Raw genomic sequence first — 69,376 nt, 5'->3', positions numbered from 1 at the left:
GGTTCTCCTCCAGATGCTCCCCCACCTCCAGGAGCAGCCCCCTTTATACCTGCCAGGGTGCCCATGTCACAAGCCCACAGTGACATCACGGTGACACGGCCACCGCTGCCCACTGTGACATGGCAATCACCTCCCCGGGGCTGGTGGCAAGAGCTGAAGTGGGGCCCAGTCGTGGCCACCGGGGAAACAGGGCGTCACTCTCAGCACCCACCCTTAGAGCATGGGTGGGAGCAACCACGGGCACCGCATGTTGGCATCTTCCTGTGGTGTATGCCTGTCCCATGGCAGTCCAGCTGTGGCAGCTCTCCACCCCAAGTCCAAGCAGGACCCAGGCTGCGCATGTACTCCCAGCAGGAACATGCAGACACTCACAGACACGTACGTGCACCACGGGTGTGCACATGTGCACGGACAGACACACTACGTGGGCTCCAGCACAAGGCTCAACCATCCATCCTCCACCAGGATCCAGCATTCAGTCCCAGGTGGGAACTTCAGCCGGGAAAGGGGAAAAATAAAGGCGAGCCCTCTGCTCTAGCCTGGGCAGACACCCTGCTTGCAGACTCCCAAGAGGAATGGGGTGTCTCTCTTGCTCAGAGAGCCGTGGCTGCTGGCACATGGGGGGACACCAGGAGGAAGGGGTTGGGGGCACGCAGCAGGCAGGCAGTGACCCACGTGCTTCAGCTCTGGCCCTTCGAGCGGCTGCGTGCAGCGGCACCGCATTCAGGAGTTGGCAGACCGGGTCACTCTGGCCTCCATCCAACAGGGCCTTTCCCCTTGGCAGCAAAACCTGTGAGTGGCTGGAGAAGCTGTCAGGGAGCAGCCGGGGCTGTGCCAGCCAGTGGCTGTGGGGTCAGCAGGGACAGGGCCTTGGGGACAGGGCCACCGGCTACGAGATTGCTCAAGTGGGCCCCATGGGATGGAGTGCAAGCGGCAACGGGGCCATGGGGACAGCACCGCTGGGGATGGGGCCAGGGGGCCAGTGGGCTGTGGGGCCAGCAGGGACAGGAGCCTAGGGAGGGAGGCAGACCAGGGTCATGGGGACTGTGGGGAGGGAGAAGGGCACAGGCTGGTGGGCTGTGGCGTGGAAGGGCAGCATGGGGGCCATACGGGCCGTGGAGTGAGAGGGCAGGCGGGTGGCTGTGGGGCCATGGGGAGCTGTGGGGAGAAAGGGAGGGGGCTTGGGGGAGGTCTAGGGGGCTGTGGATGATAACGTTTGCCGGCCTCCGTGTAAATGCATCCCCGGCTGCTGGAGCCTGAGTTAATGTCGGACATGATTACGGGGGTTGGCCTGCACAGTGCTAAATGGTTGCCAAAAAGGTGGAGTAAAAAATACTACCGTGGCCTGAGAAGATGGTGGTTCCACCTGATTATATAGTGTCATAAAAACTCCAGGGATGCAGGGAGGGAGGGCAGGTGAAGCTGGCACGCAGGGACCTGGCTTGCGGCAGGCAGCGTGGCGGCGCCCAGTGCCTAGCAGATGAGACTGGGCCTGGGCTCGAGGGGCTACAGGGACTGACACGCGATGCAAGACCCTCTCCCTGCGCCCCAACAAACACGCCCGAGCACGTGGAGGTGGAGATAGAAAAGGCTTTATTGGGGGGGCGTCTGTCAAAAGAGCAGCGGCCCCTCACTGACCACGGGGAGGATTTTTCCCAGTGCATATGCCAGGTGGGTGTAGGTCTCCTCACACAGCACACACAACAGCAGTCCGTAGAAGAGCTGGGGGTCCTATGAGGAGGTGCAGAACTGGCCCTGGACAGTTCTCGTAGCAAGCCGACAGTCTGGAGAAGGATCGGCTCAGGTTGGGCCCTTTTGTCCTGGGCTGCTCCTGTGCTGGGCCAGCCTAAAGGCAAGCAGACATCTGCCATGCTCCTGCAGAGGCTCACCCCTGCGGAGGGCTGCAGACCGCCCCAGCGCACCCGTGCCCAATAAGATCATGGAGCACATCCTCCCGGAAGGCATGTCAGAACATATTGAAGACAGGCAGGTGATTACAGACAGCCAACATGGCTTCACCAAGGGCAAACTGCGCATGAGCCAAAATGGATTGAGCGCAGTCCTGTGGAGAAGGACATGGGGATCCTGGTGGATGAGAAATTGGACATGAGGCAGCCATGTGCGCTTGCAATCCCAGAAAGTCAATCGTATCCTGGGCTGCATCCAAAGAAGCGTGGCCAGCAGGTGGAGGGAGGGGATTCTCCCCCTCTACGCCGCTCTGGTGAGACCCCACCTGGAGCATCCAGCTCTGGGGTCCCCAGTCCAAGAAAGACATGGTCCTCTTAGAGTGGGTCCAGAGGATTGCCACAAAAGTGATCCAAGGTCTGGAACACCTCTGCTATGAAGAAAGGCTGAGAGAGTTGGGGTTGTTCAGCCTGGAGTAGAGAAGGCTCTGGGCAGACCTTCCTGCGGCCTTTCCGTATATAAAGGGGGCTTAGAAGAAAGATGGAGGGAGACTTTTTACCAAGGCTTGTAGTGCCGGGACAAGGGGCAACGGTTTTAAACTGAAAGCGGGTAGGTTTAGCCTGGACATAAGGAAGAAATGTTTTACGATAAGGGTGGTGAGACAGTGGAACAGGTTGCCCAGAGAAGTTGTGGATGCCCCATCGCTGGAAAAGGGTTCAGGGTCAGGCTGGATGGGGCTCTGAGCAACCTGATCTAATGAGAGATGTCCCTGTCCATGGCAGGGGGGTTGGACTAGATGATCTTTAAAGGTCCCCTTCCGACCCAAACCATTCTATGATTCTATGAGCTGGAGTAGCCCCCACCCAGCTGCTCGCCAGGCGCAGCACATTGCCTCGGTGCCCAGACGGCCGTGGGCTAAGGAACATCCCTGGGCAGCCAGGGAGGCAGAGGAGGCGGTACAGGCCTTGCCAGGAAGCGCTCTGGGTGCCTGCAGCAGCTCTTCCTGGCCTGGGGACAGCGGCTGGCCCCAGCACTGGGAAGAGGGAGGCAGGGAGGCAGGGAGGCAGGGAGGGAGGCCAGGACAGCAGCACGACTCGAGAGAGCGAGCCAGCCTCCAGGTCGGCTGGCACATCCTCTAGCATTAACTAGCCAAGTGGCTTCTGCTACATGTCTATCCCAATGCTTGAATGTCCCAGCACCCACTGCTCTCAGTGTAGTTTTTAACAGTCCATTATATCGTTCAATTCTCCCAGAAGCTGGTGCATAATAGGCTGGTGCATGATGGGGGATGTGATACACCCAGTCAGTGCCATGCTCCTTGGCCCAGGTGTTTATGAGGCTGTTTCGGTAATGAGTCCCGTTGTCTGATTCAATTCTTTCAGGGGTGCTGTGCTGCCATAAAACTTTGCAACCAGGTTTCCAAAGAGTCTGGATTATTCTTTTCCCCTTTTCAAACACTTCCTCCGCTGTGTTGCCCCACACAATGATGTCATCAACATACTGCAGGTGTTTGGGAGCTTCACCTTGTTCCAGTGCAGTCTGGATCAATCCATGGCAAATGGTAGGACTGTGTTTCCACCCCTGGGGCAGTCGATTCCAGGTGTACTGGATACCCCCCCACACGTGAAAGCAAACTGTGGCCTGCACTCTGCCGCCAAAGGGATTGAGAAAAACACATTAGCGGTATCAATTGTTGCATACCATTTGGCGGCCTTTGACTCCAGTTCGTATTGAAGTTCCAGCATGTCTGGCACGGCAGCACTCAGCGGCGGTGTGACTTCGTTCAGGCCTCGATAGTCCACTGTTAGCCTCCACTCTCTGTTAGATTTTTGCACTGGCCGTATGGCACTGTTGAAGGGTGAATGAGTCTTGCTGATCACTCCTTGACTCTCCGGTTGCCGGATCAGCTTATGGATGGGAATCAGGGAGTCTCGACTGGTGTGATACTGTTGCCAGTGCACTGGCATGGTAGCAATTGGCACCTGCTGTTCTTTAACCCACAGCAACCCCGCCACAGACGAGAGACCGGCCAAGCTAGACAGCTGTTTAGTCTTCTCCACATTCAAGGCAGCTGTTCCAAAAGCCCACCGGTATCCTTCTGGGTCCTTGCAATACCCTCTCCTGAGGTAGTCTATGCCAAGGATACATGAAGCCTCCGGACCAGCCACAATAGGATGCTTTTGCCACTCATTCCCAGTTAGGCTTACCTCAGCCTCCCAACACAGACAGTCCTTGGTACCTTCCCATCACTCCAGAAATACGGATGGATTCTGCCCCTTTGTAATCTGATGGTATTAGAGTACGCTGTGCACCGGTGCCCACTAGAGCTTTATACTCCCGTGGGGCTGATGTGCCAGGCCATCGAATCCACACAGTCCAGTAAACTCGGTTGTCCCTTTCCTCCGCCTGGCCAAAGGCAGGGCCCCTCTATTTGCCGTCGGAGTCTTCATTACTTGATTGTTGTGACTGCAAAACAGAAGTCCCTTCATCAGGGTCAAAAGTATGATCAGCCCTTCTACCCTGCCCAACAGACACTGGAGCAGTAGTTTTCCTGGATGGATGCTTTCTGGCTGTTGTTTTTCCTTGCAGGTCTTGTACCCGAGCTTCTAGTCCCCAGGTAGGTTCACCATCCCACTTCCTCATGTCCTCCCCCTGGTCACGCAGGAAGAACCACAGGGTTGCACGTGGTGTGTGCCACCGGTACCCTTTCCCTTGAACAGAAAAAGGCTGCTGAGACCTTGGTTGGAGTGCGTGAGGAAGACCTATCCTTCTCGGCTTGCTCGGACAGTTTTGGGGTCAGTTCCTTCGCAGCCGAGACGCAGGCCCGCATGGAGGAAGCGAGATTATCTTTGTATTCTCGGAGTTGTCTGGCCAGTCCATCTATAGTTGGTACCTCCGTGACTGTCCAGCTCATTATCGACAGGGTGTGGGCATATGACGTCGGTGCATTTCGTACAACCTTTCGCCACATGGACCACGTGCACCGGATTTCATCCGGGTCTTTGGACACCTGGCCGTCATCCAGGTTGTTACAGATCACCTCCACCACGGCTAATTCCCTCAGATACGGGATACCTCCCTCAAAGGTGGTGCATTTGCTTTGGGAATTTGCAAGTTCTTCCTTGAAGGGATACCTGTCCTTCACACTTGACAGGAGTCGCTGCCAAAGACTGAGGACTCCTGCCTTTTTTCCAATCCCTTTGCCAATGGCCTTATCCTTAGCCAAGGATCCCAGCTGCCGGGCTTCTTTACCTTCTAATTCCTGACTACTGGCCCCAATATCTCAGCATCGGAGTAACCAGCTGAGAATTAGCTCACCCGGTTGACGGCTAAAATCTTTTCGCATACCTCGCAGCTCACTTAGGCATAGGGATGGGGTGGTTTCGGTCTCATTTATGCTTTCAGTCTCTTCCTCCTCCTGCTCTTGTGACTGCGCTGCTGCAGAACAGGCTGCCTCTTCTGATTCTTTCTCCTGCTCCCTCTTAGGAGAAGCTTCTTCATCCCTTACTAAACGAGTTGACTTCCGCTTCCGTTGGTTCTTTTTAGTTCTAGGGGCGACTGATACAGTGTCTGCTTTAGCCATAGCGTCTGTTGGTATGTTTTCCCTCTCTTCTCCCTGAGGGTGCTGCATAACATCGAGCAGTGTTTGGCAGAAGCTGGCCAGGGCCCAGCACGGGGTGGGAAGTTGTGCCTCTTTGGAATAGCCACGGCATTTTTCTTTTTTTCCCCCAAATGTTCTATCACTGCATCAAGACCCTGCAGTTGTTTGGGAGTCAAGCTCCACACCATTGGAGGTGAGAAGTTCTCTAGATACCTGCCCATATTCTCCCACATGCCTTGCCACCCATGACCATCCTGTTGCGGAGCCTGGGTCATATTCCTAAATTGCTTGTTAACCTTAGACAAAACCAAAGCAATATTCCTAAGAAATACCAATAGAAGTATTTTAACTACCCAAGGATGTTCAAGATACTGAAAAGTTATTGTAACGAGGGAGAAAACGTCACAGAAGAAGGTAGTGAAGGTGCCATTCTGTATCTCCTCCACCAAAAAACCTCTCAGAGGAAGAAGTATAACTGTTAATTGTCTCCATGAGAGATACTAGATTAAGCTCAAGGTCATTGTTTTAATAACAAATCTCCCAGGCAAAACATCACTAATCGCTACAGAGCACAGCAAACTGCAAAAGCCAACACCAGTCTTCAACATGTACAGCAAAAAACCCAGCATGGCGCAGATCAGATAAACTAGTATTGAGAACAGATGAACCAGACAAAAACAGTTTAATAATTGAAATATAGCAGTAGTAATAATACTAATACTACTATAGTAATGGAAAAGAAGATAACAAAGAGCGAGAAATAAAACCCAAGAAAGACAAGTGATGCAAGTGAAAACAATTGCTCACCACCAACCGACTGATGCCCAGCCAGTCCCCGAGCAGCGGCCTCCCGCTGCGCCAACCTCCCCCCCCCTAGGTTTATGGCTGAGCATGACGTCATATGGTAGGGGATAGCCCTTTGGTCAGTTGGGGTCAGCTGTCCCGGCTGTGCCCCCTCCCATCTTCTTGTGCACCCCCAGCCTGTTCGCTGGTGGGCTGGTGTGAGAAGCCCTGGCCAGTTCTTGTAGCAAGCCGACAGTGTGGAGAAGTATCAGCTCAGGTCGGGCCCTTTCGTCCTGGGCTGCTCCTGTGCTGGGCCAGACTGAGGGCAAGCAGACATCTGCCATGCTCCTGCAGAGGCTCACCCCTGCGGAGGGCTGCAGACCCATCCACACATCTGTGCCCGATAAGATCGTGGAGCACATCCTCCCGGAAGGCATGTCAAAAACATATTGACGACAGGGAGGTGATTACAGACAGCCAACATGGCTTCACCAAGGGCAAACTGCGCATGAGCCAAAATGGATTGAGCGCAGTCCTGTGGAGAAGGACATGGGGATCCTGGTGGATGAGAAATTGGACATGAGTTGGTCATGTGTGTTTGCAGCCTAGAAAGGCAACCGTATCCTGGGCTGCATCCAAAGAAGCGTGGCCAGCAGGTGGAGGGAGGGGATTCTCCCCCTCTACGCCGCTCTGGTGAGACCCCACCTGGAGTACTGCATCCAGCTCTGGGGTCCCCAATCCAAGAAGGACATGGTCCTCTTAGAGTGGGTCCAGAGGAGGGCCGCAAAAGTGATCCAAGGTCTGGAACACCTCTGCTATGAAGAAAGGCTGAGAGAGTTGGGGTTGTTCAGCCTGGAGTAGAGAAGGCTCTGGGCAGACCTTCCTGCGGCCTTTCCGTATATAAAGGGGGCTTAGAAGAAAGATGGAGGGAGACTTTTTACCAAGGCCTGTAGTGCCAGGACAAGGGGCAACAGTTTTAAACTGAAAGAGGGTAGGTTTAGCTTGGACATAAGGAAGAAATGTTTTACGATAAGGGTGGTGAGACAGTGGAACAGGTTGCCCAGAGAAGTTGTGGGCATCACTGGAAGTGTTCAGGGTCAGGCTGGATGGGGCTCTGAGCAACCTGATCTAATGAAAGCTGTCCCTGTCTATGGCGGGGGGGGGGGGGGTTGGACTAGATGATCTTTAATAAAGCCCCCACCCAGCTGCTCGCCAGGCGCAGCACATTGCCTCGGTGCCCAGACGGCCGTGGGCTAAGGAACATCCCTGGGCAGCCAGGGAGGCAGAGGAGGCGGTACAGGCCTTGCCGGGAAGCGCTCTGGGTGCCTGCAGCAGCTCTTCCTGGCCTGGGGACAGCGGCTGGCCCCAGCATTGGGAAGAGGGAGGCAGGGAGGCAGGGAGGCAGGGAGGGAGGCCAGGACAGCAGCACGACTCGAGAGAGAGAGCCAGCCTGGCTGCTGATTATTTCCACGATGCACAGAGTCACCTCCATTAGCACTGTTAGCATCTTCCGTTAGACCGAAGACATATCTACAGACATGTAGACTGTATGTATGCATGCTCCTTGGCCAGTCCCGCAGGGGTCTGTGCGGTACCCACATGCCCAGCTCCCCGATAGTCACCCTGGGGGGCTGCGCACAGCGCTCTCACAGCTCAATCCTTGCAGGCTGCCGCACCACCGGGAGGTGGCTGAGGAGCCTGGCGTGGGGCCGAGGGACAAGCCCGAGTCTTTGGGCTTGTCTGCAGCACCTGCACACGGGGTTTTGAGGGGGGGGCGCTTAAACCAGCACTGCCTCTGGACTAAGCCACGTGGAACTACAGCCTCTTCTGAAGCACCGCAGTTCACCGCAGTTCACTGCCATCAGCAGCTGGCAATGCCTGAGTGCAAAAAAGGCAATTCCCTGATCTACTTCAGTGTGAAAACTCTCCAGCTTCTCACAAAACTACCTTCCTGCCCGGAGCACAGGGCATGCCACCGCCTGGCACAGGAGGAGGTGTGTAACGGCACAGTAGCTTGCCAGGGTAGGCAAAGGAGGTGCTGCTCTCTGTGCTCCCAGGTGCTTCTGGGCCCCTTGTCTCTGGGAGCTGCAGGTGTGGGCAGGGGCTAACCCACAGGGTTTCTCCCTCCCAGGTGGCACAGCAACCCCCTCCTGGGTAGCCCCTCTGAGGTCATCATGGCCACCACCAGTTGGCTCTTGTGAGGTCATAACCTGCTGCCCTCCATAAAACCCCACGCCGCAGAGCTGGGCAGCAGCGCGAAGCAGAGCGCTTTCAGCAGCTAGTGGATGCCTAGAGAAGAGGTGCTTGGGTCTCGGGAGGAGAGCAGGCTTTTCCCTCTGCCTGGCCAGCGTGCTGGGGTTGTGGAGATGCCGGCCAGGTTGGGCAGGTGGGTGCAGGAAGGCCTAGAAAGCAGAGAGGGATCAGGCCAGAAGCCTTGTGTGCCACCTGGCTTCCCGGCAGGAGCAGGCAGCCCCAGAGCATGGGGGCTGTTTGCCCTACTGCCCTCCAGCCGGGCAGCCCAGCAACCCCAGTCTGTGGGCACGGCCCTGCCCCTTCTCTGGGAAGAGCCGAGCGGGGCCAGGCTGCTGCCCCGGTGTCAGGCCAGAGGTCTTTGTGTCCCAGGGGTGCTGTGCAACGGGCCAGACCTTCCCAAGTGCTGAGCACACAGGAGCCTGGTAGCAAGCGAGCTCCTAAAGGGATCCCTGGCAAATATGTGTCCCAACCTTGGGCTTTGGTAACAACAGTGTTCCCTCTCTTTTAGACAATGCAACACCCGCCAGAAGGGCAGGAGGGTCCTGAGGCTCCTTTTCCTGCTGCTTCCCCTCCTGTCGGGTGAGTATCCCTGACCAAAAATGGTCCTCTCAGTCCTGGGGAGAGGGACCAGCTCCTGAGGAAAATAACCATCTCTTGACAATGTGACCCACAGCTGCTGTCTACCGCTGGGGCTCAACGGTGTGGGGAGAGGGAGCGTTGCGGGTAAGTGTCTCTTGCTGTGGGGAAGCCAATGCCTGTAAAGGCCGTGGCTCTGCCCTCCTGCCTCCCCTGGGAACATGGGACGCCTGGTCAAAAATGCCCATCACGGCTGAGGCGGGAGGGGTGGGGGGTGGGGGGGCACTTCTGTTTGTCCTTCGGTCTCCATGTTCGTTCAACACAGAGACAGATCTTCCCAAGTGACCTCCGCAGGGTGGCAGGCTGAAGCGCGGAGCACTTTGGCAGAAGGTGCCTTTGCTGCCTGCATCCCTCTCGGAGAGCCTGGGGGGGCAGACGGAGACCCGAAAGATGCTCTGCTGAACGTGGCTGGTTAAAGAGCCCAACCTTCGTGTCGGGGTCTCTCCAAAGTGACTCGAAGCAGCAGGACATTCTGCCAGCTCTCCCTAGGGGAGTGTCCTTTGGGGAGCCCTGGCAGTGCTCCTCGTGCTTGCTCCAGCGGAGTGTCTCTCCAAAGTGTCAATTTTGGCAGTCAACAAGCTACTTAAGGAGTCCATCCCGCCCCCTCTTTGTCTTGCAGGAGGCGTCAGGGCTTTCTGAAACGGAGCTGCAGTCTCTGGGGTAAGAGCGCTTTCTCGCCCGGGAACGTGTTCTGTGGAGCCGTCTCAGCTGGCTTCGTGCTGCCTGCACTCACTTGCCTTGCGTCCAGGGCTTCTGACCTTCCCCGTCTGCTACTCGCGGTGGTGGAAGGGAGCCATTTGTAAACCAGAGGAAGGAAAGGGTCTGGGGGACGGGGGGCTGACCCAAGGCCCGGGGACCCTTCTCTGCACAGTGTTTGGAGCCTGCCTGCAGGGGCTGGGCAGCTGCTGGGCAAGACCTGCTTTCCCTTTGCCTCCAGGAACTCACAGGCTTGGCTGGAGCAGAAGACGTGGGAGCTCAAGGAGACGGTGGCTCAGGTGTCTGCTGCGAGGGCGACCATTCTTCAGGCAGTGAGAGAGGTCCTCGGAGGCCATGGTGTCCAAGAGGAGAAGAGAGAGGTGAGGGTGCTGGGGGCAGATCAGAGACCTCGCTGTCTTTCTGGCCTCCCTCCTGCTGCTTCCTCTTGGCACTCTCAAAGTCGGCACCTTTGCCGACGGGTCTTGCCTTGCATTTTCTGACACAGAGGCGCTCCTTGGCTCTGTGCTAGGACTCGGTGTTCATGCGGAACGGCCCGTGCATGTGTTTGTGTTCACTGCCATTCCCATTTTTTTTTTCCCCCCAGGAAATTCTGCAGCTGACCCAGGCGGCAATTAAGAAGGTGCTTGAAGGCTACGTCCGGATGCCGGACTGGGCTCTGGAAGCCATAGGTATGCAGACAGGAAGTCTCGCTGCCCTCCGTTTGTGTATGGCACTCCCCCAAAGTCTGCCAAGCTCTGCTTTCAAGCCTGAGAAATACATCCTAATGCACTGCTTCCACTCCTAATCTCTGGCCTCCTTCATGTCAGGTGCCACCATTGATGCGGAGAGGACATCCAAGAGTTATGGTGGGCAAGGCAAGATGACCTGGTGGCTTTCTCTGTTCGGCTTCTCTTCTGCAAACCCTCCAGAGGCAATCTTGCAGGTATCACAAGGGAAGTCCTGACTTGTGGTTCACCTCCTTGCTTTTGGATTGGCAGACCAAGCGCACAGCACTTCCCTTCAGCCCGGCCCTATCGCTCAGCCCTGCAGGCTGCGTCGCATTCCTGACCCCTGCGATCCCTGACAGCACTGCCCTCCCATCAGGAGGGGGACCGAGCTGAACCCAGCTTCCGCGACCTGCCCACCACCCTTGGTTGCAGTTTGTCCTTGGCAGCCCCACTGCCATACCGCATCTCTGAGGGTCCCTTTCCAGAGGGGGTGGGAGTGGTGGGGGCTGCTGAGCCACGGAAGCCGCGAGAGATGCTCCTCTGGGCCCCGGCCCTGATCTGGTCTACCAAGTCTGAAGCAGGGTCCCAGTCTGCATTGGACCGTGCAGCTGCAGCGCAATCTTTGAAGGGCAATGGGGTGAGGTACACTGGGGAGACCTGCCCTGTCTCTGCAGGCTCTGAGAAAGCAGAGCTGGCTTGGGAAAGCTGGAGGAGCCCAGAGGTTTTGTAGAAACACTTCCATATTGCCCTGCTGCCCAGCGACTTGTACTCATTTACGAGCAGGATCGCAGCCCACAGGCAAGGCAAGGTCTCTGCTTCTGGCCAAACAGGCAGCTCTGTTGGCTCTTGGGCTGCCTTGCCGCTGACGGTCATGGCTTTCTGGTTTCAGCCCCGTATTGCCCCTGGCAGCTGCTGGGCTTTCCAAGGATCTCGGGGCCACGTGGTCGTCCGGCTGCCTGAGCAAATCTGGCCAACGGCTTTCACCATCTGGCATATCTCGGAGGCAGTCTCTCCTTCCGGGGAAGTCAGCAGTGCCCCCAAAGAGTTTGCTGTCTCTGTAAGTCTTTGCCTTGTGCTTCTCGGGGGGGGGCCAGCCCCAGGGAAAAGCTGTACCAGAGACGTGCTTCTCTCGGCGCCTGCTCTCAGACATGTGTCTGGGGCTGGCTGCTGCAGAGCACCGCATCCCCTGGGGGGCCACTGGGGCCACGTGGGGGTTCTGTGCCTCTGGGGGCTTCTTCTCTGCTTCATGGCCAAGGATCCTGGAGCACGTGCTGAAAGCACCCTGACCCAGAGTCAGCCTAAGCTGTGCTAGACTACCGCTAGAGCCGAGGGAGGTGGGGAAGGGTTCCTGGGTTCGGCCTCGGCGTGCCCTTTTTCTGACGCCCTGTGCGAGCCTGACCTGCTCCTTTTGTCTCTTGTCTTTGAGGGAGTGGATGAGGCAGCGGCAGAAACTCTCCTGGGAACGTTCACCTACGACGTGCACAAGGAGATTGCTCAGACATTCCATGTGCAGGTACCGCAAGAGCTGTGGGCAGGATGCCTGGGAAGAAGGCGGGGTTGTCTGCAAGTCCTTGGAGGAAGGAGTGCGGAGGATCACCCCAGCCAGCCTCTGCTCTCCCACGCTCCTTGCTCCTGCAGGGAAGACGGCACCCCCCCCGCAGTGGGATTCTCCCCGCATCCCGCAGCAGCCCAGGCAGCAAAGGGCCTCCGGTTTCCACAGCCCCCCTCAGCAAGCCTCTGAGGCCAGGCCTTTGCTTTCTGGGCACAGAGGGCTCCTCCGTGGCCCTGGCAAAGGGGGATCTGGTTGACCTTGCTGCCTCCTTCGTCAGGGCTGCTGTTTGGTCCTCGGCAGGGGGAGCACGGGTAGAGGGGGCTCCGGCGATGTGCTGTGGCTCTTGCCACCTGTGTCATGATGGCTCCCCCCATTTCTTTACAGAAGGAGCTTCCCAGGACCTTTCGCTACATCAAATTCCAGGTGCAGAGCAACTGGGGAAACCCAGAGTACACCTGTGTGTACCGAGTACAGGTTCACGGGAAGACGGTGAGCCACAACGACCACCCGCAGGCCCAAGAGCTCCTTTAGGAAGAATAATAAAGCAAAGATGATGTGTGGCAGCTCGACTTGTGTATGTTCCTTGCAAATGTTCTTCCAGGGAGCTTCCAACAGCTTGCGCCGCTAGTGGGGAAGGGAGCTTTCTCCCTCAGGAGAAGGATGCTCGTGGTCCGGGCTGCAAGGGACAGGGCAGGGGAATGGGGCTTGAAGGAGAAGCCCCCGCTGGTCCAGCTCCAGCTTGCGCAGCCCAGGGTCGCTCACCAAAGCTCCAGTGTCACTGGGAGAGCAGAATCACAGCCCCGGGAAAGCTCTCCTGCTGGCAGAGAAGAGGAGTGAAGCAGGCCTGTCTGCAAGGCCCTGTGCCCTCTCTCCATAGGCAGTGGGATGCCTGTGCCAGTGGTCCAAGGGCATTAGGCAGCTTCGGACTTCTCCAGGATGTGATGTTTCAGGATTTCTTTTTTTCCTGCACTGCGGGGTGGGCAGGGGGGCATTTTGGGGTCCACCAGGGAGATGTACAGCAGAGCCAAGAGAGATGCCCGGCCCCTCACTCCAGTCCTGAGCAGGGAGTGTTGTGCCCAGCACGGTGAAGGTCCCGCGGTGGTGTTCGAAGAGGGTGGCTGGAAAGAGCTGTGACAAATTTGCCCCCTGCTCTGCCTGACCCCTCTCCTGTCCCCCAGGAGACTTCTTCTGTTCCTCGCCTTGCTGCAGTTTGCTGTCCTCATCCTGGTGCTGCTGAAGAGGGACATCCTTAACTGGGTCCTGCCACCAAAGCTGGCGGCCGCCTTTGGGAGCCGCCCAGCGAGGTCCCGGTTCTTTTGAAATAAAACGAGAAAGGGAATAAAGAAATCTGTGATTGTAGGAGAAGCGCGTCACCTTGTCAATGAATGTCAGCTGACGGGTTCGAGGGAGGTGGCTGCTGCTTTCCCTTCTGCCTGCGCACACCCCACGACGTCTCTGCCTGAGACCTGGTTCTTGCCCGACTTGGAGGCAGGAGGGTGTATCCACCATCCTGCATAAACGGCTGCCCTCACTGCACTGGCAGGAGCCATTGCCTGTCGCCTCTTTCCTTCTTCTGTAGAGCTCAAGCCCCCGGCGAAACTTTCAGCGGGATGCAGGGAGCTCCTTCCTCTTCAGCCCATGCCCGGGGGCACCACGACCAGGTCCTCCGAGAAACACAGAAGGGTGCTGCCCCACCGGCACTTCCGTTGCTGAGCAGGTGTCCCAGAGACCCACATGGACCCACCCCCACAGGTCCTCTTCTTGCCAGCTGCTCCAGATTGATGCTCACCGCAAACACGCAGCAGTTCCCTTCCCCTTTCCCAGTCCCCTTTCTATGTTCCTTCCCTGTGCTACCTCTCTTTTTTCTTTGCGGGGGGGGAATACCACCCCTCCTCATGGCCCTCCTGCATTTTGGGGGGAAGAAATAATTCCCCCCAACATCCTCCTCTATTTTTTGGTGGGGGGGACTGTGTGCTGGGGTAGGCAGCGTCCCCACAAGTGTCCATGCATCCCCACAAGTGTCCATGCCTGATAGTGCCCGCGGCCGTGCCCCTCACGCCCTGCCAGCTCCCAACGCACAGGTGCAGCCTGTCGCAGATGAGTGAAATGCACCTCACTCAAAAGAGAGAAGCAGCAACATGTTTTATTGAGGTAAAATAATAATTTGACAGAGTTTAGTAAGTTTGATGGAATTTAGCAAAGTTTAACAGTGGTTTGACAAGGTTCAATAAGTTTGATGGCAAGGTTCACCTTATTAATGGCTGCATGGAAGAAACATACAATATAATCACAATGGGATGAAGCCTTGGATTCAACGTTCCTGGTGCTGTCGGCGACTATCCAAATAAGGTATCCCACCAATGATGTTCTCCATCCTTTTTCACTCTTTCCAGAACATGGTGTATTTCTCTTGCATCATGATGAACGGTAATCCGGGTTCTTTGTCCATTGTCTTGAGGTTGTTTCAGCAATCGGTAGAGATCATCACGCTGTAATAGCTTTCTTACCAATGTAAGATTCATTCCAATGGGGGTAGGTAACAAATTGTAATAGGAGGTATAGTTAGATTGTAGTAAGTTGATGAGAGGTGACAGGAGCTGAATAGTTAAAGTCGCATCCCATAATTTCAGTAAAATTACAGATACAGCTATTTGAGTGATGTATCTACAGTAATACTGCCTAGAAATATAAAATCACAAAGGGTTCTCATGCAAGCACATCCATTTCCAAGATACACCGGTACAGTTTCAGGGGTTTCGTCGGGATGTATCTCAAAAGGGCAAACATTTTGTTCCGTGTCAAGACAAATGTCTTGCGCTTTAATGGCATTGCTTTCACAAATAAATCCTTGTTGTTCTCGCACGACACGTGTCAACATCAACGGTTTGCCATTTGTCTCCCTTTTCTTGGGCCCATACTTGGTGTTCCACTGGATAGAGTACCGTTCCATTGTGATTTAGTCGAGCGCAGTGAGTGGGTATATGGTCTATACACCGAAGCATTGCGTATTGTCAGAATAAAAGCTGTGGCTTTACTGTCGGTGGGGTCATAGCAAAAATTGACTAGACGCCACCAGGATTGGAATTCCCTTTCAAATTTAGTTGCATTATCCCAAATAACCTTTTGAATTTCAGTGGGTAAGGTGCCCTCCTCACCTTCTCTCATAATCGCTGCCACAGTAGATTGTATCCACAGTTGAGCCCGGACACTACTAAGAGCGGGAGAGACATTATTTTGGGCTGCACCAAGTGCGTTCACAATTAGTTGGTGGTCTTTTTCATTAATTCTTTCCCATTGGGGTACTACGTCAGATAAGAGCCATTGGTGAGTTCCCAGTGCCGATAGAGAAGACCGTAACAGACGTTCTAATTTGTGTAAAGCACTTGTGGCTGAGCTTATTTTGTTTGCTAAAACTTCAGCGTCTATGCTGTTTAATACTCCTAATCCTGTTCCTAAGATACCAGTCACATCTCTCCTTGCTCGTTTTGGAGCGGTGAGGGTTCGCCCATGCAACCATGCTAACCATCCTGCATAGGATGTACTTAAGAATGGCGAGCAAGTAGGTTTAATTGCAGAGATATTACTTTGCATTGATAGTTCCACTCGTTTGAGGGACCACGATGGATTGAACAACACTCGCTGTCAGCCTGTGTATTTAATAGCGTAAGGCCCAATTTCGGAACGTTGTGGGGATAAGGTTCGGTCGCCTGTGGGAGTAACAGGGTAGGAAGTAGATTGATAGGCATTAGGGGCAGCTGTTGGTGCGGTAGTGGTAGCAGGAATCAGGGAAACGTTAAATTGCATACTGCCCACTGTGGCGCATGAACCATGACCTCGACGGTTGATTAGCACACAAACTCCCATCATGAATCCCAATGGCTTCCTTTCCAGCGGGCATTGCCATCCCTCTTTGGGTTTATCTGATATTGTTGCATGCGTGCAGTTGTATAAAAGAACAAACTTAATAGGTCCTTCAGTGGTATCATGATCATATTGTAGGGCATCACAGTGCCCCCATCTGTAATGCGAGTATTAGTCTCTCCAACCCAAGTCCAGATTCCTGGATACGGACTACTAACACTTAAGCAAAAAGTAAGGGTGATGCGCGTGGTCAGCTGGATACCTTGGTTCTTGCTGCCCCACTGGTGGGTTTTGGGTATGTTGGGTCTCACTGTCCATGTTAAGGCAGAGGTTACCAGCTCCTGTGGGTTTGCTTGCTTACTGCATTGTGCATACTTCGGCTTGAGCGCAGCATCCTCCGTAAGACGCCTTAGTAAAACCTGGGGAGTAATCAAAGTAGGCACAGATGTCGTCGTGCTAGGTTTAGTGATACCGAGCGACAGTGTTCCGAAGTATTACGCTGCGTCCCTTTAGAGTCTTCCATCTGCACGATACTTTAACATCACAATGTCCCTTCTCTATGTCATGCATTGAGCAATGACTTACGTTGCAGCACTTTCTATATGGCGTGTAAGAGTTATTGTGAATAATCATAAAATAGATATATCTATATCCCTTATTAACAGGTGGTCGTGTTTTACAAGTCACGTTTATATTACTGTCTGCTAGTAACAAGACGGGTGGCTTATCTGTATCGACACAATCGCGGCTGATTTCTTGATTGACGGGTAAGTGGAGACAGGTGGGCGTTTGTGGGGAAGCAAGTATTATTGAAATCTTCAACAGCAGTAGAATGATGTATCTTCCTTTCATCTTGGAGGAGGCTGCAAAACAAAAAGGTGGAATAGACCGGTCTCGGTGGGGTTTTCTGGACTGGTTACCCCCTTCGAAAGAAGGAAAAATCCACCGTGCACTTATTCTCTGTTTTGCACAACTGCTATCAGTAGCTTCCCAGGCAAGTGGGCCGCGAGGTTTAGTTAGTCACAGGCACAGTTCCAATTTGTGGTAAACGTAGCATGACAGGTTGTCCTGGCTGTAACGCTATCGGATATTTTCTTTCCATCAGAAGGTGGAGCATCAAGCTCAGCTTTTGCAAAGAATGTTTGGCTCACAAACATTGGCTCCCGGTGGGCCCATACCGATTATTCAACTGATGAAGTATTTGGGGAGGTTGAGTATCCCTCTGGGCCTGGTGTGGATTAAGACTCTTTTTCAAGAGGCCATTAGCTCCATCAGTGAACAGGGCATATTGTTTCTCATTTTCTGATAGTTTATTATACATTGGGGCATCTGCAGCACGCGTCACCGCCTCCTCTGGCGATATTCCAAAATCTTTGCCTTCTGGCCAATCCATGATTACTTCCAAGATTCCTGGGCGATTGGGTTTTCCTATTGTCGTGGTTTAACCTCAGTCGGCAACTGAGCACCACGCAGCCACTCGCTTACTCCCCCACCCCCACCCCGCCCCGGTGGGATGGGGAAGAGAATTGGAAGAGCACAAGTGAGAAAAATTTGTGGGTTGAGATAAAAACAGTTTAATAATTGAAATAAAATAATAATAATATAATAATAATACACAAAGCAAGTGATGCACAGTACAATTGCTCACCACCTGCTGACCAATGCCCAGCCAGTCCCCGAGCAGCGGCCCCCCCCGCCAGCTTTCCCCAGTTTATGTACTGAGCATGACGTCACATGGTATGGCATGTCCCTTTGGCCAGTTTGGCTGTGCCCCCTCCCAGCTTCTTGTGCACCTCCAGCCTTCTCAGTCGGTAGAGCATGGGAAGCTGAAAAGTCCTTGGCTAGTGTAAACACTACCTAGCAACAACTAAAACATCGGTGCGTTATCAACTTTGTTCTCATCCTAAATCCAAAACACAGCACTGTACCAGCTACTAGGAAGGAAATTAACTCGATCCCTGCCGAAACCAGGACACCTATTAAAGCCTGTTGCGTGATCAGTGTGACCCACTTACCCCACACATAGCATCAGTTGCATGATGTTTAGAGGGGCCCCTCCCTTTGAACATCCAGCCCAGCACCAGCAGTCGGGGTGCCAGGAGGAGCCGTGCTTCAGTACCAACCACTTCCAAAGCAGCTCGAACCCCTTCATGTGCTGCCAATATCTCCTTTTCAGTTGGAGTATAGCGGGCCTCGGATCCTCTGTATCCCTGACTCCAAAACCCCAGGGGTCAACCTCGAGTCTCCCCTGGTGCTTTCTGCCAGAGTTTCCAGGTAGGGCCATTCTCCCCGGCTGTGGTGTAGAGCACATTGTTTACATCTTGCCCTGCCTGGACTGGCATGCCAAGGCATGAACTATCTCCTCTTTAATTTGTTCAAAGGCTTGTTGTTGCTCGGGGCCCCATTTGAAATCGGTCTTCTTTCGGGTCACTTGATAGAGAGGGTTTACAATCAGACTGTAATTTGGAATATGCATTCTCCAAAAACCCACAATGCCTAAGAAAGCTTGTGTTTCCTTTTTGCTAGTTGGTGGAGACATGGCTGTTCTTTTGTTGATTACATCCGTTGGGATTTGACGACGTCCATCTTGCCATTTTATTCCTAAAAATTGGATCTCCTGTGCAGGTCCCTTGACCTTGCTTTCTTTTATGGCAAAACTGGCTTTCAGAAAGATTTGGACTTTCTTCCCTTTCTCAAAAACTTCTTCTGCTGTGTTGCCCCATACGATGATGTCATCAATGTGTTGTAGGTGTTCCGGAGCTTCACCTTGTTCCAGTGCAGTCTGGTCAGTCCATGGCAAATGGTGGGGCTGTGTTTCCACCCCTGGGGCAGTCGGTTACAGCTGTACTGGATACCCCCCCACACGTGAAAGCAAACTGTGGCCTGCACTCTGCCGCCAAAGGGATTGAGAAAAACACATTAGCGGTATCAATTGTTGCATACCATTTGGCGGCCTTTGACTCCAGTTCGTATTGAAGTTCCAGCATGTCTGGCACGGCAGCACTCAGCGGCGGTGTGACTTCGTTCAGGCCTCGATAGTCCACTGTTAGCCTCCACTCTCTGTTAGATTTTTGCACTGGCCGTATGGCACTGTTGAAGGGTGAATGAGTCTTGCTGATCACTCCTTGACTCTCCGGTTGCCGGATCAGCTTATGGATGGGAATCAGGGAGTCTCGACTGGTGTGATACTGTTGCCAGTGCACTGGCATGGTAGCAATTGGCACCTGCTGTTCTTTAACCCACAGCAACCCCGCCACAGACGGATCGTCTGAGAGACCAGCCAAGCTAGACAGCTGTTTAGTCTTCTCCACATTCAAGGCAGCTGTTCCAAAAGCCCACCGGTATCCTTCTGGGTCCTTGCAATACCCTCTCCTGAGGTAGTCTATGCCAAGGATACATGAAGCCTCCGGACCAGCCACAATAGGATGCTTTTGCCACTCATTCCCAGTTAGGCTTACCTCAGCCTCCCAACACAGACAGTCCTTGGTACCTTCCCATCACTCCAGAAATACGGATGGATTCTGCCCCTTTGTAATCTGATGGTATTAGAGTACGCTGTGCACCGGTGCCCACTAGAGCTTTATACTCCCGTGGGGCTGATGTGCCAGGCCATCGAATCCACACAGTCCAGTAAACTCGGTTGTCCCTTTCCTCCGCCTGGCCAAAGGCAGGGCCCCTCTATTTGCCGTCGGAGTCTTCATTACTTGATTGTTGTGACTGCAAAACAGAAGTCCCTTCATCAGGGTCAAAAGTATGATCAGCCCTTCTACCCTGCCCAACAGACACTGGAGCAGTAGTTTTCCTGGATGGATGCTTTCTGGCTGTTGTTTTTCCTTGCAGGTCTTGTACCCGAGCTTCTAGTCCCCAGGTAGGTTCACCATCCCACTTCCTCATGTCCTCCCCCTGGTCACGCAGGAAGAACCACAGGGTTGCACGTGGTGTGTGCCACCGGTACCCTTTCCCTTGAACAGAAAAAGGCTGCTGAGACCTTGGTTGGAGTGCGTGAGGAAGACCTATCCTTCTCGGCTTGCTCGGACAGTTTTGGGGTCAGTTCCTTCGCAGCCGAGACGCAGGCCCGCATGGAGGAAGCGAGATTATCTTTGTATTCTCGGAGTTGTCTGGCCAGTCCATCTATAGTTGGTACCTCCGTGACTGTCCAGCTCATTATCGACAGGGTGTGGGCATATGACGTCGGTGCATTTCGTACAACCTTTCGCCACATGGACCACGTGCACCGGATTTCATCCGGGTCTTTGGACACCTGGCCGTCATCCAGGTTGTTACAGATCACCTCCACCACGGCTAATTCCCTCAGATACGGGATACCTCCCTCAAAGGTGGTGCATTTGCTTTGGGAATTTGCAAGTTCTTCCTTGAAGGGATACCTGTCCTTCACACTTGACAGGAGTCGCTGCCAAAGACTGAGGACTCCTGCCTTTTTTCCAATCCCTTTGCCAATGGCCTTATCCTTAGCCAAGGATCCCAGCTGCCGGGCTTCTTTACCTTCTAATTCCTGACTACTGGCCCCAATATCTCAGCATCGGAGTAACCAGCTGAGAATTAGCTCACCCGGTTGACGGCTAAAATCTTTTCGCATACCTCGCAGCTCACTTAGGCATAGGGATGGGGTGGTTTCGGTCTCATTTATGCTTTCAGTCTCTTCCTCCTCCTGCTCTTGTGACTGCGCTGCTGCAGAACAGGCTGCCTCTTCTGATTCTTTCTCCTGCTCCCTCTTAGGAGAAGCTTCTTCATCCCTTACTAAACGAGTTGACTTCCGCTTCCGTTGGTTCTTTTTAGTTCTAGGGGCGACTGATACAGTGTCTGCTTTAGCCATAGCGTCTGTTGGTATGTTTTCCCTCTCTTCTCCCTGAGGGTGCTGCATAACATCGAGCAGTGTTTGGCAGAAGCTGGCCAGGGCCCAGCACGGGGTGGGAAGTTGTGCCTCTTTGGAATAGCCACAGCATTTTTCTTTTTTTCCCCCAAATGTTCTATCACTGCATCAAGACCCTGCAGTTGTTTGGGAGTCAAGCTCCACACCATTGGAGGTGAGAAGTTCTCTAGATACCTGCCCATATTCTCCCACATGCCTTGCCACCCATGACCATCCTGTTGCGGAGCCTGGGTCATATTCCTAAATTGCTTGTTAACCTTAGACAAAACCAAAGCAATATTCCTAAGAAATACCAATAGAAGTATTTTAACTACCCAAGGATGTTCAAGATACTGAAAAGTTATTGTAACGAGGGAGAAAACGTCACAGAAGAAGGTAGTGAAGGTGCCATTCTGTATCTCCTCCACCAAAAAACCTCTCAGAGGAAGAAGTATAACTGTTAATTGTCTCCATGAGAGATACTAGATTAAGCTCAAGGTCATTGTTTTAATAACAAATCTCCCAGGCAAAACATCACTAATCGCTACAGAGCACAGCAAACTGCAAAAGCCAACACCAGTCTTCAACATGTACAGCAAAAAACCCAGCATGGCGCAGATCAGATAAACTAGTATCGAGAACAGATGCATCAAGACCGTGACCCGCAACTGTTAGCAGATATAAATCCCTTCTAATATGCTCTGGTCATTCCGTTATTATCGCAAAGCCTTTGAGCCCCACGTCGGGTGCCAAAAAGGACGGTCGTGGTTTAACCCCAGCCAGCAACTAAGCACCACACCGCCGCTCGCTCACTCCCCCCGCAGCGGGATGGGGGAAGAGAATTGGAAGGGCAAGAGTGAGAAAACTCAGGGGTTGAGACAAAAACAGTTTAATAATTGAAATATAGCAGTAGTAATAATACTAATACTACTATAGTAATGGAAAAGAAGATAACAAAGAGCGAGAAATAAAACCCTAGAAAGACAAGTGATGCAAGTGAAAACAATTGCTCACCACCAACCGACTGATGCCCAGCCAGTCCCCGAGCAGCGGCCTCCCGCCGCGCCAACCTCCCCCCCCCAGGTTTATGGCTCAGCATGACGTCATATGGTAGGGGATAGCCCTTTGGTCAGTTGGGGTCAGCTGTCCCGGCTGTGCCCCCTCCCATCTTCTTGTGCACCCCCAGCCTGTTCGCTGGTGGGCTGGTGTGAGAAGCAGAAAAGGCCTCGATGCTGCGTAAGCACTGCTCAGCAATAACGAAAACATCCCTGTGTTACCAACACTCTTTCCAGCACTAATCCAAAACACAGCCCCATAGGAGGTACCGTGAAGAAATTTAACTCTATCCCAGCCAAAACCAGCACAGAGTTGTAACCAGAGCTTCCCCAGAGCTGTCAGAGCCAGGCCTGTGGACGTGAACACTTCAGACTCGTCAAGAGTTTGGAAAACCGGAGATAGGGGTGTGTTTGAAACTACAGGATCTGCGCCTCTGCTCCAAAAGGGAGACCACGTCAGGGTGTCTAAAAAAACCCAAGAGATTTGAGAAAGGTTATGAACAGACGTTCACAGGTGACATTTTCATCGTAGCGGAAAGTGTGAGAAGGGGACAGATGCCTGTGTACCGCTTAAGAGACTATGGTTGGGAAGCAAGTGGGGGGAAGTTTTACCCCAAAGATCTTCAAAAAGTGCATCCTGACAAGGACAAGACCTGCAAAATTGAGAAGATCATCCAGCAAAAGGGAAAGGAGGAAAGAAACAGCTGCTGGTGAAGTGGCGTGGCTGGCCCCAGAAATTTAGGGTAGGAGCTTCCCAGGTGCAGGACATCTCCTGACTGGCAGTGGAGTGGGGGAAGAAGAAGGATGGCAGACAGGGGTTTCTACATTGCGCTCCCCAGCAATGCCAGCGGTGCCAGACTCTGCCCACAAAACACCAGCTCGCACATTCCCATACAGCTGGTGAGGCCCCTGGAACTCTGCGGGAAGTGGACAGTGGGGCTGGTGCAAACACCGTACCCACAGAGCTGGCATAGCATCAAGCAGGACACCATCTTTGAAATAGCGCTGCAGGGCGAGACAGGGCAGTAGCCTTTGCAGAAAGGCTATTATCCATCCCTCTCCATGTTGATGGGAGGTATGATCCATCTCATTAACCCCCACCACAAAGCTCCAGCTGTCAACTCTCCAGCAGTGAGCCTGGCCTATGACCCCGTCGTAAGGAAAACAAAGCTCAAAACGGATCAAAAGCCTTACACTTTTTCTACAACTGGGGATCTGGCACATATCTTGGGGTCTTCTCCGGGTGTTGCTGCTAAGAAATTTCTCTTTGTGGCAGCCATCACTGGAGGGTTTAAACTCACCCTATCGCCACATGGATCTTGTAGAGCACCAGCTTATCGGGGGCTCTGCGGTTCTGTATTGCGCTGGGTTTTGACGGGCGGGAATAACGGCGCGATCATGGCAGCGACATAGGATAAGCCGCACTACCGTGCCGGTAAACTGCCAGCACGTTGGCAAAATCAGCATTGAAATAAAGACTGGCCAGAACACGCATGCCTTATTTTGCTTTGGGAAGGTGACTGTGGGGCTGCATCTCTGCGCCTCGGTATTTTTTCATAGCTGGGAATGGGGAAGATTGCATAGATCCGAACAACAGCCTTCTGTACCTCTGCTGCAAGATTGTAAAAGCTGACAGTCAAACCTCAGAGCTGGTGAGGCCGTGGGTCTCGTGAATTACCCACTGGCCTCTATTCTCAGCCAGCTGGATGTTATGCTGGGGGACCGACTGAGAAGCCAGAGCAGAAACTGCTACCCCTCGTGCAGCTTCCTTGAGCCGCCTCTCAATCACAGCCCTTGCACGCTGTCCGCGCACTTCTCCACAGGGCTGCTCCACAAAGACCCAGCCGGGCAGCAGGAACATTCGAGGGTTGAGGCAACGCTCAGCACTGATGGCCCAGAGCAGGAGGACTGAACTATTGGGACCCCTCCGCAGCCATCTGTTCTCTCAAGACAAGATTTCGTTGAACGGTGTGGATGTAAAAAAATTAGGCTGACACGCAGCAAAGACAGCTTTTGTTTGATGAGCTCCCCGGCAGCTCATCAGAATTTATTCATTTATTCATAAACTGAATAATGCGATTGCTATTCCATCGCTGGGATAAGGCCATTCCCCATTATTGTAATTACCAGACATAACCCCGTCTTTGTTCCTTTTTTTTTAAACTCTGCTCTTCCCAGTTGCTCATGACATCTTATCTTTTTTCATTTCCAAACCCATTTGTTTCAACCCATTTTATTTCTCGTCCTCTCTTCTTCTTCGTTCCATCCTCTCACATACCAGTTTCGCTACAAGATCAACTGAACCTATACATACACAACCACCAAAGCTAGTAATCCCGACAATCCCCCAACAGAATATACTTTAATGCTGTGTTAAGCAGCACTAAACTACGTCCACTTCTATTTTCTGTTACAATTTGACTTTCCCCTTCACTTCCCCCTGTTGTGAGTTGTTATGACATATGCCCATTCCTCGTTGCGAGTTTTTCAAATTCCTCTTTATGCGTGGGACCAAGGATCCCGGGCAGATAATCTGAGTTCCCAGTTGCCCATGTTGCAGTTGGGGTAACCTGAAAGAAAACACAAAACCAGCTTCATTGGTTTGGATTCATCATTTGGATTCATCAAATCACCGGATGATTTGGAGATCCACTGCTCGGAAACGAGATGTTCAGTACAGAGCCCAAATACCAGATTAAGCTCAAGGTCAGTGTTGAGCATCCCCAGCAAGTTTGGGATGCTTGTGGTCAAGCACCTTCCACATGGCACTTTGAAGGTGTGTTAGCAATATGCAAGGAAAACTCCCTTTTTGCAGGTGATTAACCTGGACGGTTTGTCCCACAGATAATTGATGATGATCTTTTTTGCCTGAAGTTGAAGGTACACTGTGGCTGCTATCAAAAGCTTTCCAGATCGGACTGCCAGTCATGGTCCGTCAATTGTTTAAGGCAGTGACTGCATTGGTAGAGTGATGTGGCCGCCCGTGAAATGAGGGCATGGGTAGCCCATACCTAGAACGCTAATAATCCCTACCCCGGTTAAAATATACTCCCATTTACTTGGAGGTTGGGGTAGGGGTCCTTTGAAATCTATTTGCCATCTCTCAGGTCGGCCCACTGTTGCCCAGCTAAAAATTTGGCTCAGGCCGATGTACAAAAGGGCAGCTAGCGACAAAATCTTGGCATTGTGCTTTAGAAATCGGCCACCCTCGGGGGCCCACTTGTCGAGATAGATCCAGGCCACCCATAAGTCCTAAGCTGTCACGTAACCAGCCCAGCATCATGCGATCAGAGGTGGAGGGAGTATATATGTTACGGGGAAGATCAGTAGCATTGCTCTTTCTAGGTTCTTAAGCAAAGCAATGTGCTTCATGGTTCCATCTGGCTCCTAGATCTGTGCCCTTCGTATGTGTGGATACGTGCCCTATTCGAAGAAGATTCCCATCATTCTTCTTTGCTCGAGCTATTAAATATAGCTTTTCCCCTAGTTCTTTTCCCCGGACTTCACTTTCTTCAGTTTTCCATCCTTCAGCTTTCCAGTATGGGAGCCACTGAGTGGCCCCAGCCCGTACCGCACAGGAATCGGTATATATTGTGCCGGCACCCCGTCCAGCAGCTAGCACTGCCACCTGGAGCTCAGCCAATTGAGCTGATCCCTCTATCTCCTGTGTTTTGGATGTCCCGTCTGAGGGCTGCAGGGGGGCAGCCCTTCCCTCCCACTTCCCTGTGAGCTGGTCCATCTGTAAGCCATCACTAGACCACACCTCGATATCCTCTTGTAAATCGGATGGGGGTGGTGCATGTTGAATGGGTGGGGGCAGCGTACCAAGGGGTGACAAGGCACCCCTTTGCCATTGGATACTGTACTCTGTCAGGCTCCCTGTAAGCCCTGTTCCCCTCACGACCCAGTCGCGACGTGCTGTGTACGTTGTCATTTCCTGAATTGTACTGGCGTGTGCCATTCCCTGAGGAACGGGAGCAGACTCTCTGATTCTTTTGAGGATAGGGAACGGGGTCTGAATTTCTAAGGCTGTGTCTGATGTGATGGGTTCAGTATCTAGTAGGGCTGGGTAAGTAGCCAGTAGTGATTTTTTTTCCCAGAGTGAATAGCGTGACTGGGAACCTTGCTACCCCTTTGATCCAAACCCTATGGGAGTTAATTGGGCCTTATTGGGCCCAACTCATTGCCACCATCTCCACTGATACCGTCTTTCTGCGAGTCCTATATGTAGGCTAAAGGGGGCCCCTGGTACTGCGGGGCCCATAGCCTGATACTCTAAAACACTGTGTCTTCACAAACAAAGCGCTTCTTTATGAGTAATTGTCCATTCCCAGGTAGCGTGCTTCTTCAACAGATCGTATGAGGGTTGGGCAGTTATAGTAAGCCCTGGAATATGGTCTCGCCAGAATCCTGCATTCCTTGTCGGAGCTCCTTCTTATTGGAGGGTGAGTTTAGCTGGGATATTTGCTGCAGGGTATCAGGGGGAGTACATCGCCTGCCATCTTGCCAGGTTATATGTCAAAAGGGAACCAGCTGGCTAGGTCCCTGTCATTTAGCTTCAGGGATGGTAATCCCCTTACCTTCCAGATGGGCTAGGAGGTGACCACGCATTCTTCGGCCCTCACTGGAGGAATCCCCTCCAATTAAAATGCCCCGTGCTAATAAAAGCCTGATGTGACAATGTAGGGCTATGTTTGCATCCTTGGGGTAATGGGGTGGAAGTATGCTTTATCCCATGCCCAGTAAAAGCCAAGCTCTCTTGATCCTCAGGTTGTAATGGGACCATGAAAAATGTATCTTTTACATCCACGGCAGCCACCCAAGGGTGGGCTGCTTGCTCTATCATGAAAAGAAGACCCGTGATAGATGGGACGGCAGCAGGTAAGGGTCCAGTATTTTCATTCAGTTTGCCATAATGTACCATCAAACGCCCGGTACTGTTAGGCTTACAGAGAGGCCACACAGGGCAGTTACACGGAGAGTGAGTTTTCTGAATAACACCCCATTGTCATAAATCGTGAGTAAGAGTAGTTATGCCTAGTGTGGCTTCAGGGCTAATATCATATTGTCATACATGAGTCAAGGCATTTTTGGGTAATTTAGGTGTGGCCTGTAGTAGAAAAGTAGTGGATCCCTTGGCTGGTGTTTCATCTATAGAGACTACGGAGTTCTGGGTCTGATGGTTTGGCCGCCAAGTGCCCGATGGAGTACTAACGGTCTGGGGTCTTAAAAGATCCATACCCACTATATTGTAGGACCTGCCCAGGGTACCCTTCATCCCCTCTGTCACCCACTCAGTGCCCCCGATCCCCTCAGTTAACCCCAGAAACCTCAGCCCCAAAGATGCCTCTGCTTCCCCCCGGACAGCCCCGATACCCTCAGTTACCCTTCCAGGCATCCCAGCTCTCCCGCTCGGATGTCTTCAATCTACTCAAATGCCCCCTAAATGCCACTGGTCACCTCAGTTTCCCCCACAAGACCCCGATCCCCTCAGTTACCCCCTCAGAAGACCCTGATCCCTTCAGTTCCCCCCTCCAGACACCTCCAATCCTTTGAGTTCCCCTCAGACTCCCTCCATCTCCTCACTTCCCCCCTGCACACCCTCCATTGCCTTCACTTCTCCCCAGACACCCCCATCATCTTAGCTCTCTCCCAACACCCCCGACCCCTTTACCTCCCCCACCCATACCCTCCTGATCCCATCAGTTCCCCCCAGACAGCCCACTCCTTCCAGGTACCCCAGGCACCTGCTCCCCCCAAGGTCCTGCTTCCTCCAGAATCCCCCTGGCCCGGTCCCTGGCCAGGCCCTGCACTCACAATGCCGGGCAGGTCGCCATACTTGGGGTCAGACGTGGCCGGGGGAGCATTTACAAGGGAGTGCGACGGAAGGGAGTTCTTCCCCCCACCACAGTCTGGGTGGAGGGCCATGGTGGGGAGCTCTTTCCCCAAAAAAGGTGGAGGCTGAGGGGGGGAGTTGTTTCCTCCCCAAAAAGGAGTGGTGACACAGAAGAAGAACATAGAAAGGGAACTGGGAAGGATTCACAGGGAAAACTAAATCCAGTCAGTGGCACTGAGCACAGGAAACCCTTCCATGATGAGTTTGCCCACTTCGTGGCTTTCTTTGGTTTGCTCTTCCCAGTGGTATCCTGGTTGGGTATTTTTCCAGTTTCCGGCCCAATATTGGTGCTGTAGCAGAGGTTTGTTTTCATAGAACCATCGAATCATAGAATGGTTTGGCTTGGAAAGGACCTTTAAAGGTCATCTAGTCCAACCCCGCCCTGCAATGAGCAGGGACTTCTTCAACTAGACCAGGTTGCTCAAAGCCCCGTCCAGCCTGACCTTGAATGTTTTCAGGGATGGGGCATCTACAGCCTCTCCGGGCAACCTGTGCCAGTGTTTCACCACCCTCAGCATAAAAAATTTCTTCCATATACCTAGTCTGAATCTACCTTCTTTTAGTTTAATACCATTACCCCTGGCCCTATCGCTGCAGGCCCTACTAAAAAGCCTGTCCCCATCTTTCTTATAAGCCCCCTTTCAGTATTGAAAGGCTGCAATAAGGTCTCCCCGGAGCCTCCTCTTCTCCAGGCTGAACAGCCCCAATTCTCTCAGCCTTTCTTCATAGCAGAGGTGTTCCATCCCTCTGATCATTTTTGTGGCCCTCCTCTGGACCTGCTCCAACAGCTCCATGTCTTTCCTGTACTGAGGACTCCAGAGCTGGACACGGTACTGCGGGTGGGGTCTCACCAGAGCAGAGTAGAGGGGCAGAATCACCTCCCTCCACCTGCTGGCCGCACTGAGAATCATAGAATCATGGAGTCATTTAGGTTGCAAAGGAGCTTTAAGATCATCAAGTCCAACCATTAGCCTAACACTGCCAAGTCCACCACTAAACCATGTCCCTAAGCGCCACACCTCCACGTCTTTTCAATACCTCCGGAGAGGATGACTCCAGCTCTTCCCTGGGCAGCCTGTTCCAATGTTTAACCACTCTTTCTGTAAACAAAATCTTCCTCATGTCCAATCTAAACCTCCCCTGGCGCAACCTGAGGCTGTTTCCTCTTGTCCTATCGCTTCTTACTTGGGAGAAGAGACCGACACCCACCTCACTCCAACCTCCTTTCAGGTAGTTGTAGAGCGCAATAAGGTCTCCCCTCGGCCTCCTTGTCTCCAGGCTACACAACCCCAGTTCCCTCAGCCGCTCCTCATAGAACTTGTTCTCCAGACCCTTCACCAGCCTCGTTGCCCTTCTCTGGACACGCTCCAGCACCTCAATAGCCTTCTTGTAGTGAGGGGCCCGAAACTGAACACACACTGTTCGAGGTGTGGCCTCACCAGTGCCGAGTACAGGGGCACAATCACTTCCCTACTCCTGCTGGCCACGCTATTTCTGACGCAAGCCAGGATGCTCTTGGCCGCCTTGGCCACCTGGGCACACTGCCGGCTCATGTTCAGCCGGCTGTCGACCAACACCCCCAGGTCCTTTTCCGCTAGGCAGCTTTCCAGCCGCTCTTCCCCAAGCCTGTAGCGCTGCATGGGGTTGTTGTGACCCAAGGGCAGGACCCGGCACTTGGCCTCGTTGAACTTCATACAACTGGCCTCGGCCCATCGAGCCAGCCTGTCCAGGTCCCTCTGCAGAACCTTCCTACCCTCGAGCAGATCAACACTCCCGCCCAACTTGCTGTCGTCTGCAAAGTGACTGAGGGTGCACTCCATCCCCTCGTCCAGAGAGTTGATGAAGATATTAAACAGAACTGGCCCCACTACTGAGCCCTGGGGAGCACCACTTGTGACCGGCCGCCGACTGGCTTGAACTCCATTCACCACAACCCTTTGGGCTCGGCCATCCAGCCAGTTTTTTAACCCAGCGAAGCGTACGCCTGTCCAAGTCATGAGCAGCCAGTTTCTCCAGGAGAATGCTGTGGGAAATGGTGTCAAAGGCTTTACTAAAGTCTGGGTAGACAACATCCGCAGCCTTTCCCTCATCCACTAAGCGCGTCACCTTGTGATAGAAGGAGATCAGGTTAGTCAAGCAGGACCTGCCTTTCATAAACCCGTGCTGACTGGGCCTGACCGCCTCCTTGTCCTGCATGTGCCACGTGATGGCACTCAAGATGATCTGCTCCATAACCTTCCCTGGCACTGAGGTCAGGCTGACAGGCCTGTAGTTCCCCGGATCCTCCTTCCGGCCCTTCCTGTAGATGGGCGTCACATTTGCTGACCTCGAGTCAACTGGGACCTCCCCGGTTAGCCAGGACTGCTGATAGATGGTTGAAAGTGGCTTGGTGAGCACTTCCGCCAGCTCTCTCGGTACCCTTGGGTGGCTCCCATCTGGCCCCATAGACTTGTGTGCGTGTGTGTCGAAGTGGTGTAGCAGGTCGCTAACCATTTCCCCTTGGATTACGGGGGCTTTATTCTGCTCCCTGCCCCTGCCTGCGAGCTCAGGGGGCTGGGTACCCGGAGAACAACCGGTCTTACTATTAAAGACTGAGGCAAAGAAGGCATTGCGTACCTCAGCCTTTTCCTCATCCTTTGTCACTACGTTCCCCCTCCCCCCCCATCCAATAAAGGACGGAGATTCTCTTTAGCCCTCCTCTTGTTGCTAATGTATTTATAGAAACACTTTTTATTGTCTTTTACAGCAGTAGCCAGATTAAGTTCTAGCTGGGCTTTGGCCCTTCTAATTTTCTCCCTGCATAACCTCACGACACCCTTGTAGTCCTCCTGAGTTGCCTGCCCCTTCTTCCAAAGGTCATAAACTCTCTTTTTTTTCCCTGAGTTCCAGCCAAAGTTCTCTGTTCAGCCAGGCCGGTCGTCTTCCCTGTCGGCTCATCTTTCGGCACACGGGGATGGCCTGCTCCTGCACCTTTAAGATTGCCTTCTTGAAGAGGGATCCTTTGCCCTTCGGGACTGCCTCCCAAGGGACTCTGTCAACCAGGCCCCTAAACAGGCCAAAGTCCGCCCTCTGGAAGTCCAAAGTAGCAGTTCTGCTAACCCCCCCTCCTGCCTTCTACAAGAATGGAAACCTCTATCATGTCGTGATCGCTACGCCCAAGACGGCCTCCAACCACCACGTCACCCACAAGCCCTTCTCTGTTCGTAAACAACAGGTCCAGCGGGGCGCCTTCCCTAGTTGGCTCCCTCACCAGCTGTGTCAGGAAGTTGTCTTCCACCTGGACTGTTTCTTCTCTGCTGCACTGTATTTCCAGCAGACATCTGGTAAGTTGACGTTCCCCACGAGAACAAGGGCTAGCGATTGTGAGACTTCTCCCAGCTGCTTATAGAATATTTCATCTGCCTCTTCATCCTGGTTGGGTGGTCTGTAACAGACTCCCACCACGATAGCTGCCTTGCTGGCCTTCCCCCTGGTTCTTACCCATAAACACTCAACCCTATCGTCACCATCATCAAGCTCTAGACAGTCAAAACGCTCCCTAACATACAGGGCTACCCCACTGCCTCTCCTTCCTTGCCTATCCCTTCCGAAGAGTTTATAGCCATCCATTGCAGCACTCCAGGTGTGCGAGTCATCCCGCCATGTTTCTGTGATGGCAGCAATACCATAGTTTTCCCGCTGCACAGTGCCTTCCAGCTCCTCCTGTTTGTTGCCCACGCTGCGTGCACTGGTGTAGATGAACTTCAAGCCGGGCTCTTGATCCCGCCACCGTTTTTGGGAGAGAAGCCCTAATTCCTACGTGACCATTCCCAGGCGCTTCCATGGTTTCTAACACATCAATAACCCTTGTGTCTTTGCTGTCGAATGGCTCTCCATCCCCCTAGCTCCACTGAGACGGCAGACCAAAGGACTCGCTAGCACACCATCAACCTCAAACATTGGCGTGTCGACCCCAGGCTTACCTCTAGCAAGCCTGGTTTTATCTCCTTCCCCATTCACATCTAGTTTAAAGCTCCTTCAGTGAGCCCTGCTAAATCCTGCGCCAAGTTCATTTCCCCCCCGCTTTGAGACAGGTGTACCCTGTCTGTCGCCAGCAGGCCTGGTGTCATGTAAGCCGACCCATGCTCAAAACCCAAAAAATTCTGCCGGTGACACCGGGCTCAGAGCCAGGTGTCGATCTGCTGGCTCTTCCTGTTTCTTCCCTCACCATTCCCTGCACCTGGAACTGCAACACCCAACTTCTTTTGATGCAGCCCAGGATACGGTTGGCTTTCTGGCCTCCCTTTTGGAGCAGAGGCGCAGATCCTGTAGTTTCAAACACACCCCTATCTCCGGTTTTCCAAATCCTTGCCGAGTCTGAAGTGTTCACGTCCACAGGCCGGGCTCTGACAGCTCTGGGGAAGCTCTGGTTACAGCTCTTTATAAACTCTGAGAGCACACCAATGTGGCAAAAGGTGCTGTGGGCTGTAAGTAGCTCCACATCTTGGTTTGGAGCATCCCGTAAAGACACTCCCCGACAGAGGATTTTGCTTCATTATTAGTAACAAAATGGTGAACCTTCCCCTCCTTTTGCAGCTTCTTTGAAGGCTGGTTTAAGAATCCTTTGTCCGTGTCAGTCTGTAATTTCTGAGACTTGCGCTTGCTCATTCTTTCCGTCAAAGACTTCCTTTAACATCAGAATGATCAGAACGGGAGCGCGTCACTTGCATCATGATCTGCTCAAAAAACCTCCAGGCTGTTAAACATTGGGTTTGGATTCATTCACAGTGCCCTAAGCACTGCCCCAACACAGCCACACGATCCCAGAAGGTACAAGACTTCATGTGCTTCCATTAAAATACACAACGGCAAATTTGCCCTGCAACAGTTCTGAGTGGCCTCATTACCTTTACACCGTCCTGAAAGGTCCATTTCTTGCATTATTGCCAAAAGAGTCATCACTCTATTTCTCACAACTCACATTTTCTTTAGCAAATGCTGCTGCAGGATCTATCACAGCCTCTAGGGGGAAGGTTCATCTTGCTTTAATCCTTAGCGGGAAGCTGCTCCTGAAGAGCTGAGTGAAGTAGCCCAGCGGGAAAGAAAAATTCTTGACAAAGGGTCAGAGTCTTCGGCCATGAGAAAAAAAACATGAGCGATGCTTCACAGTGATGCTTAAATGTAATGTTAAAACTCCTCTGAGAATACAAACTCTCTCTCTCTCTCCCTCTCTCCCTCCCCTCTTATATATACGCTTATATATACAGACATTTCCCGTATTCCATTCAACTCTACGTTGTCACTTTCTGACTGTCTTTACTTTTGAAAAGAAAGTAATAATTTCAATAACATCATGAAGCATCCGTTCCCGGCTGGGAGACGTTTCTGTCTACTGAGGCAAATATCTTCCCTGGGTACCTTCTCTTCAGGATAGAAGAGGGTAACTGTCTTGCCCCTCTGACTATTAAGATCGTCTCTAAGAAGGTAGATTCGTTAAAGGATGGTTGACTGTTGTCAGCAACGAAATGCATGTATTAATTCCATGTAGACGTTTTCTCCCCTGCGCTTAGCAGGAAATTTAATATAGGCGGCAGAGAGAGACCTTTCCCATTTAGTCTTGGTGCAAGTAGACTAAAATACGCTTTCTTCTCCCATTCCTTAACCCACGTCCTTTTTACAAACGTTTGCACCCATGTCAGCTCTTGTAGAGGTTTTCCTAAATGCTCCTCGTTTAGCTTCATCTCGTTTGAAAGCAATTACGACTAAGTTGCTAACACCACGGCCACCCGGGGGCTGTTTGGGCTCAGAGGCAAAGTTGGACCCCAAAGGCGGAAGCCCTTATTACCCCTATTAACCCATCCCCGAAACTCCCCCCTCGCTCATCCCTGACTGCGAGCGGCACCACAGCCCCAGCACCCCCAACCTGAACCGACCCCAACAGCGCAACTGAGCCCATGCTCTGACCAGCTGCAGAGACCCTGATGACGGCCCCAAAGACCCGCGAGCCTCAGCCATGAGCTCCCAGCCTCGCACATCCCCTAACCCCCACACAGGGCCAGAGCAAGCCTGGGATCGGGACCCCCTGGGACTGCGCCCGACCTCGGCAGGACAGGTCCCAGGGGGCACTGTTGATGTTACTGGTGGCTGAGCCGCTGCTAAGTCCCTGCATGCATCCCCCGGTAAACATCCCCCACCCCCACCCCCCACCCCCCATTAATGCCCCCCCAGCCATGGCTGACCCCACGTACGCTGCCCTGCCCAGCATCGCGAGTGTGGGGCTGAGCCGGGAAGCAGGCCAGGGCCAGGATGTCTAGAGGGGCAGCGGGGGGGGGGGGGGGAGCGGGTACGTGGTTGCCCCTTGTCCTGGCACTACAAGCCTTGGTAAAAGGTCTCCCTCCATCTTTCTTCTAAGCCCCCTTTATATACTGAAAGGCCGCAGGAAGGTCTGCCCAGACCGTGCATTGGGCACGGATGCGCTGGAGGGGTCTGCAGCCCTCCTTGGGGGCGAGCCTCTGCAGGAGCATGGCAGATGTCTGCTGCCTTCCATCTGGCCCAGCACAGGAGCAGCCCAGGACGAAAGGGCCCGACCTGAGCTGGTCCTTCTCCAGGCTGTCGAGCTGCCACACATCTTCTTTGTTTTACTATTCTTCCTAAAGGAGCTCTTGGGCCTGCAGGTGGTCATTGTGGCTCGTCGTCTTCCCATGAACCTGTACTCGGTCCATAGAGGTGTACAGGCAGAGTCATCGTGGGGAGCGCACAGGCAGAAGGGAAAGCAGCAGCCACCTCCCTCGAACCCGTCAGCTGACATTCATTGACAAGGTGACGCACTTGTCCTACAATCACAGATTTCTTTATTCTCTTTCTCGTTTTATTTCAAAAGAACCGGGACCTCGCTGGGCGGCTCCCAAAGGCGGCCGCCAGCTTTGGTGGCAGGACCCAGTTAAGGATGTCCCTCTTCAGCAGCACCAGGATGAGGACAGCAAACTGCAGCAAGGCGAGGAACAGAAGAAGTCTCCTGGGGGACAGGAGAGGGGTCAGGCAGAGCAGGGGGCAAATTTGTCTCAGCTCTTTCCAGCCACCCTCTTTCGAACACCACCATGGGATCTTGCACCATGCTGGGCACAGCACTCCCTGCTCAGGACTGGAGTGAGGGGCACGGGCATCTCTCTCAGCCCTACTGTACGTCTCCCAAGTGGGCCCCAAAATCCCCCGCTATGCGCCCCCCAAGCTGGGAAGAAAAGAAATACCGAAACTCTTCATCCCAGAGAAGTCCAAAGCTGCCTAATGCCCTCGGACCACTGGCACGGGCATCCCACTGCCTACGGAAGAGCCCCAGCACCCCAAGCCCCCCGGGAAACTCACCTCAGCCAAGAAGTGACCTTATGCCTCCTTGAAGCCCGCTGCTCCTCCTACAGGCCAAGGCACAGCAGGGATATGTGTTAGGGTGCGCGAGCTGGCCGAGGTTTGAGGGCTCAGACCCCGTCCCTCGTCCTCGCTGAGATTGGTGCCCTCATGTCCCCCAGGCACAGTGCAGACCCATCCCTCCCCAAGGCCCACAGCGGGGTTGTCTGTCCTACCAGCCGCACAGCCACCATCTCCTGCAGCAGCGACGGATTGGTCTCGTCTGCCTGCACCGTCTTCCTCCTGCTGTGGACACCGTGGAGTTCTAGGCTGTGAGAAGAGACCTCGGCCGGCATGGCGGTCTCCCAGGAGGCCAACAGGGAGCCAGGGTGCTGCCCAGCCTCTGCTGGGGCTGGCACCAGGCACCCCTGGCACCCCAGCACTGCACAGACCCACCCCCCGCCCCTGTCCTGCCCCAGGCCTGGGGGGCATGGAGGAGAGCCTGGGAGCTGCTCAGAGTTGTGCAGAGCTGCTTCCAGGAGTCCCGAGTTGCTCAGAGATGTGTTGAGCCGCATAGGAGAAGACAAAGGGCTCTCCCGAGCAGGCTGGAGGAGCGGACAGGAGCCAGAAAGATGTCTGCAAGTGGCAGAGGTCTGCCTGGAGCAGCTCAGCACCCCCCACCCCCCTGTCCCAGGTTTCAGTCAGGGCCCCATCGCCACTCACAATGCTGTTGGCTCTTGGAGGCCTTTCTGTCTCTCCTGGAGGCGCTGGAGCTTGTTCCTGAGCAGCTGGACAAGCAAAGGGCCCAGTCAAGAGTCCATGCCATGCCCGCTCTGAGGGGGCTTCCCCCCACAAACATGTTGAGCCCCCGTCCCTCCTGTCCCCAGTACCTTCTTGACCTCAGCCTGCTCCTGAACAGCTTCTGCCAGATCTGACCACTGCTCCCACTGCAAAGCAAGTGGGACACATTGCAGGGAGCCATGGTGGGAAAGGGCATCCCCAGTCAGTCCCCAGGGCACTGGGAGGTCAGGCCAAGGCCAGGGCGGCAGGCACCCAGGTGTCCTGGGGCTAGCACCATTGCCCAGCAGCTCTGGCCGCTCCCTGAGGGATTTCTGGATCTGGGTCACACACCTTGATCAGCTCCTGCACTGCTGTGCCTCCCTCTGTCTTTCCCTGAAAGAGGTCTGCCTGGGAGGGAAAAGAGAACAGGAGCGTCTCCAGGAGGGGCAGGGGGGTGGAGGAGGACCCCCATGACAGCGGCCAGGGTGCAACACCAGACTACCCACTGCCCCCCGTGCCTGAGTTCCTGTTACACACGGCGTCCCCAGACACACGAGTGGGGGTCACTCATCCCACCCCCTTCCCCAAAGCCATGTTGCTGTGCCTGCAGACCCACAGCAGGCTCCCTTGAGCAGCACAGCCACAGCCAAGAGCCTGGGAGATCCCTCCATCATGGACGCCATATCCCAGGGTAAATGTCCTCCCCAGCCACACCACTGCCCATGGCTGCTGGGGTGCGCGGACCCAGCACTGGCACCCCCGTCCCTGACCCTGTCAGGACGGGCCTCCTTCTCCCCTGTACCTTCTGTGCCTCTCCCAGGCTGGCGGCTGCCTCCCTGTTTGCCACCTGAACGTGCTCCTGCGGGAGAGGTGGGCAAGAGGAGCAGCCATCAGGGCGCTGGGACACTCCCGCGAGTGCAGTCCCCTCCGCATTATCCCCTCCCGGCTCCCTTCAGGCACTGCCTTTGCCCTCGCCTCCCCTCTCCTTCCCAGCCCTGCAGGCACTGCAGGCAGGCAGAGAGACCCCCAGGCCAAAGTATCGACACAGTCCACATCTGGACATGGTCCTGAGCAACTGGCTCTAGGTGACCCTGCCTGAGCAGGGCCATTGCACAAGGCAAGATGATCTCCAGAGGTCCCTTCCAACCTCAGCCAGTGTGTGATTCTGTGAACTCACCTTTGTCTGGGCCACCAGCCCCTCCAGCTGCTGGAGCTCCTGGCGGTTGTTTTTGAAATGCCGCGCCACGACACAGTTCTGGGAAGAGGAGCCGGACAGAGGCACTGAGCCCCTGACACAGCCCCAACCACCGCAGCTGGGGGACATGGGCAGAGGAGGGGACACTGACCTTCATGCTGAGCTGCTCCATGGTTTCCTGCAGCTCCTGCCGCTTCTTCCCCTGCGTGGGGAAAGGTGGGGTCAGGGGCTCGGGTCTCGCAGCCCCCAGCCCCCAGGGACAAGGGGAATACTCCACACCTACCAGACGCCACAGCAGCTCCTTGTGCCTCTGTGACTCAGCAGAACACTGAGCCAGGCACTCCCGGATCATGCGGAGGTCTTGCTTTACTGCTTCTGCCTGCATGGCTGCACCTGCGCATCGAGAGCCAGCAGGGTGTGAAGGGCACGGCCACGGGCACTATCAGGCATGGACACTCGCGGGAACGCTGCCCTACCCTGGCACACAATTGCACATGGACACGTGGGTGGGATCAGGGGAATGCACCACCGCATGGCTGTGAACCGGCATGCCACCCTGCTCACCTCCAGCTGTGCCCAGCACCGCAGGTGCTGGCACAGGTACAGCCGTATGCCCGCGGGCACAGCCATGCAGCGCCTTGTGCTCCCCAAGCACAGGTGCACGCACGCGCTCTCATGCACAGGACACGACCATGCACATGGACAGTCAAGAAAGCCCAGGGCTGGCACGGGAGCCTCCCTGCAGAGAGGAGCACTACTTCCGTGCCCAGCTTGGCCTGCGACACCTGGGTGCTGAGCACGTGGCAGGAGGTGGGGGGGGCCACCAGGGACCGCTGAGAAGAGAAGGAGCTTCCCCTGCCCTGCTGTGCCAGGCGCTCATGGGCCCCCTCCTGCCTGTGGGGCTGCCCTGCCCTGGGGCCTCTGTGACGCCACCTCCAGCGTCAACACCCCACCCTGTGAGGTCAACACACCTCCACCTCCGGGATCCCCTTCCTTTTGTTCCCCCACCAGCCCCAGCAGCAAGTGCAGCCTCCCTGCCTGGCCCTGCCTCGGCCCACGCTACTGCCTTCCTCCCACTGCTCGCAGCAACACACAGACCCCTGGCCACCCTCCTCGCCCGGCCGTGGGCCGTGGGGACCGTGGGGATACTGTGCCCTCACCGTTCTCTCCCCCGTCAGGGACCTTCCACTGCACCGTGGACACAGGACAGGTCGCTGGCGAGTACTCTCCAAACTCCCGCCTGGCAGCACCGAGGTTCTCCTCCAGATGCTCCCCCACCTCCAGGAGCAGCCCCCTTTATACCTGCCAGGGTGCCCATGTCACAAGCCCACAGTGACATCACGGTGACACGGCCACCGCTGCCCACTGTGACATGGCAATCACCTCCCCGGGGCTGGTGGCAAGAGCTGAAGTGGGGCCCAGTCGTGGCCACCGGGGAAACAGGGCGTCACTCTCAGCACCCACCCTTAGAGCATGGGTGGGAGCAACCACGGGCACCGCATGTTGGCATCTTCCTGTGGTGTATGCCTGTCCCATGGCAGTCCAGCTGTGGCAGCTCCCCACCCCAAGTCCAAGCAGGACCCAGGCTGCGCATGTACTCCCAGCAGGAACATGCAGACACTCACAGACACGTACGTGCACCACGGGTGTGCACATGTGCACGGACAGACACACTACGTGGGCTCCAGCACAGGGCTCAACCATCCATCCTCCACCAGGATCCAGCATTCAGTCCCAGGTGGAAACTTCAGCCGGGAAAGGGGAAAAATAAAGGCGAGCCCTCTGCTCTAGCCTGGGCAGACACCCTGCTTGCAGACTCCCAAGAGGAATGGGGTGTCTCTCTTGCTCAGAGAGCCGTGGCTGCTGGCACATGGGGGGACACCAGGAGGAAGGGGTTGGGGGCACGCAGCAGGCAGGCAGTGACCCACGTGCTTCAGCTCTGGCCCTTTGAGCGGCTGCGTGCAGCGGCACCGCATTCAGGAGTTGGCAGACCGGGTCACTCTGGCCTCCATCCAACAGGGCCTTTCCCCTTGGCAGCAAAACCTGTGAGTGGCTGGAGAAGCTGTCAGGGAGCAGCCGGGGCTGTGCCAGCCAGTGGCTGTGGGGTCATTGGGGACAGGGCCACCGGCTACGAGATTGCTCAAGTGGGCCCCATGGGATGGAGTGCAAGCGGCAACGGGGCCATGGGGACAGCACCGCTGGGGATGGGGCCAGGGGGCCAGTGGGCTGTGGGGCCAGCAGGGACGGGAGCCTAGGGAGGGAGGCAGACCAGGGTCATGGGGACTGTGGGGAGGGAGAAGGGCACAGGCTGGTGGGCTGTGGCGTGGAAGGGCAGCATGGGGGCCATACGGGCCATGGAGTGAGAGGGCAGGCGGGTGGCTGTGGGGCCATGGGGAGCTGTGGGGAGAAAGGGAGGGGGCTTGGGGGAGGTCTAGGGGGCTGTGGATGATAACGTTTGCCGGCCTCCGTGTAAATGCATCCCCGGCTGCTGGAGCCTGAGTTAATGTCGGACATGATTACGGGGGTTGGCCTGCACAGTGCTAAATGGTTGCCAAAAAGGTGGAGTAAAAAATACTACCGTGGCCTGAGAAGATGGTGGTTCCACCTGATTATATAGTGTCATAAAAACTCCAGGGATGCAGGGAGGGAGGGCAGGTGAAGCTGGCACGCAGGGACCTGGCTTGCGGCAGGCAGGGTGGCAGCACCCAGTGCCTAGCAGATGAGACTGGGCCTGGGCTCGAGGGGCTACAGGGACTGACACGCGATGCAAGACCCTCTCCCTGCGCCCCAACAAACACGCCCGAGCACATGGAGGTGGAGATAGAAAAGGCTTTGCGTGGGGGGACTGTCAAAAGAGCAGCGGCCCCTCACTGACCACGGGGAGGATTTTTCCCAGTGCATATGCCAGGTGGGTGTAGGTCTCCTCACACAGCACACACAACAGCAGTCCGTAGAAGAGCTGGGGGTCCTATGAGGAGGTGCAGAACTGGCCCTGGACAGTTCTCGTAGCAAGCCGACAGTCTGGAGAAGGATCGGCTCAGGTTGGGCCCTTTTGTCCTGGGCTGCTCCTGTGCTGGGCCAGCCTAAAGGCAAGCAGACATCTGCCATGCTCCTGCAGAGGCTCACCCCTGCGGAGGGCTGCAGACCGCCCCAGCGCACCCGTGCCCAATAAGATCATGGAGCACATCCTCCCGGAAGGCATGTCAGAACATATTGAAGACAGGCAGGTGATTACAGACAGCCAACATGGCTTCACCAAGGGCAAACTGCGCATGAGCCAAAATGGATTGAGCGCAGTCCTGTGGAGAAGGACATGGGGATCCTGGTGGATGAGAAATTGGACATGAGGCAGCCATGTGCGCTTGCAATCCCAGAAAGTCAATCGTATCCTGGGCTGCATCCAAAGAAGCGTGGCCAGCAGGTGGAGGGAGGGGATTCTCCCCCTCTACTCCGCTCTGGTGAGACCCCACCTGGAGCATCCAGCTCTGGAGTCCCCAGTCCAAGAAAGACATGGTCCTCTTAGAGTGGGTCCAGAGGATTGCCACAAAAGTGATCCAAGGTCTGGAACACCTCTGCTATGAAGAAAGGCTGAGAGAGTTGGGGTTGTTCAGCCTGGAGTAGAGAAGGCTCTGGGCAGACCTTCCTGCGGCCTTTCCGTATATAAAGGGGGCTTAGAAGAAAGATGGAGGGAGACTTTTTACCAAGGCTTGTAGTGCCGGGACAAGGGGCAACGGTTTTAAACTGAAAGCGGGTAGGTTTAGCCTGGACATAAGGAAGAAATGTTTTACGATAAGGGTGGTGAGACAGTGGAACAGGTTGCCCAGAGAAGTTGTGGATGCCCCATCGCTGGAAAAGGGTTCAGGGTCAGGCTGGATGGGGCTCTGAGCAACCTGATCTAATGAGAGATGTCCCTGTCCATGGCAGGGGGGTTGGACTAGATGATCTTTAAAGGTCCCCTTCCGACCCAAACCATTCTATGATTCTATGAGCTGGAGTAGCCCCCACCCAGCTGCTCGCCAGGCGCAGCACATTGCCTCAGTGCCCAGACGGCCGTGGGCTAAGGAACATCCCTGGGCAGCCAGGGAGGCAGAGGAGGCGGTACAGGCCTTGCCGGGAAGCGCTCTGGGTGCCTGCAGCAGCTCTTCCTGGCCTGGGGACAGCGGCTGGCCCCAGCACTGGGAAGAGGGAGGCAGGGAGGCAGGGAGGCAGGGAGGGAGGCCAGGACAGCAGCACGACTCGAGAGAGAGAGCCAGCCTCCAGGTCGGCTGGCACATCCTCTAGCATTAACTAGCCAAGTGGCTTCTGCTACATGTCTATCCCAATGCTTGAATGTCCCAGCACCCACTGCTCTCAGTGTAGTTTTTAACAGTCCATTATATCGTTCAATTCTCCCAGAAGCTGGTGCATAATAGGCTGGTGCATGATGGGGGATGTGATACACCCAGTCAGTGCCATGCTCCTTGGCCCAGGTGTTTATGAGGCTGTTTCGGTAATGAGTCCCGTTGTCTGATTCAATTCTTTCAGGGGTGCCGTGCTGCCATAAAACTTTGCAACCAGGTTTCCAAAGAGTCTGGATTATTCTTTTCCCCTTTTCAAACACTTCCTCCGCTGTGTTGCCCCACACAATGATGTCATCAACATACTGCAGGTGTTTGGGAGCTTCACCTTGTTCCAGTGCAGTCTGGATCAATCCATGGCAAATGGTAGGACTGTGTTTCCACCCCTGGGGCAGTCGATTCCAGGTGTACTGGATACCCCCCCACACGTGAAAGCAAACTGTGGCCTGCACTCTGCCGCCAAAGGGATTGAGAAAAACACATTAGCGGTATCAATTGTTGCATACCATTTGGCGGCCTTTGACTCCAGTTCGTATTGAAGTTCCAGCATGTCTGGCACGGCAGCACTCAGCGGCGGTGTGACTTCGTTCAGGCCTCGATAGTCCACTGTTAGCCTCCACTCTCTGTTAGATTTTTGCACTGGCCGTATGGCACTGTTGAAGGGTGAATGAGTCTTGCTGATCACTCCTTGACTCTCCGGTTGCCGGATCAGCTTATGGATGGGAATCAGGGAGTCTCGACTGGTGTGATACTGTTGCCAGTGCACTGGCATGGTAGCAATTGGCACCTGCTGTTCTTTAACCCACAGCAACCCCGCCACAGACGGATCGTCTGAGAGACCAGCCAAGCTAGACAGCTGTTTAGTCTTCTCCACATTCAAGGCAGCTGTTCCAAAAGCCCACCGGTATCCTTCTGGGTCCTTGCAATACCCTCTCCTGAGGTAGTCTATGCCAAGGATACATGAAGCCTCCGGACCAGCCACAATAGGATGCTTTTGCCACTCATTCCCAGTTAGGCTTACCTCAGCCTCCCAACACAGACAGTCCTTGGTACCTTCCCATCACTCCAGAAATACGGATGGATTCTGCCCCTTTGTAATCTGATGGTATTAGAGTACGCTGTGCACCGGTGCCCACTAGAGCTTTATACTCCCGTGGGGCTGATGTGCCAGGCCATCGAATCCACACAGTCCAGTAAACTCGGTTGTCCCTTTCCTCCGCCTGGCCAAAGGCAGGGCCCCTCTATTTGCCGTCGGAGTCTTCATTACTTGATTGTTGTGACTGCAAAACAGAAGTCCCTTCATCAGGGTCAAAAGTATGATCAGCCCTTCTACCCTGCCCAACAGACACTGGAGCAGTAGTTTTCCTGGATGGATGCTTTCTGGCTGTTGTTTTTCCTTGCAGGTCTTGTACCCGAGCTTCTAGTCCCCAGGTAGGTTCACCATCCCACTTCCTCATGTCCTCCCCCTGGTCACGCAGGAAGAACCACAGGGTTGCACGTGGTGTGTGCCACCGGTACCCTTTCCCTTGAACAGAAAAAGGCTGCTGAGACCTTGGTTGGAGTGCGTGAGGAAGACCTATCCTTCTCGGCTTGCTCGGACAGTTTTGGGGTCAGTTCCTTCGCAGCCGAGATGCAGGCCCGCATGGAGGAAGCGAGATTATCTTTGTATTCTCGGAGTTGTCTGGCCAGTCCATCTATAGTTGGTACCTCCGTGACTCATTATCGACAGGGTGTGGGCATATGACGTCGGTGCATTTCGTACAACCTTTCGCCACATGGACCACGTGCACCGGATTTCATCCGGGTCTTTGGACACCTGGCCGTCATCCAGGTTGTTACAGATCACCTCCACCACGGCTAATTCCCTCAGATACGGGATACCTCCCTCAAAGGTGGTGCATTTGCTTTGGGAATTTGCAAGTTCTTCCTTGAAGGGATACCTGTCCTTCACACTTGACAGGAGTCGCTGCCAAAGACTGAGGACTCCTGCCTTTTTTCCAATCCCTTTGCCAATGGCCTTATCCTTAGCCAAGGATCCCAGCTGCCGGGCTTCTTTACCTTCTAATTCCTGACTACTGGCCCCAATATCTCAGCATCGGAGTAACCAGCTGAGAATTAGCTCACCCGGTTGACGGCTAAAATCTTTTCGCATACCTCGCAGCTCACTTAGGCATAGGGATCGGGTGGTTTCGGTCTCATTTATGCTTTCAGTCTCTTCCTCCTCCTGCTCTTGTGACTGCGCTGCTGCAGAACAGGCTGCCTCTTCCGATTCTTTCTCCTGCTCCCTCTTAGGAGAAGCTTCTTCATCCCTTACTAAACGAGTTGACTTCCGCTTCCGTTGGTTCTTTTTAGTTCTAGGGGCGACTGATACAGTGTCTGCTTTAGCCATAGCGTCTGTTGGTATGTTTTCCCTCTCTTCTCCCTGAGGGTGCTGCATAACATCGAGCAGTGTTTGGCAGAAGCTGGCCAGGGCCCAGCACGGGGTGGGAAGTTGTGCCTCTTTGGAATAGCCACGGCATTTTTCTTTTTTTCCCCCAAATGTTCTATCACTGCATCAAGACCCTGCAGTTGTTTGGGAGTCAAGCTCCACACCATTGGAGGTGAGAAGTTCTCTAGATACCTGCCCATATTCTCCCACATGCCTTGCCACCCATGACCATCCTGTTGCGGAGCCTGGGTCATATTCCTAAATTGCTTGTTAACCTTAGACAAAACCAAAGCAATATTCCTAAGAAATACCAATAGAAGTATTTTAACTACCCAAGGATGTTCAAGATACTGAAAAGTTATTGTAACGAGGGAGAAAACGTCACAGAAGAAGGTAGTGAAGGTGCCATTCTGTATCTCCTCCACCAAAAAACCTCTCAGAGGAAGAAGTATAACTGTTAATTGTCTCCATGAGAGATACTAGATTAAGCTCAAGGTCATTGTTTTAATAACAAATCTCCCAGGCAAAACATCACTAATCGCTACAGAGCACAGCAAACTGCAAAAGCCAACACCAGTCTTCAACATGTACAGCAAAAAACCCAGCATGGCGCAGATCAGATAAACTAGTATCGAGAACAGATGCATCAAGACCGTGACCCGCAACTGTTAGCAGATATAAATCCCTTCTAATGCGCTCTGGTCATTCCGTTATTATCGCAAAGCCTTTGAGCCCCACGTCGGGTGCCAAAAAGGACGGTCGTGGTTTAACCCCAGCCAGCAACTAAGCACCACACCGCCGCTCGCTCACTCCCCCCGCAGCGGGATGGGGGAAGAGAATTGGAAGGGCAAGAGTGAGAAAACTCAGGGGTTGAGACAAAAACAGTTTAATAATTGAAATATAGCAGTAGTAATAATACTAATACTACTATAGTAATGGAAAAGAAGATAACAAAGAGCGAGAAATAAAACCCTAGAAAGACAAGTGATGCAAGTGAAAACAATTGCTCACCACCAACCGACTGATGCCCAGCCAGTCCCCGAGCAGCGGCCTCCCGCCGCGCCAACCTCCCCCCCCCAGGTTTATGGCTCAGCATGACGTCATATGGTAGGGGATAGCCCTTTGGTCAGTTGGGGTCAGCTGTCCCGGCTGTGCCCCCTCCCATCTTCTTGTGCACCCCCAGCCTGTTCGCTGGTGGGCTGGTGTGAGAAGCAGAAAAGGCCTCGATGCTGCGTAAGCACTGCTCAGCAATAACGAAAACATCCCTGTGTTACCAACACTCTTTCCAGCACTAATCCAAAACACAGCCCCATAGGAGGTACCGTGAAGAAATTTAACTCTATCCCAGCCAAAACCAGCACAGAGTTGTAACCAGAGCTTCCCCAGAGCTGTCAGAGCCAGGCCTGTGGACGTGAACACTTCAGACTCGTCAAGAGTTTGGAAAACCGGAGATAGGGGTGTGTTTGAAACTACAGGATCTGCGCCTCTGCTCCAAAAGGGAGACCACGTCAGGGTGTCTAAAAAAACCCAAGAGATTTGAGAAAGGTTATGAACAGACGTTCACAGGTGACATTTTCATCGTAGCGGAAAGTGTGAGAAGGGGACAGATGCCTGTGTACCGCTTAAGAGACTATGGTTGGGAAGCAAGTGGGGGGAAGTTTTACCCCAAAGATCTTCAAAAAGTGCACCCTGACAAGGACAAGACCTGCAAAATTGAGAAGATCATCCAGCAAAAGGGAAAGGAGGAAAGAAACAGCTGCTGGTGAAGTGGCGTGGCTGGCCCCAGAAATTTAGGGTAGGAGCTTCCCAGGTGCAGGACATCTCCTGACTGGCAGTGGAGTGGGGGAAGAAGAAGGATGGCAGACAGGGGTTTCTACATTGCGCTCCCCAGCAATGCCAGCGGTGCCAGACTCTGCCCACAAAACACCAGCTCGCACATTCCCATACAGCTGGTGAGGCCCCTGGAACTCTGCGGGAAGTGGACAGTGGGGCTGGTGCAAACACCGTACCCACAGAGCTGGCATAGCATCAAGCAGGACACCATCTTTGAAATAGCGCTGCAGGGCGAGACAGGGCAGTAGCCTTTGCAGAAAGGCTATTATCCATCCCTCTCCATGTTGATGGGAGGTATGATCCATCTCATTAACCCCCACCACAAAGCTCCAGCTGTCAACTCTCCAGCAGTGAGCCTGGCCTATGACCCCGTCGTAAGGAAAACAAAGCTCAAAACGGATCAAAAGCCTTACACTTTTTCTACAACTGGGGATCTGGCACATATCTTGGGGTCTTCTCCGGGTGTTGCTGCTAAGAAATTTCTCTTTGTGGCAGCCATCACTGGAGGGTTTAAACTCACCCTATCGCCACATGGATCTTGTAGAGCACCAGCTTATCGGGGGCTCTGCGGTTCTGTATTGCGCTGGGTTTTGACGGGCGGGAATAACGGTGCGATCATGGCAGCGACATAGGATAAGCCGCACTACCGTGCCGGTAAACTGCCAGCACGTTGGCAAAATCAGCATTGAAATAAAGACTGGCCAGAACACGCATGCCTTATTTTGCTTTGGGAAGGTGACTGTGGGGCTGCATCTCTGCGCCTCGGTATTTTTTCATAGCTGGGAATGGGGAAGATTGCATAGATCCGAACAACAGCCTTCTGTACCTCTGCTGCAAGATTGTAAAAGCTGACAGTCAAACCTCAGAGCTGGTGAGGCCGTGGGTCTCGTGAATTACCCACTGGCCTCTATTCTCAGCCAGCTGGATGTTATGCTGGGGGACCGACTGAGAAGCCAGAGCAGAAACTGCTACCCCTCGTGCAACTTCCTTGAGCCGCCTCTCAATCACAGCCCTTGCACGCTGTCCGCGCACTTCTCCACGGGGCTGCTCCACAAAGACCCAGCCGGGCAGCAGGAACATTCGAGGGTTGAGGCAACGCTCAGCACTGATGGCCCAGAGCAGGAGGACTGTTCAGTCCCCTCCGCAGCCATCTGTTCTCTCAAGACAAGATTTCGTTGAACGGTGTGGATGTAAAAAAATTAGGCTGACACGCAGCAAAGACAGCTTTTGTTTGATGAGCTCCCCGGCAGCTCATCAGAATTTATTCATTTATTCATAAACTGAATAATGCGATTGCTATTCCATCGCTGGGATAAGGCCATTCCCCATTATTGTAATTACCAGACATAACCCCGTCTTTGTTCCTTTTTTTTTAAACTCTGCTCTTCCCAGTTGCTCATGACATCTTATCTTTTTTCATTTCCAAACCCATTTGTTTCAACCCATTTTATTTCTCGTCCTCTCTTCTTCTTCGTTCCATCCTCTCACATACCAGTTTCGCTACAAGATCAACTGAACCTATACATACACAACCACCAAAGCTAGTAATCCCGACAATCCCCCAACAGAATATACTTTAATGCTGTGTTAAGCAGCACTAAACTACGTCCACTTCTATTTTCTGTTACAATTTGACTTTCCCCTTCACTTCCCCCTGTTGTGAGTTGTTATGACATATGCCCATTCCTCGTTGCGAGTTTTTCAAATTCCTCTTTATGCGTGGGACCAAGGATCCCGGGCAGATAATCTGAGTTCCCAGTTGCCCATGTTGCAGTTGGGGTAACCTGAAAGAAAACACAAAACCAGCTTCATTCCCTTTGGGTACCGGATGATTTGGAGATCCACTGCTCGGAAACGAGATGTTCAGTACAGAGCCCAAATACCAGATTAAGCTCAAGGTCAGTGTTGAGCATCCCCAGCAAGTTTGGGATGCTTGTGGTCAAGCACCTTCCACATGGCACTTTGAAGGTGTGTTAGCAATATGCAAGGAAAACTCCCTTTTTGCAGGTGATTAACCTGGACGGTTTGTCCCACAGATAATTGATGATGATCTTTTTTGCCTGAAGTTGAAGGTACACTGTGGCTGCTATCAAAAGCTTTCCAGATCGGACTGCCAGTCATGGTCCGTCAATTGTTTAAGGCAGGGACTGCATTGGTAGAGTGATGTGGCCGCCCGTGAAATGAGGGCATGGGTAGCCCATACCTAGAACGCTAATAATCCCTACCCCGGTTAAAATATACTCCCATTTACTTGGAGGTTGGGGTAGGGGTCCTTTGAAATCTATTTGCCATCTCTCAGGTCGGCCCACTGTTGCCCAGCTAAAAATTTGGCTCAGGCCGATGTACAAAAGGGCAGCTAGCGACAAAATCTTGGCATTGTGCTTTAGAAATCGGCCACCCTCGGGGGCCCACTTGTCGAGATAGATCCAGGCCACCCATAAGTCCTAAGCTGTCACGTAACCAGCCCAGCATCATGCGATCAGAGGTGGAGGGAGTATATATGTTACGGGGAAGATCAGTAGCATTGCTCTTTCTAGGTTCTTAAGCAAAGCAATGTGCTTCATGGTTCCATCTGGCTCCTAGATCTGTGCCCTTCGTATGTGTGGATACGTGCCCTATTCGAAGAAGATTCCCATCATTCTTCTTTGCTCGAGCTATTAAATATAGCTTTTCCCCTAGTTCTTTTCCCCGGACTTCACTTTCTTCAGTTTTCCATCCTTCAGCTTTCCAGTATGGGAGCCACTGAGTGGCCCCAGCCCGTACCGCACAGGAATCGGTATATATTGTGCCGGCACCCCGTCCAGCAGCTAGCACTGCCACCTGGAGCTCAGCCAATTGAGCTGATCCCTCTATCTCCTGTGTTTTGGATGTCCCGTCTGAGGGCTGCAGGGGGGCAGCCCTTCCCTCCCACTTCCCTGTGAGCTGGTCCATCTGTAAGCCATCACTAGACCACACCTCGATATCCTCTTGTAAATCGGATGGGGGTGGTGCATGTTGAATGGGTGGGGGCAGCGTACCAAGGGGTGACAAGGCACCCCTTTGCCATTGGATACTGTACTCTGTCAGGCTCCCTGTAAGCCCTGTTCCCCTCATGACCCAGTCGCGACGTGCTGTGTACGTTGTCATTTCCTGAATTGTACTGGCGTGTGCCATTCCCTGAGGAACGGGAGCAGACTCTCTGATTCTTTTGAGGATAGGGAACGGGGTCTGAATTTCTAAGGCTGTGTCTGATGTGATGGGTTCAGTATCTAGTAGGGCTGGGTAAGTAGCCAGTAGTGATTTTTTTTCCCAGAGTGAATAGCGTGACTGGGAACCTTGCTACCCCTTTGATCCAAACCCTATGGGAGTTAATTGGGCCTTATTGGGCCCAACTCATTGCCACCATCTCCACTGATACCGTCTTTCTGCGAGTCCTATATGTAGGCTAAAGGGGGCCCCTGGTACTGCGGGGCCCATAGCCTGATACTCTAAAACATTGTGTCTTCACAAACAAAGCGCTTCTTTATGAGTAATTGTCCATTCCCAGGTAGCGTGCTTCTTCAACAGATCGTATGAGGGTTGGGCAGTTATAGTAAGCCCTGGAATATGGTCTCGCCAGAATCCTGCATTCCTTGTCGGAGCTCCTTCTTATTGGAGGGTGAGTTTAGCTGGGATATTTGCTGCAGGGTATCAGGGGGAGTACATCGCCTGCCATCTTGCCAGGTTATATGTCAAAAGGGAACCAGCTGGCTAGGTCCCTGTCATTTAGCTTCAGGGATGGTAATCCCCTTACCTTCCAGATGGGCTAGGAGGTGACCACGCATTCTTCGGCCCTCACTGGAGGAATCCCCTCCAATTAAAATGCCCCGTGCTAATAAAAGCCTGATGTGACAATGTAGGGCTATGTTTGCATCCTTGGGGTAATGGGGTGGAAGTATGCTTTATCCCATGCCCAGTAAAAGCCAAGCTCTCTTGATCCTCAGGTTGTAATGGGACCATGAAAAATGTATCTTTTACATCCACGGCAGCCACCCAAGGGTGGGCTGCTTGCTCTATCATGAAAAGAAGACCCGTGATAGATGGGACGGCAGCAGGTAAGGGTCCAGTATTTTCATTCAGTTTGCCATAATGTACCATCAAACGCCCGGTACTGTTAGGCTTACAGAGAGGCCACACAGGGCAGTTACACGGAGAGTGAGTTTTCTGAATAACACCCCATTGTCATAAATCGTGAGTAAGAGTAGTTATGCCTAGTGTGGCTTCAGGGCTAATATCATATTGTCATACATGAGTCAAGGCATTTTTGGGTAATTTAGGTGTGGCCTGTAGTAGAAAAGTAGTGGATCCCTTGGCTGGTGTTTCATCTATAGAGACTACGGAGTTCTGGGTCTGATGGTTTGGCCGCCAAGTGCCCGATGGAGTACTAACGGTCTGGGGTCTTAAAAGATCCATACCCACTATATTGTAGGACCTGCCCAGGGTACCCTTCATCCCCTCTGTCACCCACTCAGTGCCCCCGATCCCCTCAGTTAACCCCAGAAACCTCAGCCCCAAAGATGCCTCTGCTTCCCCCCAGACAGCCCCGATACCCTCAGTTACCCTTCCAGGCATCCCAGCTCTCCCGCTCGGATGTCTTCAATCTACTCAAATGCCCCCTAAATGCCACTGGTCACCTCAGTTTCCCCCACAAGACCCCGATCCCCTCAGTTACCCCCTCAGAAGACCCTGATCCCTTCAGTTCCCCCCTCCAGACACCTCCAATCCTTTGAGTTCCCCTCAGACTCCCTCCATCTCCTCACTTCCCCCCTGCACACCCTCCATTGCCTTCACTTCTCCCCAGACACCCCCATCATCTTAGCTCTCTCCCAACACCCCCGACCCCTTTACCTCCCCCACCCATACCCTCCTGATCCCATCAGTTCCCCCCAGACAGCCCACTCCTTCCAGGTACCCCAGGCACCTGCTCCCCCCAAGGTCCTGCTTCCTCCAGAATCCCCCTGGCCCGGTCCCTGGCCAGGCCCTGCACTCACAATGCCGGGCAGGTCGCCATACTTGGGGTCAGACGTGGCCGGGGGAGCATTTACAAGGGAGTGCGACGGAAGGGAGTTCTTCCCCCCACCACAGTCTGGGTGGAGGGCCATGGTGGGGAGCTCTTTCCCCAAAAAAGATGGAGGCTGAGGGGGGGAGTTGTTTCCTCCCCAAAAAGGAGTGGTGACACAGAAGAAGAACATAGAAAGGGAACTGGGAAGGATTCACAGGGAAAACTAAATCCAGTCAGTGGCACTGAGCACAGGAAACCCTTCCATGATGAGTTTGCCCACTTCGTGGCTTTCTTTGGTTTGCTCTTCCCAGTGGTATCCTGGTTGGGTATTTTTCCAGTTTCCGGCCCAATATTGGTGCTGTAGCAGAGGTTTGTTTTCATAGAACCATCGAATCATAGAATGGTTTGGCTTGGAAAGGACCTTTAAAGGTCATCTAGTCCAACCCCGCCCTGCAATGAGCAGGGACTTCTTCAACTAGACCAGGTTGCTCAAAGCCCCGTCCAGCCTGACCTTGAATGTTTTCAGGGATGGGGCATCTACAGCCTCTCCGGGCAACCTGTGCCAGTGTTTCACCACCCTCATCATAAAAAATTTCTTCCATATACCTAGTCTGAATCTACCTTCTTTTAGTTTAATACCATTACCCCTGGCCCTATCGCTGCAGGCCCTACTAAAAAGCCTGTCCCCATCTTTCTTATAAGCCCCCTTTCAGTATTGAAAGGCTGCAATAAGGTCTCCCCGGAGCCTCCTCTTCTCCAGGCTGAACAGCCCCAATTCTCTCAGCCTTTCTTCATAGCAGAGGTGTTCCATCCCTCTGATCATTTTTGTGGCCCTCCTCTGGACCTGCTCCAACAGCTCCATGTCTTTCCTGTACTGAGGACTCCAGAGCTGGACACGGTACTGCGGGTGGGGTCTCACCAGAGCAGAGTAGAGGGGCAGAATCACCTCCCTCCACCTGCTGGCCGCACTGAGAATCATAGAATCATGGAGTCATTTAGGTTGCAAAGGAGCTTTAAGATCATCAAGTCCAACCATTAGCCTAACACTGCCAAGTCCACCACTAAACCATGTCCCTAAGCGCCACACCTCCACGTCTTTTCAATACCTCCGGAGAGGATGACTCCAGCTCTTCCCTGGGCAGCCTGTTCCAATGTTTAACCACTCTTTCTGTAAACAAAATCTTCCTCATGTCCAATCTAAACCTCCCCTGGCGCAACCTGAGGCTGTTTCCTCTTGTCCTATCACTTCTTACTTGGGAGAAGAGACCGACATCCCGTAAAGACACTCCCCGACAGAGGATTTTGCTTCATTATTAGTAACAAAATGGTGAACCTTCCCCTCCTTTTGCAGCTTCTTTGAAGGCTGGTTTAAGAATCCTTTGTCCGTGTCAGTCTGTAATTTCTGAGACTTGCGCTTGCTCATTCTTTCCGTCAAAGACTTCCTTTAACATCAGAATGATCAGAACGGGAGCGTGTCACTTGCATCATGATTTGCTCAAAAAACCTCCAGGCTGTTAAACATTGGGTTTGGATTCATTCACAGTGCCCTAAGCACTGCCCCAACACAGCCACACGATCCCAGAAGGTACAAGACTTCATGTGCTTCCATTAAAATACACAACGGCAAATTTGCCCTGCAACAGTTCTGAGTGGCCTCATTACCTTTACACCGTCCTGAAAGGTCCATTTCTTGCATTATTGCCAAAAGAGTCATCACTCTATTTCTCACAACTCACATTTTCTTTAGCAAATGCTGCTGCAGGATCTATCACAGCCTCTAGGGGGAAGGTTCATCTTGCTTTAATCCTTAGCGGGAAGCTGCTCCTGAAGAGCTGAGTGAAGTAGCCCAGCGGGAAAGAAAAATTCTTGACAAAGGGTCAGAGTCTTCGGCCATGAGAAAAAAAACATGAGCGATGCTTCACAGTGATGCTTAAATGTAATGTTAAAACTCCTCTGAGAATACAAACTCTCTCTCTCTCTCCCTCTCTCCCTCCCCTCTTATATATACGCTTATATATACAGACATTTCCCGTATTCCATTCAACTCTACGTTGTCACTTTCTGACTGTCTTTACTTTTGAAAAGAAAGTAATAATTTCAATAACATCATGAAGCATCCGTTCCCGGCTGGGAGACGTTTCTGTCTACTGAGGCAAGTATCTTCCCTGGGTACCTTCTCTTCAGGATAGAAGAGGGTAACTGTCTTGCCCCTCTGACTATTAAGATCGTCTCTAAGAAGGTAGATTCGTTAAAGGATGGTTGACTGTTGTCAGCAACGAAATGCATGTATTAATTCCATGTAGACGTTTTCTCCCCTGCGCTTAGCAGGAAATTTAATATAGGCGGCAGAGAGAGACCTTTCCCATTTAGTCTTGGTGCAAGTAGACTAAAATACGCTTTCTTCTCCCATTCCTTAACCCACGTCCTTTTTACAAACGTTTGCACCCATGTCAGCTCTTGTAGAGGTTTTCCTAAATGCTCCTCGTTTAGCTTCATCTCGTTTGAAAGCAATTACGACTAAGTTGCTAACACCACGGCCACCCGGGGGCTGTTTGGGCTCAGAGGCAAAGTTGGACCCCAAAGGCGGAAGCCCTTATTACCCCTATTAACCCATCCCCGAAACTCCCCCCTCGCTCATCCCTGACTGCGAGCGGCACCACAGCCCCAGCACCCCCAACCTGAACCGACCCCAACAGCGCAACTGAGCCCATGCTCTGACCAGCTGCAGAGACCCTGATGACGGCCCCAAAGACCCGCGAGCCTCAGCCATGAGCTCCCAGCCTCGCACATCCCCTAACCCCCACACAGGGCCAGAGCAAGCCTGGGATCGGGACCCCCTGGGACTGCGCCCGACCTCGGCAGGACAGGTCCCAGGGGGCACTGTTGATGTTACTGGTGGCTGAGCTGCTGCTAAGTCCCTGCATGCATCCCCCGGTAAACATCCCCCACCCCCACCCCCCACCCCCCATTAATGCCCCCCCAGCCATGGCTGACCCCAAGTACGCTGCCCTGCCCAGCATCACGAGTGTGGGGCTGAGCCGGGAAGCAGGCCAGGGCCAGGATGTCTAGAGGGGCAGCGGGGGGGGGGGGGGGAGCGGGTACGTGGTTGCCCCTTGTCCTGGCACTACAAGCCTTGGTAAAAGGTCTCCCTCCATCTTTCTTCTAAGCCCCCTTTATATACTGAAAGGCCGCAGGAAGGTCTGCCCAGACCGTGCATTGGGCACGGATGCGCTGGAGGGGTCTGCAGCCCTCCTTGGGGGCGAGCCTCTGCAGGAGCATGGCAGATGTCTGCTGCCTTCCATCTGGCCCAGCACAGGAGCAGCCCAGGATGAAAGGGCCCGACCTGAGCTGGTCCTTCTCCAGGCTGTCGAGCTGCCACACATCTTCTTTGTTTTACTATTCTTCCTAAAGGAGCTCTTGGGCCTGCAGGTGGTCATTGTGGCTCGTCGTCTTCCCATGAACCTGTACTCGGTCCATAGAGGTGTACAGGCAGAGTCATCGTGGGGAGCGCACAGGCAGAAGGGAAAGCAGCAGCCACCTCCCTCGAACCCGTCAGCTGACATTCATTGACAAGGTGACGCACTTGTCCTACAATCACAGATTTCTTTATTCTCTTTCTCGTTTTATTTCAAAAGAACCGGGACCTCGCTGGGCGGCTCCCAAAGGCGGCCGCCAGCTTTGGTGGCAGGACCCAGTTAAGGATGTCCCTCTTCAGCAGCACCAGGATGAGGACAGCAAACTGCAGCAAGGCGAGGAACAGAAGAAGTCTCCTGGGGGACAGGAGAGGGGTCAGGCAGAGCAGGGGGCAAATTTGTCTCAGCTCTTTCCAGCCACCCTCTTTCGAACACCACCATGGGATCTTGCACCATGCTGGGCACAGCACTCCCTGCTCAGGACTGGAGTGAGGGGCACGGGCATCTCTCTCAGCCCTACTGTACGTCTCCCAAGTGGGCCCCAAAATCCCCCGCTATGCGCCCCCCAAGCTGGGAAGAAAAGAAATACCGAAACTCTTCATCCCAGAGAAGTCCAAAGCTGCCTAATGCCCTCGGACCACTGGCACGGGCATCCCACTGCCTACGGAAGAGCCCCAGCACCCCAAGCCCCCCGGGAAACTCACCTCAGCCAAGAAGTGACCTTATGCCTCCTTGAAGCCCGCTGCTCCTCCTACAGGCCAAGGCACAGCAGGGATATGTGTTAGGGTGCGCGAGCTGGCCGAGGTTTGAGGGCTCAGACCCCGTCCCTCGTCCTCGCTGAGATTGGTGCCCTCATGTCCCCCAGGCACAGTGCAGACCCATCCCTCCCCAAGGCCCACAGCGGGGTTGTCTGTCCTACCAGCCGCACAGCCACCATCTCCTGCAGCAGCGACGGATTGGTCTCGTCTGCCTGCACCGTCTTCCTCCTGCTGTGGACACCGTGGAGTTCTAGGCTGTGAGAAGAGACCTCGGCCGGCATGGCGGTCTCCCAGGAGGCCAACAGGGAGCCAGGGTGCTGCCCAGCCTCTGCTGGGGCTGGCACCAGGCACCCCTGGCACCCCAGCACTGCACAGACCCACCCCCCGCCCCTGTCCTGCCCCAGGCCTGGGGGGCATGGAGGAGAGCCTGGGAGCTGCTCAGAGTTGTGCAGAGCTGCTTCCAGGAGTCCCGAGTTGCTCAGAGATGTGTTGAGCCGCATAGGAGAAGACAAAGGGCTCTCCCGAGCAGGCTGGAGGAGCGGACAGGAGCCAGAAAGATGTCTGCAAGTGGCAGAGGTCTGCCTGGAGCAGCTCAGCACCCCCCACCCCCCTGTCCCAGGTTTCAGTCAGGGCCCCATCGCCACTCACAATGCTGTTGGCTCTTGGAGGCCTTTCTGTCTCTCCTGGAGGCGCTGGAGCTTGTTCCTGAGCAGCTGGACAAGCAAAGGGCCCAGTCAAGAGTCCATGCCATGCCCGCTCTGAGGGGGCTTCCCCCCACAAACATGTTGAGCCCCCGTCCCTCCTGTCCCCAGTACCTTCTTGACCTCAGCCTGCTCCTGAACAGCTTCTGCCAGATCTGACCACTGCTCCCACTGCAAAGCAAGTGGGACACATTGCAGGGAGCCATGGTGGGAAAGGGCATCCCCAGTCAGTCCCCAGGGCACTGGGAGGTCAGGCCAAGGCCAGGGCGGCAGGCACCCAGGTGTCCTGGGGCTAGCACCATTGCCCAGCAGCTCTGGCTGCTCCCTGAGGGATTTCTGGATCTGGGTCACACACCTTGATCAGCTCCTGCACTGCTGTGCCTCCCTCTGTCTTTCCCTGAAAGAGGTCTGCCTGGGAGGGAAAAGAGAACAGGAGCGTCTCCAGGAGGGGCAGGGGGGTGGAGGAGGACCCCCATGACAGCGGCCAGGGTGCAACACCAGACTACCCACTGCCCCCCGTGCCTGAGTTCCTGTTACACACGGCGTCCCCAGACACACGAGTGGGGGTCACTCATCCCACCCCCTTCCCCAAAGCCATGTTGCTGTGCCTGCAGACCCACAGCAGGCTCCCTTGAGCAGCACAGCCACAGCCAAGAGCCTGGGAGATCCCTCCATCATGGACGCCATATCCCAGGGTAAATGTCCTCCCCAGCCACACCACTGCCCATGGCTGCTGGGGTGCGCGGACCCAGCACTGGCACCCCCGTCCCTGACCCTGTCAGGACGGGCCTCCTTCTCCCCTGTACCTTCTGTGCCTCTCCCAGGCTGGCGGCTGCCTCCCTGTTTGCCACCTGAACGTGCTCCTGCGGGAGAGGTGGGCAAGAGGAGCAGCCATCAGGGCGCTGGGACACTCCCGCGAGTGCAGTCCCCTCCGCATTATCCCCTCCCGGCTCCCTTCAGGCACTGCCTTTGCCCTCACCTCCCCTCTCCTTCCCAGCCCTGCAGGCACTGCAGGCAGGCAGAGAGACCCCCAGGCCAAAGTATCGACACAGTCCACATCTGGACATGGTCCTGAGCAACTGGCTCTAGGTGACCCTGCCTGAGCAGGGCCATTGCACAAGGCAAGATGATCTCCAGAGGTCCCTTCCAACCTCAGCCAGTGTGTGATTCTGTGAACTCACCTTTGTCTGGGCCACCAGCCCCTCCAGCTGCTGGAGCTCCTGGCGGTTGTTTTTGAAATGCCGCGCCACGACACAGTTCTGGGAAGAGGAGCCGGACAGAGGCACTGAGCCCCTGACACAGCCCCAACCACCGCAGCTGGGGGACATGGGCAGAGGAGGGGACACTGACCTTCATGCTGAGCTGCTCCATGGTTTCCTGCAGCTCCTGCCGCTTCTTCCCCTGCGTGGGGAAAGGTGGGGTCAGGGGCTCGGGTCTCGCAGCCCCCAGCCCCCAGGGACAAGGGGAACACTCCACACCTACCAGACGCCACAGCAGCTCCTTGTGCCTCTGTGACTCAGCAGAACACTGAGCCAGGCACTCCCGGATCATGCGGAGGTCTTGCTTTACTGCTTCTGCCTGCATGGCTGCACCTGCGCATCGAGAGCCAGCAGGGTGTGAAGGGCACGGCCACGGGCACTATCAGGCATGGACACTCGCGGGAACGCTGCCCTACCCTGGCACACAATTGCACATGGACACGTGGGTGGGATCAGGGGAATGCACCACCGCATGGCTGTGAACCGGCATGCCACCCTGCTCACCTCCAGCTGTGCCCAGCACCGCAGGTGCTGGCACAGGTACAGCCGTATGCCCGCGGGCACAGCCATGCAGCGCCTTGTGCTCCCCAAGCACAGGTGCACGCACGCGCTCTCATGCACAGGACACGACCATGCACATGGACAGTCAAGAAAGCCCAGGGCTGGCACGGGAGCCTCCCTGCAGAGAGGAGCACTACTTCCGTGCCCAGCTTGGCCTGCGACAGCTGGGTGCTGAGCACGTGGCAGGAGGTGGGGCGGGCCACCAGGGATCGCTGAGAAGAGAAGGAGCTTCCCCTGCCCTGCTGTGCCAGGCGCTCATGGGCCCCCTCCTGCCTGTGGGGCTGCCCTGCCCTGGGGCCTCTGTGACGCCACCTCCAGCGTCAACACCCCACCCTGTGAGGTCAACACACCTCCACCTCCGGGATCCCCTTCCTTTTGTTCCCCCACCAGCCCCAGCAGCAAGTGCAGCCTCCCTGCCTGGCCCTGCCTCGGCCCACGCTACTGCCTTCCTCCCACTGCTCGCAGCAACACACAGACCCCTGGCCACCCTCCTCGCCCGGCCGTGGGCCGTGGGGACCGTGGGGATACTGTGCCCTCACCGTTCTCTCCCCCGTCAGGGACCTTCCACTGCACCGTGGACACAGGACAGGTCGCTGGCGAGTACTCTCCAAACTCCTGCCCGGCAGCACCGAGGTTCTCCTCCAGATGCTCCCCCACCTCCAGGAGCAGCCCCCTTTATACCTGCCAGGGTGCCCATGTCACAAGCCCACAGTGACATCACGGTGACACGGCCACCGCTGCCCACTGTGACATGGCAATCACCTCCCCGGGGCTGGTGGCAAGAGCTGAAGTGGGGCCCAGTCGTGGCCACCGGGGAAACAGGGCGTCACTCTCAGCACCCACCCTTAGAGCATGGGTGGGAGCAACCACGGGCACCGCATGTTGGCATCTTCCTGTGGTGTATGCCTGTCCCATGGCAGTCCAGCTGTGGCAGCTCCCCACCCCAAGTCCAAGCAGGACCCAGGCTGCGCATGTACTCCCAGCAGGAACATGCAGACACTCACAGACACGTACGTGCACCACGGGTGTGCACATGTGCACGGACAGACACACTACGTGGGCTCCAGCACAGGGCTCAACCATCCATCCTCCACCAGGATCCAGCATTCAGTCCCAGGTGGAAACTTCAGCCGGGAAAGGGGAAAAATAAAGGCGAGCCCTCTGCTCTAGCCTGGGCAGACACCCTGCTTGCAGACTCCCAAGAGGAATGGGGTGTCTCTCTTGCTCAGAGAGCCGTGGCTGCTGGCACATGGGGGGACACCAGGAGGAAGGGGTTGGGGGCACGCAGCAGGCAGGCAGTGACCCACGTGCTTCAGCTCTGGCCCTTTGAGCGGCTGCGTGCAGCGGCACCGCATTCAGGAGTTGGCAGACCGGGTCACTCTGGCCTCCATCCAACAGGGCCTTTCCCCTTGGCAGCAAAACCTGTGAGTGGCTGGAGAAGCTGTCAGGGAGCAGCCGGGGCTGTGCCAGCCAGTGGCTGTGGGGTCATTGGGGACAGGGCCACCGGCTACGAGATTGCTCAAGTGGGCCCCATGGGATGGAGTGCAAGCGGCAACGGGGCCATGGGGACAGCACCGCTGGGGATGGGGCCAGGGGGCCAGTGGGCTGTGGGGCCAGCAGGGACGGGAGCCTAGGGAGGGAGGCAGACCAGGGTCATGGGGACTGTGGGGAGGGAGAAGGGCACAGGCTGGTGGGCTGTGGCGTGGAAGGGCAGCATGGGGGCCATACGGGCCATGGAGTGAGAGGGCAGGCGGGTGGCTGTGGGGCCATGGGGAGCTGTGGGGAGAAAGGGAGGGGGCTTGGGGGAGGTCTAGGGGGCTGTGGATGATAACGTTTGCCGGCCTCCGTGTAAATGCATCCCCGGCTGCTGGAGCCTGAGTTAATGTCGGACATGATTACGGGGGTTGGCCTGCACAGTGCTAAATGGTTGCCAAAAAGGTGGAGTAAAAAATACTACCGTGGCCTGAGAAGATGGTGGTTCCACCTGATTATATAGTGTCATAAAAACTCCAGGGATGCAGGGAGGGAGGGCAGGTGAAGCTGGCACGCAGGGACCTGGCTTGCGGCAGGCAGGGTGGCAGCACCCAGTGCCTAGCAGATGAGACTGGGCCTGGGCTCGAGGGGCTACAGGGACTGACACGCGATGCAAGACCCTCTCCCTGCGCCCCAACAAACACGCCCGAGCACATGGAGGTGGAGATAGAAAAGGCTTTGCGTGGGGGGACTGTCAAAAGAGCAGCGGCCCCTCACTGACCACGGGGAGGATTTTTCCCAGTGCATATGCCAGGTGGGTGTAGGTCTCCTCACACAGCACACACAACAGCAGTCCGTAGAAGAGCTGGGGGTCCTATGAGGAGGTGCAGAACTGGCCCTGGACAGTTCTCGTAGCAAGCCGACAGTCTGGAGAAGGATCGGCTCAGGTTGGGCCCTTTTGTCCTGGGCTGCTCCTGTGCTGGGCCAGCCTAAAGGCAAGCAGACATCTGCCATGCTCCTGCAGAGGCTCACCCCTGCGGAGGGCTGCAGACCGCCCCAGCGCACCCGTGCCCAATAAGATCATGGAGCACATCCTCCCGGAAGGCATGTCAGAACATATTGAAGACAGGCAGGTGATTACAGACAGCCAACATGGCTTCACCAAGGGCAAACTGCGCATGAGCCAAAATGGATTGAGCGCAGTCCTGTGGAGAAGGACATGGGGATCCTGGTGGATGAGAAATTGGACATGAGGCAGCCATGTGCGCTTGCAATCCCAGAAAGTCAATCGTATCCTGGGCTGCATCCAAAGAAGCGTGGCCAGCAGGTGGAGGGAGGGGATTCTCCCCCTCTACTCCGCTCTGGTGAGACCCCACCTGGAGCATCCAGCTCTGGAGTCCCCAGTCCAAGAAAGACATGGTCCTCTTAGAGTGGGTCCAGAGGATTGCCACAAAAGTGATCCAAGGTCTGGAACACCTCTGCTATGAAGAAAGGCTGAGAGAGTTGGGGTTGTTCAGCCTGGAGTAGAGAAGGCTCTGGGCAGACCTTCCTGCGGCCTTTCCGTATATAAAGGGGGCTTAGAAGAAAGATGGAGGGAGACTTTTTACCAAGGCTTGTAGTGCCGGGACAAGGGGCAACGGTTTTAAACTGAAAGCGGGTAGGTTTAGCCTGGACATAAGGAAGAAATGTTTTACGATAAGGGTGGTGAGACAGTGGAACAGGTTGCCCAGAGAAGTTGTGGATGCCCCATCGCTGGAAAAGGGTTCAGGGTCAGGCTGGATGGGGCTCTGAGCAACCTGATCTAATGAGAGATGTCCCTGTCCATGGCAGGGGGGTTGGACTAGATGATCTTTAAAGGTCCCCTTCTGACCCAAACCATTCTATGATTCTATGAGCTGGAGCAGCCCCCACCCAGCTGCTCGCCAGGCGCAGCACATTGCCTCGGTGCCCAGACGGCCGTGGGCTAAGGAACATCCCTGGGCAGCCAGGGAGGCAGAGGAGGCGGTACAGGCCTTGCCGGGAAGCGCTCTGGGTGCCTGCAGCAGCTCTTCCTGGCCTGGGGACAGCGGCTGGCCCCAGCACTGGGAAGAGGGAGGCAGGGAGGCAGGGAGGCAGGGAGGGAGGCCAGGACAGCAGCACGACTCGAGAGAGAGAGCCAGCCTCCAGGTCGGCTGGCACATCCTCTAGCATTAACTAGCCAAGTGGCTTCTGCTACATGTCTATCCCAATGCTTGAATGTCCCAGCACCCACTGCTCTCAGTGTAGTTTTTAACAGTCCATTATATCGTTCAATTCTCCCAGAAGCTGGTGCATAATAGGCTGGTGCATGATGGGGGATGTGATACACCCAGTCAGTGCCACGCTCCTTGGCCCAGGTGTTTATGAGGCTGTTTCGGTAATGAGTCCCGTTGTCTGATTCAATTCTTTCAGGGGTGCCGTGCTGCCATAAAACTTTGCAACCAGGTTTCCAAAGAGTCTGGATTATTCTTTTCCCCTTTTCAAACACTTCCTCCGCTGTGTTGCCCCACACAATGATGTCATCAACATACTGCAGGTGTTTGGGAGCTTCACCTTGTTCCAGTGCAGTCTGGATCAATCCATGGCAAATGGTAGGACTGTGTTTCCACCCCTGGGGCAGTCGATTCCAGGTGTACTGGATACCCCCCCACACGTGAAAGCAAACTGTGGCCTGCACTCTGCCGCCAAAGGGATTGAGAAAAACACATTAGCGGTATCAATTGTTGCATACCATTTGGCGGCCTTTGACTCCAGTTCGTATTGAAGTTCCAGCATGTCTGGCACGGCAGCACTCAGCGGCGGTGTGACTTCGTTCAGGCCTCGATAGTCCACTGTTAGCCTCCACTCTCTGTTAGATTTTTGCACTGGCCGTATGGCACTGTTGAAGGGTGAATGAGTCTTGCTGATCACTCCTTGACTCTCCGGTTGCCGGATCAGCTTATGGATGGGAATCAGGGAGTCTCGACTGGTGTGATACTGTTGCCAGTGCACTGGCATGGTAGCAATTGGCACCTGCTGTTCTTTAACCCACAGCAACCCCGCCACAGACGAGAGACCGGCCAAGCTAGACAGCTGTTTAGTCTTCTCCACATTCAAGGCAGCTGTTCCAAAAGCCCACCGGTATCCTTCTGGGTCCTTGCAATACCCTCTCCTGAGGTAGTCTATGCCAAGGATACATGAAGCCTCCGGACCAGCCACAATAGGATGCTTTTGCCACTCATTCCCAGTTAGGCTTACCTCAGCCTCCCAACACAGACAGTCCTTGGTACCTTCCCATCACTCCAGAAATACGGATGGATTCTGCCCCTTTGTAATCTGATGGTATTAGAGTACGCTGTGCACCGGTGCCCACTAGAGCTTTATACTCCCGTGGGGCTGATGTGCCAGGCCATCGAATCCACACAGTCCAGTAAACTCGGTTGTCCCTTTCCTCCGCCTGGCCAAAGGCAGGGCCCCTCTATTTGCCGTCGGAGTCTTCATTACTTGATTGTTGTGACTGCAAAACAGAAGTCCCTTCATCAGGGTCAAAAGTATGATCAGCCCTTCTACCCTGCCCAACAGACACTGGAGCAGTAGTTTTCCTGGATGGATGCTTTCTGGCTGTTGTTTTTCCTTGCAGGTCTTGTACCCGAGCTTCTAGTCCCCAGGTAGGTTCACCATCCCACTTCCTCATGTCCTCCCCCTGGTCACGCAGGAAGAACCACAGGGTTGCACGTGGTGTGTGCCACCGGTACCCTTTCCCTTGAACAGAAAAAGGCTGCTGAGACCTTGGTTGGAGTGCGTGAGGAAGACCTATCCTTCTCGGCTTGCTCGGACAGTTTTGGGGTCAGTTCCTTCGCAGCCGAGATGCAGGCCCGCATGGAGGAAGCGAGATTATCTTTGTATTCTCGGAGTTGTCTGGCCAGTCCATCTATAGTTGGTACCTCCGTGACTGTCCAGCTCATTATCGACAGGGTGTGGGCATATGACGTCGGTGCATTTCGTACAACCTTTCGCCACATGGACCACGTGCACCGGATTTCATCCGGGTCTTTGGACACCTGGCCGTCATCCAGGTTGTTACAGATCACCTCCACCACGGCTAATTCCCTCAGATACGGGATACCTCCCTCAAAGGTGGTGCATTTGCTTTGGGAATTTGCAAGTTCTTCCTTGAAGGGATACCTGTCCTTCACACTTGACAGGAGTCGCTGCCAAAGACTGAGGACTCCTGCCTTTTTTCCAATCCCTTTGCCAATGGCCTTATCCTTAGCCAAGGATCCCAGCTGCCGGGCTTCTTTACCTTCTAATTCCTGACTACTGGCCCCAATATCTCAGCATCGGAGTAACCAGCTGAGAATTAGCTCACCCGGTTGACGGCTAAAATCTTTTCGCATACCTCGCAGCTCACTTAGGCATAGGGATCGGGTGGTTTCGGTCTCATTTATGCTTTCAGTCTCTTCCTCCTCCTGCTCTTGTGACTGCGCTGCTGCAGAACAGGCTGCCTCTTCCGATTCTTTCTCCTGCTCCCTCTTAGGAGAAGCTTCTTCATCCCTTACTAAACGAGTTGACTTCCGCTTCCGTTGGTTCTTTTTAGTTCTAGGGGCGACTGATACAGTGTCTGCTTTAGCCATAGCGTCTGTTGGTATGTTTTCCCTCTCTTCTCCCTGAGGGTGCTGCATAACATCGAGCAGTGTTTGGCAGAAGCTGGCCAGGGCCCAGCACGGGGTGGGAAGTTGTGCCTCTTTGGAATAGCCACGGCATTTTTCTTTTTTTCCCCCAAATGTTCTATCACTGCATCAAGACCCTGCAGTTGTTTGGGAGTCAAGCTCCACACCATTGGAGGTGAGAAGTTCTCTAGATACCTGCCCATATTCTCCCACATGCCTTGCCACCCATGACCATCCTGTTGCGGAGCCTGGGTCATATTCCTAAATTGCTTGTTAACCTTAGACAAAACCAAAGCAATATTCCTAAGAAATACCAATAGAAGTATTTTAACTACCCAAGGATGTTCAAGATACTGAAAAGTTATTGTAACGAGGGAGAAAACGTCACAGAAGAAGGTAGTGAAGGTGCCATTCTGTATCTCCTCCACCAAAAAACCTCTCAGAGGAAGAAGTATAACTGTTAATTGTCTCCATGAGAGATACTAGATTAAGCTCAAGGTCATTGTTTTAATAACAAATCTCCCAGGCAAAACATCACTAATCGCTACAGAGCACAGCAAACTGCAAAAGCCAACACCAGTCTTCAACATGTACAGCAAAAAACCCAGCATGGCGCAGATCAGATAAACTAGTATCGAGAACAGATGAATCAAGACCGTGACCCGCAACTGTTAGCAGATATAAATCCCTTCTAATGCGCTCTGGTCATTCCGTTATTATCGCAAAGCCTTTGAGCCCCACGTCGGGTGCCAAAAAGGACGGTCGTGGTTTAACCCCAGCCAGCAACTAAGCACCACACCGCCGCTCGCTCACTCCCCCCGCAGCGGGATGGGGGAAGAGAATTGGAAGGGCAAGAGTGAGAAAACTCAGGGGTTGAGACAAAAACAGTTTAATAATTGAAATATAGCAGTAGTAATAATACTAATACTACTATAGTAATGGAAAAGAAGATAACAAAGAGCGAGAAATAAAACCCTAGAAAGACAAGTGATGCAAGTGAAAACAATTGCTCACCACCAACCGACTGATGCCCAGCCAGTCCCCGAGCAGCGGCCTCCCGCCGCGCCAACCTCCCCCCCCCAGGTTTATGGCTCAGCATGACGTCATATGGTAGGGGATAGCCCTTTGGTCAGTTGGGGTCAGCTGTCCCGGCTGTGCCCCCTCCCATCTTCTTGTGCACCCCCAGCCTGTTCGCTGGTGGGCTGGTGTGAGAAGCAGAAAAGGCCTCGATGCTGCGTAAGCACTGCTCAGCAATAACGAAAACATCCCTGTGTTACCAACACTCTTTCCAGCACTAATCCAAAACACAGCCCCATAGGAGGTACCGTGAAGAAATTTAACTCTATCCCAGCCAAAACCAGCACAGAGTTGTAACCAGAGCTTCCCCAGAGCTGTCAGAGCCAGGCCTGTGGACGTGAACACTTCAGACTCGTCAAGAGTTTGGAAAACCGGAGATAGGGGTGTGTTTGAAACTACAGGATCTGCGCCTCTGCTCCAAAAGGGAGACCACGTCAGGGTGTCTAAAAAAACCCAAGAGATTTGAGAAAGGTTATGAACAGACGTTCACAGGTGACATTTTCATCGTAGCGGAAAGTGTGAGAAGGGGACAGATGCCTGTGTACCGCTTAAGAGACTATGGTTGGGAAGCAAGTGGGGGGAAGTTTTACCCCAAAGATCTTCAAAAAGTGCACCCTGACAAGGACAAGACCTGCAAAATTGACAAGATCATCCAGCAAAAGGGAAAGGAGGAAAGAAACAGCTGCTGGTGAAGTGGCGTGGCTGGCCCCAGAAATTTAGGGTAGGAGCTTCCCAGGTGCAGGACATCTCCTGACTGGCAGTGGAGTGGGGGAAGAAGAAGGATGGCAGACAGGGGTTTCTACATTGCGCTCCCCAGCAATGCCAGCGGTGCCAGACTCTGCCCACAAAACACCAGCTCGCACATTCCCATACAGCTGGTGAGGCCCCTGGAACTCTGCGGGAAGTGGACAGTGGGGCTGGTGCAAACACCGTACCCACAGAGCTGGCATAGCATCAAGCAGGACACCATCTTTGAAATAGCGCTGCAGGGCGAGACAGGGCAGTAGCCTTTGCAGAAAGGCTATTATCCATCCCTCTCCATGTTGATGGGAGGTATGATCCATCTCATTAACCCCCACCACAAAGCTCCAGCTGTCAACTCTCCAGCAGTGAGCCTGGCCTATGACCCCGTCGTAAGGAAAACAAAGCTCAAAACGGATCAAAAGCCTTACACTTTTTCTACAACTGGGGATCTGGCACATATCTTGGGGTCTTCTCCGGGTGTTGCTGCTAAGAAATTTCTCTTTGTGGCAGCCATCACTGGAGGGTTTAAACTCACCCTATCGCCACATGGATCTTGTAGAGCACCAGCTTATCGGGGGCTCTGCGGTTCTGTATTGCGCTGGGTTTTGACGGGCGGGAATAACGGTGCGATCATGGCAGCGACATAGGATAAGCCGCACTACCGTGCCGGTAAACTGCCAGCACGTTGGCAAAATCAGCATTGAAATAAAGACTGGCCAGAACACGCATGCCTTATTTTGCTTTGGGAAGGTGACTGTGGGGCTGCATCTCTGCGCCTCGGTATTTTTTCATAGCTGGGAATGGGGAAGATTGCATAGATCCGAACAACAGCCTTCTGTACCTCTGCTGCAAGATTGTAAAAGCTGACAGTCAAACCTCAGAGCTGGTGAGGCCGTGGGTCTCGTGAATTACCCACTGGCCTCTATTCTCAGCCAGCTGGATGTTATGCTGGGGGACCGACTGAGAAGCCAGAGCAGAAACTGCTACCCCTCGTGCAACTTCCTTGAGCCGCCTCTCAATCACAGCCCTTGCACGCTGTCCGCGCACTTCTCCACGGGGCTGCTCCACAAAGACCCAGCCGGGCAGCAGGAACATTCGAGGGTTGAGGCAACGCTCAGCACTGATGGCCCAGAGCAGGAGGACTGAACTATTGGGACCCCTCCGCAGCCATCTGTTCTCTCAAGACAAGATTTCGTTGAACGGTGTGGATGTAAAAAAATTAGGCTGACACGCAGCAAAGACAGCTTTTGTTTGATGAGCTCCCCGGCAGCTCATCAGAATTTATTCATTTATTCATAAACTGAATAATGCGATTGCTATTCCATCGCTGGGATAAGGCCATTCCCCATTATTGTAATTACCAGACATAACCCCGTCTTTGTTCCTTTTTTTTTAAACTCTGCTCTTCCCAGTTGCTCATGACATCTTATCTTTTTTCATTTCCAAACCCATTTGTTTCAACCCATTTTATTTCTCGTCCTCTCTTCTTCTTCGTTCCATCCTCTCACATACCAGTTTCGCTACAAGATCAACTGAACCTATACATACACAACCACCAAAGCTAGTAATCCCGACAATCCCCCAACAGAATATACTTTAATGCTGTGTTAAGCAGCACTAAACTACGTCCACTTCTATTTTCTGTTACAATTTGACTTTCCCCTTCACTTCCCCCTGTTGTGAGTTGTTATGACATATGCCCATTCCTCGTTGCGAGTTTTTCAAATTCCTCTTTATGCGTGGGACCAAGGATCCCGGGCAGATAATCTGAGTTCCCAGTTGCCCATGTTGCAGTTGGGGTAACCTGAAAGAAAACACAAAACCAGCTTCATTGGTTTGGATTCATCATTTGGATTCATCAAATCACCGGATGATTTGGAGATCCACTGCTCGGAAACGAGATGTTCAGTACAGAGCCCAAATACCAGATTAAGCTCAAGGTCAGTGTTGAGCATCCCCAGCAAGTTTGGGATGCTTGTGGTCAAGCACCTTCCACATGGCACTTTGAAGGTGTGTTAGCAATATGCAAGGAAAACTCCCTTTTTGCAGGTGATTAACCTGGACGGTTTGTCCCACAGATAATTGATGATGATCTTTTTTGCCTGAAGTTGAAGGTACACTGTGGCTGCTATCAAAAGCTTTCCAGATCGGACTGCCAGTCATGGTCCGTCAATTGTTTAAGGCAGTGACTGCATTGGTAGAGTGATGTGGCCGCCTGTGAAATGAGGGCATGGGTAGCCCATACCTAGAACGCTAATAATCCCTACCCCGGTTAAAATATACTCCCATTTACTTGGAGGTTGGGGTAGGGGTCCTTTGAAATCTATTTGCCATCTCTCAGGTCGGCCCACTGTTGCCCAGCTAAAAATTTGGCTCAGGCCGATGTACAAAAGGGCAGCTAGCGACAAAATCTTGGCATTGTGCTTTAGAAATCGGCCACCCTCGGGGGCCCACTTGTCGAGATAGATCCAGGCCACCCATAAGTCCTAAGCTGTCACGTAACCAGCCCAGCATCATGCGATCAGAGGTGGAGGGAGTATATATGTTACGGGGAAGATCAGTAGCATTGCTCTTTCTAGGTTCTTAAGCAAAGCAATGTGCTTCATGGTTCCATCTGGCTCCTAGATCTGTGCCCTTCGTATGTGTGGATACGTGCCCTATTCGAAGAAGATTCCCATCATTCTTCTTTGCTCGAGCTATTAAATATAGCTTTTCCCCTAGTTCTTTTCCCCGGACTTCACTTTCTTCAGTTTTCCATCCTTCAGCTTTCCAGTATGGGAGCCACTGAGTGGCCCCAGCCCGTACCGCACAGGAATCGGTATATATTGTGCCGGCACCCCGTCCAGCAGCTAGCACTGCCACCTGGAGCTCAGCCAATTGAGCTGATCCCTCTATCTCCTGTGTTTTGGATGTCCCGTCTGAGGGCTGCAGGGGGGCAGCCCTTCCCTCCCACTTCCCTGTGAGCTGGTCCATCTGTAAGCCATCACTAGACCACACCTCGATATCCTCTTGTAAATTGGATGGGGGTGGTGCATGTTGAATGGGTGGGGGCAGCGTACCAAGGGGTGACAAGGCACCCCTTTGCCATTGGATACTGTACTCTGTCAGGCTCCCTGTAAGCCCTGTTCCCCTCACGACCCAGTCGCGACGTGCTGTGTACGTTGTCATTTCCTGAATTGTACTGGCGTGTGCCATTCCCTGAGGAACGGGAGCAGACTCTCTGATTCTTTTGAGGATAGGGAACGGGGTCTGAATTTCTAAGGCTGTGTCTGATGTGATGGGTTCAGTATCTAGTAGGGCTGGGTAAGTAGCCAGTAGTGATTTTTTTTCCCAGAGTGAATAGCGTGACTGGGAACCTTGCTACCCCTTTGATCCAAACCCTATGGGAGTTAATTGGGCCTTATTGGGCCCAACTCATTGCCACCATCTCCACTGATACCGTCTTTCTGCGAGTCCTATATGTAGGCTAAAGGGGGCCCCTGGTACTGCGGGGCCCATAGCCTGATACTCTAAAACACTGTGTCTTCACAAACAAAGCGCTTCTTTATGAGTAATTGTCCATTCCCAGGTAGCGTGCTTCTTCAACAGATCGTATGAGGGTTGGGCAGTTATAGTAAGCCCTGGAATATGGTCTCGCCAGAATCCTGCATTCCTTGTCGGAGCTCCTTCTTATTGGAGGGTGAGTTTAGCTGGGATATTTGCTGCAGGGTATCAGGGGGAGTACATCGCCTGCCATCTTGCCAGGTTATATGTCAAAAGGGAACCAGCTGGCTAGGTCCCTGTCATTTAGCTTCAGGGATGGTAATCCCCTTACCTTCCAGATGGGCTAGGAGGTGACCACGCATTCTTCGGCCCTCACTGGAGGAATCCCCTCCAATTAAAATGCCCCGTGCTAATAAAAGCCTGATGTGACAATGTAGGGCTATGTTTGCATCCTTGGGGTAATGGGGTGGAAGTATGCTTTATCCCATGCC

At 53.9% G+C, this 69,376-nt stretch overlaps 2 protein-coding genes across 2 annotated transcripts; both read right to left on the bottom strand.

Annotated features, from left to right (window-relative positions):
* Positions 1–34,649: 34,649 nt before the first annotated feature.
* LOC143173410 (uncharacterized) lies at positions 34,650–37,516 on the bottom strand. Its single transcript, XM_076363627.1, has 10 exons — positions 37,415–37,516; positions 37,283–37,333; positions 37,114–37,191; positions 36,739–36,795; positions 36,288–36,344; positions 36,047–36,103; positions 35,880–35,944; positions 35,393–35,462; positions 35,178–35,224; positions 34,650–34,830 (listed from the first exon to the last, which is right to left on the bottom strand). Exons 1-10 carry the CDS (start codon positions 37,514–37,516, stop codon positions 34,689–34,691), a joined length of 726 nt encoding a protein of 241 aa, XP_076219742.1. The 3' UTR covers positions 34,650–34,688.
* A 16,822-nt stretch (positions 37,517–54,338) lies between these two features.
* Positions 54,339–57,205, bottom strand: LOC143173408 (uncharacterized). Its single transcript, XM_076363626.1, has 10 exons — positions 57,104–57,205; positions 56,972–57,022; positions 56,803–56,880; positions 56,428–56,484; positions 55,977–56,033; positions 55,736–55,792; positions 55,569–55,633; positions 55,082–55,151; positions 54,867–54,913; positions 54,339–54,519 (listed from the first exon to the last, which is right to left on the bottom strand). Exons 1-10 carry the CDS (start codon positions 57,203–57,205, stop codon positions 54,378–54,380), a joined length of 726 nt encoding a protein of 241 aa, XP_076219741.1. The 3' UTR covers positions 54,339–54,377.
* Positions 57,206–69,376: the final 12,171 nt, after the last annotated feature.

This window comes from Aptenodytes patagonicus, unplaced genomic scaffold, assembly GCF_965638725.1.
Source record: "Aptenodytes patagonicus unplaced genomic scaffold, bAptPat1.pri.cur scaffold_74, whole genome shotgun sequence".
Taxonomy (NCBI): Eukaryota; Metazoa; Chordata; class Aves; order Sphenisciformes; family Spheniscidae; genus Aptenodytes; species Aptenodytes patagonicus.
This window is presented reverse-complemented; position numbering and strand designations above follow the sequence as displayed.

Coding starts and splice junctions, on each gene's coding strand:
- LOC143173408 (XM_076363626.1), bottom strand. CDS start 57,205: ATGCAGGCAGAAGCAGTAAAGCAAGACCTCCGCATGATCCGGGAGTGC. Junction 57,023..57,103: donor AGGAGCTGCTGTGGCGTCTG/GTAGGTGTGGAG, acceptor TTCCCCACGCAG/GGGAAGAAGCGGCAGGAGCT. Junction 55,793..55,976: donor CAGTGCAGGAGCTGATCAAG/GTGTGTGACCCA, acceptor CTTGCTTTGCAG/TGGGAGCAGTGGTCAGATCT.
- LOC143173410 (XM_076363627.1), bottom strand. CDS start 37,516: ATGCAGGCAGAAGCAGTAAAGCAAGACCTCCGCATGATCCGGGAGTGC. Junction 35,225..35,392: donor AGATGGTGGCTGTGCGGCTG/GTAGGACAGACA, acceptor CTTGGCCTGTAG/GAGGAGCAGCGGGCTTCAAG. Junction 34,831..35,177: donor AAGGTCACTTCTTGGCTGAG/GTGAGTTTCCCG, acceptor CCTGTCCCCCAG/GAGACTTCTTCTGTTCCTCG.